Raw genomic sequence first — 72,089 nt, forward strand, 5'->3', positions numbered from 1 at the left:
CACTCACCTCAAAAAGTCACCTTAGAGAGGAGACCTAGAGGGAGGACTTGCCTATGACACTTATGAATAGGAAGAGATTGGCGGACAGCAAACATCCCAACTTAGTATTATTAATTTAAAAATTAAGTTGCAATACAATCCACACTATACAAATTCATTGGTAATTATATACTTTTGGAAGATCCAAGATGTTGAAGCAAGCCGCAACAAGTAAGATATTATAACACATTGTCTTTTTCATATTTCCCATTTGGTTAAATATTAATAATTTGAGAACGAACATCTTGAACTAAAATTAGAAATTGCAGACAAATACAACCAACATTCACACTAAATTTCTTGTTTTTTTTTTTTTTTGTTTTTTTTATTTCCTATATATATATATATATTAAGCACTTGGACAGAGGCTCCTAGCATGGCAAGCAAATTAAGCACTGTATAAAATTAAAAGCACGTCATTGAGAGAGAGAGAGAGAGAGAGAGAGAGTTTGTGTGTGTGTGTGTGTATTATTCTTTCTTCTTCTTCTTTTTTCAAAAAACGATGAAATCACTGTGGGGAAAATATTAAGTCATTTTCTTGAAAAAAAAAATGAAAATAAACCACGTAGGCAAAGTTGAACAAGAGTTGTGTCAAGAGTTGTACAACAATCATATCTCGAATTGTAGGCACACCCTCAAGTCTGATTAAACCATAACCTGACTCGGCCCTATCAAGACATTAGTGGAACCCAAAATAGCTGGTACTAATCACGTTTAAAAATTCTTATTGTAGGAGTCAAATCCTTGTTCTAGTACTTGTCTAACTACTTAGAGATTACCTTAAAACCACTGAACCACCGATAATTGTTCTAAAATGACCTTGCACCCATCTATGCCAGTTGGTTTTGGGTATAAGATTTTCCCTTAAAGCTTGCTGATCCTCCTCCTCTTATTATTATTATTGTTATTGGTAAAATGCCTAGCTTTTTTCACTACATTATTATTGTTCTTTAACGAGGTTGATTTTTTTTTTTTGATGAATTAGTAATATTAATATAGTCGAATTTTTTCTTGTAACCATATCCGAATACTGCTTTCAATATCAAATGGTATGGAAAAAGAAAAAAAAGAAAAAACAGAGAGGCAAAAACCTTTGTGTAGATTTGTATATATGACTCCCAAAGAATCTAACAGCGATATAAAGTCCATTCATAGTGCCTTCAACTTTGTGGTCATCCAACTAGATTCACACATTTCTTCTTAGAAAATTGAATAAAAGAGGAGACAATAACAATATATGAAAACATGACTTCGTAGATTGTGAAATGTTGCAACCAATTACTTTTACTTATGTTCCGTTTATGTCGGTGTAAAATATTTTCAACGAAAAAATACCAATGGCCAAAAAACACCGTTGATAAAATTCCGTCACTGGTCGGTAGGATTTCAGCCACTTTCATCGGATTCCAGCTACTGCTGTTGGATTCTGGCAATAAAGGCCAGAATCTGGTGGCAATGGCCAGATTCCGGCTGGTTTTGCTGGAATTTGGCCAAGCTGGATTCCGGTGTACCAATGTCGGATTCTGGCACTGGCCAAGTCCTAGCCTGTTTTGCAGGAATCCAGTGGTGGTTGCCGACGCCAAAATTCGGTAATCGGATACCAAAATTCGAGGACCTTCGGCGGTAGATTCGGGCTAACAAAATTCGATGCTCGATGGTGGGGGATTCCCACAAACGTGCATCCAATAATTAAGAGTTTAAATCCAGAAAACCGTAAATCATTTTTCAAAAATCAGATATGCTTTTATGGCGAAATTGAAAATGATTTCCGTTGACCATCATTTTTTGTTGTATCAAATACTGAAAAATACAAAAAATATTTTCCATAAAATATTTTACGCCCAAAAGAATGGACCATTAATAACAAAATTGCTAGAATTTAATAATTGCTTTGCGAGCTCACTCTATACTGTGAGGGTTTAAATGGAATTGTGATCGACATCAATTAGCATTAATAACAAAATTACTAGAATTTAATAATTGCTTTGCGAGCTCACTCTATACTGTGAGGGTTTAAATGGCATTGTGATCGACATCAATTAGCTGCCTGGACAGTTATTTTGAGAGAGTATAAATGGGATCCATCTGTCCGGTTATGTGGCCAGCTCGTTCGAAATTTATTTGGACGTGTGAGTTTCATATATGCTCTTTTATAATAATTGTCCAAATTGATTCCAATTCATTTAAAAGGTTGTTCTAGTTCTGTTGAAGACTCGGATGAAGTAAATACGACACCTCCAATGAGAAGCTCAAGAAGAGTAGTATATGTGATAAGCGCTGAATATTGCACATTCAAGTATTGTTATTTATTTGATTTTGTGTTGTTTTATTGTTTTCAGATTTTAAATAAACATGCAATTAATTCAATTGATTTTGGGCTTAAAGCACACTTTGAAAAGATCTAAAAGATGTGGTTAAGTTAATCAAATTAAGGAAATGATTAAATCGAAATTTCTCCGATAAGAGTCAAAATTGGATTAGATACAAATTTGGATTCTGCACACGTCTCAGTATTTTAATCATAACTTTCTGTTTAAGTATTATTTTGCAATGAAATTAGTGGCGTTGGAAAGCTAATAAAAAATGTAACAAATATTTTTTAAATAGGTTTTTTCTAATTCGGACGTTTATTTTTATTTTTTTAAAAAAAAAATTGTGTCCTTGAGTGTATGCAAGAGAGTCATGCTAGCCTTGCAAACTGTCTTTTTTGGTGGTACCTCTTGTGCACCACTGCGCGCAGAGCAGCAACAACACCGTTACAGCATTGCATGAGCAGTAGCAGAAAATCCATGTGCACACAGTGACATAGCAACGCCATGTGGATAGCAGAAGTGTTGTGTGTTGCGATAGTATTGCAACAACACACGCAATAGAAGTGTAGTGCCACCGCAGTAACACACACTGTCGCAGCAGCGTTGCATGTAGAGCCGCACACCACAATGTGTAGATTTGCATGCTGTAGCGTCCTAGAAAATAAATATGCATGAAATAATATTAAAGAAATATAAAAGTGCATAAATACCCTCATAGGTAGGTGTGAGAAAGAGTATGGAAACAAAATGGATTTTAGAGTCCAAAACAATGGATATTAAACTTAAAAAATGTTCTCACTCAACTTTGCTTCTTGACCAAAACAAGCGCATAGAAAAGAGCTTTTCGAATTGGGGTCTTATGTGTGATTTTGATACCTGTACCAAAAGTTATGGTCCTATCAAGCGCCCGAAAGATTGAGTCACTTAAAATAGTGGCAAAGTGTTGTCAAAATGAGTGAAGTAAACCATTATAACACTTAAATATGACATACGAGAATACCCCAGAAAAATAAGATAAATTGGGATTCGAAAACGAATCAAAATCAAACCGAGTGTGAAAATTAGTATTGCTGCCAAAAAGAGCTTAGTTGAGTGAACTAGGTCTCTCAATCGATCAAGGTGCACAATGAATTTGTATGCCAGCTATTGATAAAACTTGGAGACAAAGTTATGGTGACGTGGTGAAAATTGGCGCCCAACTTTTGCTGATGTAACAAAACTTAGTGCCCAAGCTCTGTGAGGATAGGTAGTGGGCAACCATTGGGCCAGCTCATAAATTGAGCTCAGCCGACCGAGCTTGGTATCTTAGTTGACCGAGAGTGGAGGTTTATAAATAGACCGAACCTCCATTTGAAAAGTCTCACACCAGCACTCAAATCTCTCTTTCAATCTCAGTTCGAAAGTATTTTTAAGAGTATTTGTGAGAACTAAATTCTCACATTTATCTCTCCTATGTTTTGTGACAATCACAGTGCAATTCAGATTGTGAATAATGATTTATTTCATGAATACACTAAACACATTAAGATCGATTGCCATTTTGTGTGCCATCTCTCTTGTAAGGAATTCTCAACCTATACCCTATTGCTCCTTCTGATCAGTTGAATGATGTGTTCACCAAAGCACATCCATCAGGATGTTTTCGTGCTCTCGTTTCCAAACTCAAGTTGGTGTCTACATTACCATGTTGAGTTTGAGGGAGAATGTTAGAATATATTTATCATAATTTACCGTATTTGCATGATTGATTTAGATTTGCTTGTATAGATTGATTTGATTTAATTCTGTAATATTGTCCTTTAATTCTTTATTGTATTTTCTATTTTAACTGGCATTATTCAACTATAAATATGTCATTTCTGTACACAGTTTAATACATAGAAATACAAAATTCTATTCAAATTTTCTCATTCTTTAGTTTATTTAAACCCTATGGGTTTGGCCTTTTTGCTTGCAAGATTAAAGCATTGATATATGTTGTACTATAAAGATTCTTTTTTGCAATTTCCACCGTATATTGGCCATTAATTTAAAGTGTAATGAGATTATTCTTTCAATAATTGCTTATCAGGTTGTGAATTTGCATGTTATTAATGGAAGATGACTTGTTCTGAAACTGGAGCATTATGGATGTTGCCAAGAATAATATTGTCGAGCCATGTTTTTTATTGGAGCAGCTGAACTTCTCATTATACAAAAAATGACTTGGGTGTCATCAAAGACAACACGTTGTCGTTCATGATAATGACTTATCAGTGACGACATAGGTGTCATTGTTGGTAACCATCAGCAACAACAAAAATTTTGTTGCTAATAACGTATCGTTAGCGACGACAAGTCGGTTAAAAGGCTCTTACATTATTTATGGCGATTTCTAATATTATCAGCGACAACTAATGTCATCGCGACTAATGATATATTAGCAACGTCACTGAAGTTAATGCTGATAACCTTTATCGAATGAGCAACAACGACTTATTAGCAATGACAGGCCAATGTAAACTAAAATTTAGGGTTAAATAAACTTCTGGTTCTTGAGTTTTGAAAATTTTATTTTTTATTTTTTGAGTTTCAATTCGCATCACAAATAATACCTTAATTTTAAGAAAATTCCGAATTAGTACCTCAGTCAAATTTTTCGTCCAAAAACTAACAGTTTACGTATCAACCCTCAAAAAATCATTAAATTAATTATAAAATTAAAAAAAAATAAAACTTAAAAAAATTATTAGAAACTTTAAAAAAAAAATGAAAAAAAAAAAAAATTGATGGGTTGGTTCGAATCACTTGAATTTTTTTTATTTTTTATTTTTTATTTTTATTTCTACAATGGGGTGGCTGAACCACCCCTCATGGGCCATGAGGGTGGTTCGACCGGGCCCTTGGGGGTGGTTCGGCCACCCTCAAGGGCCAAAACCCTTAAATTTTTTTTGTTTATTTTATTTTCTGCCATGGGGTGGCCGAACCACCCCCCATGGGATGGTATGGTCACCCCAGACCGGTCAAGAGGGTGGTCCCTTGGCCAAAATGGAAGTGGCCGGTCACCCGTCTTCTTTTTCTTTTCTTTTTTTTTTTTTATTCAATTTTTTTTTTTAATACTACAACATGTGTTAATACTACACATGGAAGTGCCATGTGTTTCCTGAAAATTGACACATGGCAAACAGTTAGTTTTTGGACGAAAACTTAACTGAGGTATTAATTCGATCTTTTCTTAAAATTGAGATACCATCTGTAATGCAAATTAAAATTCAAAAATTAAAAATTAAAATTTTCAAAACTCAAAAACTAAAAATGTATTCATCCCCAAAATTTTGTTAGCAACAACTTTTAAACTATTTAGCAACCAATAATTAATTAACGTTGCTGCTAAAGACCAAATTCTTGTACGTCGTTGCAGTCGCATTATTAAAGATAAGATCGATGTGCTCATACTTCAACTTTTTATTTTTTATTCAAGAAAGGACAATTAATTTAGGGACTGAATTCATTTTGCGTTGATCGAGAAGTTCGGGCGCCACTCAAGAGAGAATTTGGAGTTAGTTCCATAGGAAATGAAAATAAGATCAAAGGCGGCCCGTCTTAATTAAATATTATCATAAAGTTTCCGCTCCAGCTGGAATAACTTTTGTTCTTCAAACTAGAATCTAACACGAAACATGCAATTATGATACCCACCACTTCCGTTTTGTAGTCTTTGTGATCTCCTAGAAAGGGAAAATGCAGGCATCCAATGCGAAGATCAAAAAGATATCTATCAGACTATCTCATTAATAAAGCTTTATTTAGGCACAGGCATTGTTTGGCCTGTTTTACTGGTATTTGTGGTGGGAAAGAAAAAAGATGCTGCATAAATTAGCACGGGGCAGAAATAAATAATCATATTTCCACCTTGAAACTATGTCCACGTGACAGCTCTGAAGAGGAGGAGGGCAGGTGATAGGAGTCAACATATTGTTAAACGAAGAGAGAGAGAGAGAAGAAAAGGTAGTTTATGCAGCAAAAGCTTCCTTTTTTTAACAGATACCACTACCAGTGACAATGGGCGGTGTATAGTTGATCCTTTTGCTGAAATTTTGGTAGTTGTGCTGATCGATGATGCTAGTTCTTTTGCCGTTTGCTGGAATATATATATATATATATATACATATTGTTTCATGTTGTTTAATCAGAGGCAGTGTACGTTTTATACTTTTCTGGGTAGTTTATGTTTAATCACCTCACTTGACTTAAAGTTTAAACTAATAAAAAAAGATAAATTTAAATATTTAATTAACATTTTAATACTTTACATAAAAGAATTTTATTTTGACTTTATCTTTGTAGCCTAGTGGCCTTGTTCCAGCTTATTTTGTAGGAGTGTGCACTACTTTGGTTGGTTGGTATAAAAACAAATAATGGCAGTGTATGATGAAGGCAAGTAGCAATAAGCTGCAATATATTACCAGCATGATGCTTTGGCATCTGAAATCTTGGGGAAGTTAACCCTAGCTTCTCAAAATTTGCTAGCTAGATTTTGAGATCATAGCTAGCTGAGAAATGCTAAATATCCCAAATTTTTTTCTCAAAAGTTGGTTCCCAAATGATGTGTCATAATCCCATGAGATTATGACACATTTTTCAAAATGATAGATCACATGAGGTTGTGACACATCATTTGGGAACCAACTTTTGAGAAAAAAAATTTAGAATGTCTAGCATTCCCCTAGCTAGCTAGTTACAAAATAATGTTGACACAGCACGGATTAAGAACAGAAAAGATAATTGATTTGCGTTTCATTAAACAGAAAAATTAACGTTATATCTAGGGAATGGTGTCGACTCACCGTACAAGAGAAGAGTAATTCACAAAGTCTAAAAGGACAAAATCTGTTTATTCATCAATTCTAACCTGTCTCTATTGGACAACAAAAGAGCACTTAAGTAAACACGAATTAAAACTCTAATTCTAATTTAATTGACTTTGGGTTAAGTTTATTATTGAATTATAAAATAACATAACTCCTAAAATTTAAATAAAATATAAAATTGAATACTAATAATCTAAATAAAACTAAAACACCACCAAGTTACTCGTGTCTCATCATGCATCAAATGTCCTTAATTAGCCTTCACTGGAAATATCTACTCCCCATGGTAGCAGCAATGTTTGATATTTGCAGGGAACTAAAATATCAAGGACGCACGTTATCATTTGTATTACTATATAGGTTTGTATTATTATTATTTTTTTTTTTTTCAACTCGTTTAGCAAATCGGTTTCTGTTTTTGTTTCTGTAAATGGTTTTTGAGAACAAAAACAAAAAATTATTTTTTGTAGTTTGTTTTCGTTTAAAAATATTTGACGAACTGTTTACAAAAACAGTTTTTGAAAACACAAAACAATGGATTGGTTTCGGCTACATTACCAATGATATTTACTCGAAATGCGAATGTATTGAAGGTACTTAATTAAATGGTAGTTTAATTAGCAACTTTTAGGTGATAGCTTTTGGCTGTTTTCCCAATATATAACTAATGGCTTAAATATTTATGTAATGATCTATAATATAGTTCTTCGTACGTCATAATGTATAGTGTGCCGAAGATAATGAGAGAAAGAAAGCATACATATATAATAGACTTCGAGATCACACACACATTTATATGACTTGAAGGATCACTCACCTAGCTATAATAGACTAATTAATTAATATGACTAGCAAACTCCCGTGCAGAACTCTCATAATAGCGGGCATCAATTAATTTTAATATTATACAATGAGATCGAAACGGATGGATAGATTTGCCCCAGTAAATAATCCATATATAAGGGGCATAAAAACCACGTCCAATTAGAAAAAAGAAAAAGAAAAAAAGCAAACAGAAACAGAGAAACAAAAGAAAAAGAAGGAAACAGTTTGTTTTGATGATGGCCGGTGGTGCGCTAGCTAGCTATGCCTGGAAAAGCTTGGCAATGGAATAAGCAGCTGCGGATGCAATTGCTCCAATGAGGGCAGTTTGGAAGGCACTCTTTAAGGGTTGACTGCCGGTGAAGTAACCCTTGGCTAGACCAAAAATCACCAGCGCCACTAAGGTTACAGCAACAGATGCAAAAAGAGCCTTTGTAGCCACTGGGATGATCACGTATGGCATGAGGGGGACCGATCCGCCGACTATGTATGAAATGGCAATTGTTAGCGCACTCTGCAATGCTCTCATCGGATCTGGTTTCTCCAGCCCCAGCTCAAACCTGAATACTCATCGATCAAAAGGTGAAAATCATTTCGAGTGAAAGTCAAAGGTGAATCGTAAAAATATATATAGAGTTTAATTTACTTTTGATCATCAACTTACTTCATCATAAAATCAAGCCATGCTTGAGGGTTCCTCCTTAAAGCATTAATAACAGGTTCATATTCATGTGGTTCCACCCCGTACTGTGCTAATATCTCGGCACACTCTGCAGCTTCTGCATGTTTTAAACACTAGATCGATCAGTATGAAGAAAAAGAAAACGGAACATCATGTGTAACGTTTTTTAAAATGAGGGTCCCTTTTGTCTCTCTATGTGATATCTTCTTTTTCTTCTTCTTTTTTTTTTTTTTGGTAAATTGTAACACCCTTTTGCTAACAGTAAAAGAAATTTGAGATGAAGGAACAGAAGTAGGGTACATAGGGGTTAAGAAATGTTCATTAATTAATTATGAGTTTTTGAAGAGAATGATCATGTTTGGCAATGTGGAGACCTATATCAGGGACAGCAATGATCTCTTCTTGTTCTCTCTTTAGTTCCCTCAAGTAGTGATCAGCTTCACTCTTTGCCGCAAGATACCTGAATCCACCCTTAAATATATGAGCATATGCATGCAGCATAGTAAAGGTTCCTCTTTTCCACAAACTGTATTTTATGTTTAAAAATACAACTCATGGCCTGTAAAACAAATATTATATTAATGCATGTAAATAAACATGTAGGATATATATATATAAGGAATACCCGCCAAGCCCCATAGAGATGGCCCCGGCAGCAACTTCAGCTATTCCGGCAATGAGTATAATGGAAGACGGGACCTCGGCGCCTGACAAACCTGCCGCAAGAGCGAAAGGGACGGTGAGACCATCGGAAACACCGATAATGATGTCACGGACAATCTCACTGGACATGAAGTGCTTCTCCTCGTGGTCTTGGAGAAGCAGCAGGTGCTTCTCAAGGTCTGTGTGCCCATTTTGTCCCATCCCTGAGCTCTGAATAATACTGAACACACTTGATCACTAGCTAGCAAGAGTAACAGAAAAGATTTTCAAGCTTTTCTTAATTGGGACGACGAAGTTGGTGACTGATAGTAGAGTATATATAGGAAGAAAGTGCAGGTTATATTAATAGTGGTGTCCGTATGCACATTAATGAAAGGTTAAAGGTGGTCGTTTTTCTGGAGAATCTACAAAAAGAAGAAGAAGAATGAAAAGCAGCACCCCAGTTGGGTCCACTTTTTGTGGGAAAAAATCAAAAGTTGTGTTCACTGGATCAGTATTCATATTTTCATTAGTTTATTAATGAAGAATAAACATGTTTAGATTAAAGTTAAGATAAAAAGGTTAAGGTATTAATGAGATTGATTGAAGCACTCATATTCAGGGAGTGTTAGGCGTGTGGATGACAGAAGCCTGGTGCCGAGTTAATTAGTTAAACAAGGAGCCATGGACAAGCTATCAACCATCACAGTCAAGATCGAAGTCAGGCTCTATTAGGCGTGTGGCGGACACACACAGGGTTCTCAACTATACTGGTCAAGGATTCAGCTTAACCCTGGCTCTATCAGGCGTGTGCTTCACACAGGCCTCCAACCAACAAAAACCATAAAATAAAAGGGATTGATTATAAGCAAACAAAAGAATTCGTAACAAATAGGGGATTGTCGCCAAACCTCCTTCCTCTTCTTTCTTTCTTTCTTTCTTTTCTTTTCTTTTCTTTTCTTTTTCTTCTTTTTTCTTCTTCTTCTTCTTTTCTTTTCTTTTATTTTTCATTTTTATTTATTTATTTTTTTTAACTTCACTTATAATCCCTAATTTTTCATCATTTTTATAATTAAATACTCAAAATTTAAAAAGTATCAATATAAGGTATTCATCTTTCAATTTTTTTCAATTTCAATAATTCGTTAAAATTTTTCTTTAAATCCTATTAAAGTTTTACAAATACCTCATTTTTTTTAGGAAAAACAATTGTAAGAATTTAAGTGTTGATTAGAATTTGCAAAAATACCCATGTCTGAATCTTTAAAAAAATTTATAATATTTTTTTAAAAAATTACATGAGCATTTTAAAAATTTTGATCAGATTTAATGAAAAATTCTAACGGATGATTGAAATTGAAACAAATTGAAATATAGATATATTAAACTTACATTTTTTTTTTTAAGTTTGAGTACTTAATTGTAAAAGTGATGAAAAATTAAGAATTATAAGTGAAGTTTTCCTTTTTTTTTTTTCTTTTTTTTTTTCTTTTAGATTTTCCTTGAAAACCGACTTCAATATTGGGAAAAGGGTGAATAAATAATACAATTAATTGTTCAAATTTTGAAGAAACGTTGAATTAATTGAAGTGTTTTTTTTTGTAAAAGGTGTAGGGTTGTGCAAGGGCACCGTGGTTTGAAACCAAACCTTCCATGGACCCGGTTCTGATCGGATTGGGTCACTTGGAGGGTGGACCGATCGACAAAAGTCATCAAAAGCCGGAAAGCGCCCATTTCCGACCCTAAAAAATTGATTTTAGAAAAAGCTAGGAACTATTCAACAAATGGCTTTTTGCCTCTCAAGAAAGCTTTAATTAATTTTATTGTTGGAGAATAATTAAATAAAACTTAATATGTACAGTTATATATGGAACTAACTCTATTATATATATATGGTGCATGAATCACATGTTTTGGACCTATCATGTGAACATGGCCGGGTTCGTCAAAAAGAAAAGTTAATAATCAGAAGAATTGCTTTTTCTTTGGAGAAATTAATCAAGTCTTTTCCAGGCTTCCCAGCATGCAGTCACCACCATTGGGCATTATAGCTTTTCCTCAATTATTCAAAGCCATGTGGGTGGATATTCATATATAGGTTAGGGAAAATATCTCCACTCTCCATTGATGGCCATCATAGCTTTTGCCCTTTTAATACAAATTGATGGATCTCCATGTGGGTTCTATTTTGAACTAACTAAAGAAGATGTCTGCTTTCTTGGACATCGATCATAAGTACAGTTGTTCTGATCTTATACAAATTGGCATGTGCTCGATCTTAATCTATCTATATCTCTTTGTATATATTTCACTGCGTGCCATACATATAGAGCATGAATATCCTAATTTTTATTTTTTTATCTTCAATATCTGTTATTTCAGTAGTACTGTGTGTGATTATAATTATTAAAAAATAATAATTGAGATTGAAAAAATTGTTAGAATAATATATAATCAAACCAAAATGAACCAAACTATAAATCACTATTTTTTTATTTTTTTTTTCTGCAGGTATATATATATATATATAGGTCAGGTTCATCAATGTTTATATCAATCAATCAATCAATGAAGGCCATTAATTATGTTTGTCGTATACCCATGACAATGATGAGAGAGAGAGAGGTGACGAGAATATGCGAGAGGGAGTCTTGATTAATAAACGCCAAAGTAAGCGGCCACTGTTTAATAGAAAATGAAAAGAGAAACAAGTGAGGCGAGCACGCGCACGTTGTGTCCAGAAAGCGGCATGAGCGGCATGAGCAGTAAGACCACGTCCTATTCATCTTTAATTCTATCGCACCCATGACGCATGGTCTACTCTTTACTGCCTCAAAAGACGTCTCAAATACGAATCTGAATATCGCCTCGCTCATATGTATGTATGTATGTATCAACAATATATACAGTATAAGTGTACAACTTTAAAATATATTGGACTGAAACTCAATGTATAAATTTTAGGGTTAAATATATATTTGCCCCATGTGCTTTACGACCTTTATTTTTTGCCCCCTCAGTTTTACTTTTTATCAATTTTGGTACCTGTGGTATATGAAAAGATAAAAATGGTACTTCCGTCTGATTTTCCGTCCAAAATTAACGTTCACCCACGGCATTTTCTGTTATGTTGTTATCTGGATGTTATTAGGAACAATGTGTAAAGAATTGGGTTCTGGGCTTCAAATTTTTAGGTACCTAATAACGTGGGTGGACGTTAGTTTTGGACGAGAAATCAGACAGAGGTACCATTTCTGTCTTTTCATATACCACAGGTACCAAATTTGATAAAAAATGAAACTGAGGGAGTAAAACATAAATGTCGTAAAGCACAAGGGCAAATATGTATTTAATCCTAAATTTTATTCTAATGTACCTTGAAGTTATATACTTATAGTGCACTTGTTGTAATTTTAGTATTATCATATATATATATATATATATATATAAGTACACTTGTTGTAATTTTAGTATTATCGTGTGTATATATATATATATATATATATATATATATATATATATATATATATATATATATATATGGGACACGGTACCTGTAAAGCTTTCGTTATTTAAATTCCCAAAAAAGGGATAAAAGATAAATAAAGTAGTCATTATTCTCCTCCTCTTTGTTTTTACTCATTATCTATGCTATTTTGTTTTTATTACCTTAGTAAGTTATGAGTACTTCTCAAAAAAAAAACAAAAAAAAAAAAAAAGTTTTGAGTACTGCTAAAGCGTTTACACCAAACTTCATTTTATGTGTTTATTTAAATTTAAGAGTTAAATACTCTATTCATACAAGAATTTTAGGCTATTTAAAATTTAGTATTTGAGTTTTATTTGTTTCATATGTGACACCTGAATTAAGGGTAAAAATCTATTTGGTAGCTCTGTTACATTTTTCGTCTAAGAGAAATGATCCCTACACTCATTTCTCACAACAACCCCACAACAAGCTGAAGTGGCTGGTAATATTTTATTATTTTTTTGTTTTGTTTTCATTTCTTTTTGTAAAAAAATAATAAAATATTACCAGCCACGTCAGATTGTTGTGGGGCTGTTGTGAGAAATGAGTGTATGGATCATTTCTCTTCGTATAAATATTAACGGCTCACCACGTGTCAACCGCTGAGGTTAACACGTGGCACTATATATAAAAAATAATAATAATAATAATTTTTTTTAAAAAAAAAGTTGGAAAAAAAAAAAAGAAGAAGAAGCTATTAGGGAAAAAAAAAAATTAATGGGTTTTGCCCAACCCCAAGGGCTAAAACCCATCAAAAAAAATTTGAAGGTTTGCCCATGGGGTGGTTTGGCCACTCCATTAGCCAAAACCCATAAAAATATTTGAGGGTTTGCCCATAGGAGTGGTCGAACAACCCCCATGAGCCACAGGAGTGGTTCAACCACTTCCAGACAAGCCGACCTAAGGTGACAGAACCATCCCCGTGGCCCACTAGGGTGGCCGAACCAACCCCGTAGCCCATGGGGGTGGTTCGGCCACCCCATGTGGGTGATTCGGCCACCTCATACCACCAAGAGCCACCCTTCTTCTTCTTTTTTATTTTTTTTTTCTTTTTTACAAATCTTTTTTATTTTATTTTTTAAAAAAAATTATTATTTTATTATTTGTAAATTTTTTTTATATATAGTGCCACTTGTCAATCGCAGCGGTTGACACGGGGCATGCCGTTAATATTTGAACGAAAAAAAATGTAACAGAGGTACCAAACGGGTTTTTACCCCAATCTCAGATACCACCTATGAAACAAATGAAAAATTCATGTACTAAATTAAAAAAAAAAACTTAAATAAAAAAATCACTAAATTTAAATATATTTCAAATATATTTCAAATACCAATAGGGCATTTAACCCTAAATTTAAATAAAAAAAATCACTTTTTCTTCCGTATTCAAATATATTTCACAATAACTTTGTTTATCTCCCTTATATCAATTAAATATTATTTATTTATAAAATATAAGTTGATATAGAAGTTCTTTTGATCTCCTGTACATTATTAGGTGATAAAACTATAGCATTCTGGATACTTAAAAAATTGATAAAGTATTTGTTGCGGGTGGTTTTATTCCTAACATTACACGTCGCTATTATGTTATACCAGCCTCGCACGCACTGAAAAAAGGAAAAAGCAGATGAAGAGGAAAAGATTCGCTGGCAATAGAGGAACTGGTCCATATGTTAATGGCACAGGGTAGCCACACGCCCTGACATATTGGGGAAGGATAAGAAGCACGGGTCCATCTTCCTTTTCTTACTTTTGCTTTGACAATACCCACCAAAGCTGTCCCTCCTTATTTCCTTTTTCACTTTTTCTTTCCTAGGGTTCTCTCTCTCTCTCTCTCTCTCTTTAGTCTTCTCTGATTCATGCAGTCAAAACTGACTCCATCTAATCCAATTTTCTACTTTGGTGTGCTTCAATTTTGAATTTTCTGCTTATGTGATACATGAACTAACCACTCAAATGTGTTTACAAAAAGTAAGCCACAGATCCATGGTTCATTCTTGTTCTATCAAGGCTCCGTATTCATTCGTCTCACTGCTTCTTTTTCATGATGAGTGTTAATGATTCTCTTCACACTCATTTCACCGATATAACATGTTTTAAGTGGTTTCTTTTTTTTAAATAACAAATAATATAAGACGCACTTAAAACATAAGATAGGACCATGGCTCTCCAAATAAATATTATCTATTTTATTTTAAAATATATATATGCAAAAATCTTATTCCATATGGCTGAGTGAGGCATTTGTCCCCAGTGAAATTTACCAACATTTGGGCTTTGGTTAATAATTTTACAAATTTTGAGGACATTTATGTCTTGCCTCCACTGGGCCCAGAGATTTATCATGAATTCCTAAATACGTACAACCCGTCAAGTATTTAGGCTGTTGCAAGACTTTAGGATTTACAAATACTTGTCGGGTTGTCGGGTTGTACGTATAAGATTCTCCTCATTTTCGCAACACAAAAACACAAAACCCTTCCCCCTGAGATTTTGAGGATAAAAGGTCTATGACTTTTTGCGGTAAAACCAAAATATCAGCTTTAATCATTTCTTTTTTTTTTTTTACCTCACTTAAAATAAGTTAACTTACTTTTCATTCTAGGTTTAATAAGCATGCAATATCCATCTGGCTGTATATCAATCCCATTAGGTTTAGAGAAATGTTAGACATTTTAACACATTCTTTTTTTTTAGAATTTGATTACAACCTAATATGTTACAATCCTATGAGATTGTGGTACACTTTCCAAAATGATAGATCTCATGGCATTGTGACACATCAAGTTGGAACCAAATTCTGAAAAAAAAAAAAAAAAAAAAAAAAAAAATGTTTAGATGTCTAGTATTCCTCTTAGAGTTATAGATTGTTCCCATCCTAAATATTAATTCGGTAATGGAATAAAAAATTAGATTCTTAGAGGAAATTACGACCTCTTGACAAACACGTAGTTTGTGAATAAATTTTTATTGATTCAATTGCCATACAACATCTACATCATTTTATAATATAACGTTCCGAAAAATTAATTAACTTCACGGATCGTCTCTCAGTCTCATTCTACAAGAAATAAGACTCAGGGACCTCTACTCCTCAAAAAGAGAATACTACACAGTGGAAATATAAAATATTCTATCAACATTAATAACAACCAGAGAATTTATCAAAAGTCATTACATTACCTGAAATCACATTATATATATCATCGATATAAAAGATCAAAACTAAACCTTAATACACTATTGAGCATCAAATGCTAACCCTATAACATCATTGAAAAGTACTAATTACCATGAGTGATCTTCAAAATCCTGCAATTAGTCATCAAGCATAACCGAATTGATATCACTATGCCAAATGACCACATTTACTTTGAGGTCCATCTCGAATCCAACATTTAAAGGTAATCCAACTATAAAACAACACATATTTCATAGGTGGAAAAGATACAAGCGTAAGTACATCACTTAGTGAGTAATAATACACATGGTGATAGGTTATCATTGACTGAACTTAGTCATCTATAAATCACATGCAGCAATGCAACATTACAATTTATCATTTGACAATGTCATCAAGGATGCAGTATAGATATAATATATGTTGTAATAAGAGAATCATGTCAAAGCTCAATACCATATGGTTTGCTTAGGATATTAACTCGTTCCCAGCAAGATTGGCTGTAACGCCTCAGTGAAATTAACTGACTGGTAGTTAACTTCGTGGATCACCTTCTAGACTTATGTTAATAAGACCACATGGATTTCGTCTTCTTTGAAAAGAGAGTCTGTAGCGGAAAACTTTCACTTAAAACCCTAAAACCGTTGGTCCAATAGTACACTGAACATTCGTTTGTACACCCTAAACATTCGATGGTTGACAGATTTCAAGAAGATCCTAAGTCCTAAACTATCCAAAATAGGCTTACTACCTGAGCACAGATTTTCAATGTTGGAGAATTTGGAGACAATTTCTACGGAGAATTAACCAATTGAGGTAAGCGGGCTATCTTGTGCTAATATTTTTATAAATAATGACCCAACGTATTCTATGTATAATGTTTTCAAAGACAAACCCTGGTTATCTCTTGAAATAAATGAAGAACATTTTATGCATGAAATGTATGACTTGGATTACCTTTTTATAAATATGGCCTTAAATGATGCATAACAAGATTCAAAGACTTCTTATTTACATTAATGATGTGTTATGAAATGAATTGCTTATGTGACTATGTGTAAAGGTTATGAGATAATAAATGAGGCCATCGGTAGGGAGTGTGCGTGTGTCTTTTAATAAATATTAGTGGCAATGCAACATACGGGGTGTGACCGCACCGGCCATTAGCCCTAATTAAAGGGGCTAGGCTAACAAGGTTCCGTAGAGAGTGATTGACCGGACCAGTCCTTGCCAAAAGGTGATGTGCGGGACAAGCACAACCTTACTCTTGAGGTTAAACATAGCTGGAGATATTTATATAGTAACCTGGCCTTGATTTGTAGATGGCACAAGTAGTTGCAAGCAAAGCAAGGAATGACCATACTTTGTAGATGGCACAAGTAGTGGCAAACAAAGTACGGACAGAGATAAATGTTTTATAATGCCCCAGTGAAATTAACTAACCGGTAATTAACCTCATGGTTCACTTCCCAGCCATATTCCCTACGGAATAAGACTCAGGGATCTCACTCTCTCTGAAAAGAGCCTGCAACAAAATATTTTTCACTTTTTTTTTAATAGAGGTAACTACCAATTAAACCCACAAATCTCATAAACAGCCAGAACAAAACTAAAACATCAAAACATGGATAATTCTCTAGATATTACAGTAAAAAACGAGTCTCTAACATAGTAAAAATATTACAAACAAAGTCTAAAGATCATAAATTAACATAAAGCTTCAAGGCCTAGTCTTGAGGAGGTAGATCAAATGAATGATCTCCAACGTGTCATGACGAGTGTCCCCATCGCCACCCCACATATCCTCAACTAAACTGGCTCCCGACTCCTCAAGGATAATCTGAACTAGGTCCTCCAAACGTACCATCCTCTTGTTTAGATCTATCCTTCTGACGACCTTTTTTTTTTATACAAAATGGAATCGCACAGTGGAATGCTGATTAGTCACCCAGCTAACAGATAGAATACATCCTATAATATGTACCTGGTATATCAGAGACAACATCAATGAAGCGAAAATTAAATCTCATAAACTAATAAGTAGTAATTACATCAATAGATCCATTTAATTGTCTATCTGATTAAAGTTTAATCAAAATATCAATTATAGAAAAGAATGGCTATGCAAATCATGTGTCACATACGACACAAGCAATATATCAAAATATCAACAAAAGTGGACTATCCGAGTTCGACACTCCTACAACCCCAGCGAAGTGCCCCAATCGTAATATCCCAAGTATAGTGTCACAGGGTCTTTATTGACGTTTGTGGTACCTGCAGCCAAAGCATTAGCATCTACACAGTCGTGGTGTTAGCCACATTTGCATAGGTAAAAGTATAAGTTCAGCAACTCAAGAGTATAATACACATTGGTTTTCACAATATATCACAAACTTACAGGCATCTCTAAGCATACAAACTATTTTAATCATCATAAACATGTCACACATCATCATGCTATACATATGCTCTTGTTCTATTTCCCTGATTCTCTACCTACAAGGCTTCAACCTCAGGAGTTGTCTCTGTTATCTTACTTTCATTATTCTTTGCCTGCAAGGCTTCCACCTTATGACTTACCTCTGTTATCTTGGTTTCACTGCCTGCAAGGCCTCAACCCAAGGACTTGTTTCTGTTGCCAAGAGCATCAACTTCTAGTCCTACTATCTTTGAAGTCAGGAGCATCAACTCTCTGTACTCACTGTTTCCAAGAGCATCAACTCACTGGTCTTACTAATTATGGTACCAGGAGCATCAACTCTCTGTCCTTACACTTGTTCTGACCCCAGGAGCATTAACTCTTTAGTTTTACTCTTGTTTTGCCTGCAAGGTCTCAAACCCAGGACTTATCATTCAGAATGTTCTCATTATTTCAGTGCTTCTACACTATCTGTGCTTTACGTTCATGCTATCCCGCATGCAACACATCTCATGTCATGCTTTATCACAAGCATTCATAAACACATGTTATCACACATGCAACTCATCTCATCTCATGCTTTATCACAAGCATTCATCAACATATGTTATCACACATGCAACTCATCTCATTTCATGCTTTACATATTCACATTTCAATGCACATAAAACATAACAAGTTCTCAGCGAGTAAAATATTTACCTTGGCTACTTGGTTTATGGCTTAACGGCAAATCCACAATGAAAGCCTCGCAATGTGCTGTTGCATCATCATATTACATGACACATTAGTATATCTAACTCTAAACTCCCAATCTCTTGAATTGCTCAACGGCTAATCCATGAAAAAACCCATAGAATTTTTACGGTTTCATTTGACAACCCAACAACAAATAATACTAACCCATAAGATTATCTTAGGGTTAGACACTTAAAATCACAACTTTAACATTAGAACCGAAAACTAGGGTTTTGGGGACCTTTACCTTAAATTAGGGTTGGCAATTTTTGAAACGACCCACGAACCCGACACGAAGTTAAAGAGTTAGGGTTAAGCTTAAAAGGGTTCGAGTCATAAAAGGGTTAACCTGTTAGACCCGTTTAATAAAAGGGTCATTACAGGGTCAACTCGTTTGACCCGTGGGTCGACCCATTTGACCCGTAAACTTAAACTTTTTTTTTCAACATTAAAAATTAAATCTAAACAATCATGTTACCTTTCTCTTTCTCTCACTATCTAAAGAATAAAGACTTAACTAAAAAGATCTCACCAAAAACAAAACAAGTCTTTTTCTTTTATTGAGTTAGAACTTGAACAAAAAAGGCAAAGACTAAAAAAAATTAGCATTGTTTTTTTTTTCTTCAAGTTTTCGAACTTAGAAGTTGAACCAGAACAAGTAAACAATAAAACAACTCAATGTTTCATATTTCAACTGTAAAATAATATGATTATTCAAACAATATGATTTTTTTAGTTTAAATTTGTGTTTTTATTTTTATTTTTATAGACTTTATTACATAATAGGTCAAACGGGTCGTGTTATGTCAACTTGTTATTTATCGTATTAAGGTCGAAGGGTCTAACCCTTTTATTTAATCGGGTCATGTCAGGGTTGATCCTTGACGAGTTGGCTGGTCAAACGGGTCGTGTCAACCCATTTTGACAGCCCTACCTTAAATCCTCACCAAAATGAGAATCAAAGCTTGAAAATGGTTAAGAATGGTCCAAAATGTTCAAAACCTAAAGAAAATTTAGAGATTAGGCTCAACCCCTCAAAAATCAAGCCAAAATCTAGAGAGACATGAATTTTTGGATTTACCTCAAACCGAACGATGAAAAAAAACATAGATCTTGCTTCGAGGATCACGTTTCCGAAGTCGGATTTGAGATTGGAGGCTTCAATATATTGGGATCTAGGGTTTTGTAGCAAAACTCTAAGAGAGAAGAGAGAGTGGCATGAGAGAGAGATATTTCGGAGAAAATGAGCTAAAAAGCTCGTTTCATCATTTTCTATCGAGGCCTGTCCAGACACATAAATGGTATGTTCGGACACTTGTTTTAGGCATCGCAAACATGAACTTTCTGTAAGTCCCGTCCGTACAGGATTCTCAGAAAGTCACTATTGACTCACTGATTAACCGTTCGAACCAGAAATGGTCCATACGGAGGCGCTACTCAGAAAACCATTTTTGAGCATTTTTTTAAGTGTTTTCTAAGTGCTTTCTTCCCCATTTTACCTAATTAACCACTTAATTAGCCTAATTCGTATTTTAAACACTTTATTAATGTCTTGGACATTACAATCATCTCTAAAACTAACTATGAAACAACATATATTTTACAGGTGGAAGAGATAGAAGGATAGGACTATGACTTAGTGAGCATAAATACGCATAATGTACATCTTATCATATGATGAACTCAGATGTTTAAAATATAAATCACATGCAGCAATGTAAGGTTATAGTTTCTCATTTGACAAATTAATCATGAATTTAATATATGTGGCAGTTAATTTTTTTTTTATTTTTTATTTTTATTTTTTTTTTTTATATACAAAACAGAATCATCACATTGGCATGACAGTTAGTCATAAGCCAACATCAACCTAATACATAACAGATGCTTAATATATCAGAAATAAACACATTGCAGCAGAAATTAAATTTATTATCTCAAAGACTAATTACAACATCAGAGTCATACATTTGTTTATCTGTTTAAGGTTTAATCAAAATATTATTTACATCAAAGAATGGCTATACAAAAAAATAGGTGTCGCATACCACATAAGCCATATATATAACAAGTCTCTACAAAATAAGATAAAGCCATAGATGATCTCTATCACGCTATCCTAGGTTTCCCCATCTACGTATTACATGGCCTTAAGCTAAACTGGGTCCAACTCCTGAAAAATAACACGGATCAAGTCCTCCAAGCGAACCATCTGTCTCACTCGCATCAACATCTAGTTAACTAGCTATTAAACAACACATGTTTCATAGGTGGAGAAGATACAAGCATAAGTCCACGACTTAGTGAACAATAATACACATGATGCACATGTTATCGTGAAGTGAACTCAAATATTAAGATTTAAGCCACACACATAAATGCACAATTACAATTCCTCATTTTACAAATGATCGTGAATGCAATATAGGTATATTATATGTTGTAGCAAGAGTATCATGTCATAGTTCAATTCTATATGGATATCCAAGATTTGAAACCCTTCCCAGTAAGGTTGGCGCTATTCTGAGGGACCTATAATACAATATCGGTGCCCCGAATATAGTACGCTATTGTTAATCACTAGCAGCCTGACCAAGTCCGACCTCTGGTGGCCCATGTCCATTATCCCGCACGTACCGATGTACCATGTCATACGATGCAATTTAATATTCACCATCTTTTACATGCACGCTCTTCATAAACTCATAATTTTTATTATCTTGTCATTAATCACTCTTTTTCACAAAATAGAGTTCAGAATAATAAAGATGGTATTTCATATGAGTCGTAAACATGCATGTTTTGGTACACAAAATAATCATTCTATATGGGAAAAATAATAAACAAGTATCCATGTGAGTCGTAAGTCACCACTGGGTAATCTAGTGGGTATTCTCAAGCCTCCAAATCTATAAGAAGATCTATCATTAGCCTCTAATCCTGAGCTAAACAACTAAAAAATGGAAAATAGGCTTTTTGCTTGATGGTCGAATGTTCAGACATGAGGGTTCAAACGTTCGGCCTCGACATCGAATGTCCATCCAGTGTAAGGTTGAACGTTTGGTACTGCTGGGGCAGAAATCTAAAGGCCACCAAACCACTTCTAAGCAACTCCTAAGGTCTTGATATGATCCCTAACGTAACAGAGTCTTAAACCATAATAACACCTTCATACAGAACTTGGCACATTAAACCAAAGCTAAACTAACACTATGGCCAAAACCCAAGTAAAGATGCATAACCAAAGATATAGCATAAACGAAAAGCGTGTAGCATAACAACTAAACAAAGAACGAGCTTCATTGTGGAGGTTACCTTTTTAGGTAGAAAATGGCTTCTTCTTTCTCCAAGGGACTTCACACACACACAAGGGATGAACTGAGCAAAACTGGCATGTAAGTAGGTATAAGGGGTGTGGGCTGGGTATTTATAGACCTAGGGGGATCTAAAGATAAGGATGAACTGTTCTTACACTTTCTGCCGAACATTGAACCATTTGGTCAATTTAGTCGAACATTCGGCGTATTGTTTTATCCAACAGTTTTAGGTCAAATCGAACATTTGGTGGTCCTCCTGACACAAAGTTGATGCGTGAACAATGGCATACGTCAGGTTGTACTGTAATATCAAACGTTCGGTGTTCTCGGCAAACATTCCGTCAATGTAGAAAGTCAAAAGGTTTTAATTTCCATTTAAGACCTACTTAGTCCTATATAAAATTTGGGGTACTACATATAGAGACTATTGCAACTTATTCTTGGAAAATATTATTATAGGGTAATGCATAAAATAAGGAGACTGCAATAATATGCAATCATTATACTTATGGAAAATATTAAGAGAATATTAAGGAATAATATTAGGGTAAATATCATAGGAATATTATAGGGATCCTATCAATTAGGCAGAGAATATTGGGCATTAAGTCGTAAGTATAGAAAGATCGTAACATAGATCCATGTTTTTTTTTACCTCATCACCTCTTTACCCTCTGCCTGTAAGTGCTCCTCTTTTTGTTGTGGACTAAACAAGAACTGGTGTTCTGTACACATAAACTATTGACCACCCCCTCCTATTTGACATCAAAATGAAGCTTAGCTGCCCTTCAATGGTTCCAAATAAGTTAAACTCAGTGTTGCCTCCCTTGCCGTGTTCTCCATATCCTCTCGTTGATGTTGCAAGCATCACCCAAACTAGCTCTCTTGTGTACCGCTTCAAAAATTGCCATTCTTGGCGGCCCTCTTCTTGACGTTCAATCCAAGAAACATTGGATTGGGTCAATTTATTGAATGGTTTTCATTTAACACTAGTTTAATTGCTTTAGGATTTCGTTGTTGGGGCCGGTTAATTAGCTCCTACCTCCCTTGTATTTAGTCTCTTTTTTCAATGAAGTTTTTATCACTTAAAAAAAAAATTAACATGCAATATCCAGAGATTTTTAGGTAGTTTGTCTCATGATATTTTTCCTAAAAAAAATATCTGCTAGGAAAATATTTAAGTTTTTTCAAATTTTCAGTGCACGTGGTTAGTTTGATATAGACTTTTTCAAGAATGTTTCATTACAGGAAAAATAATGATACATCGACACTCCATTGATAAAAACAACTTTACTACCTAAAATATCTCAAGGCACATTAATTATCTTAAAAAATTTCATGCTGCTTACGGGAGAATGGTTTTTGGATAGGCTTGAAAATTTTGACACAATCCGCGAATTCGATACGAACACAACACGAATATATTGGGTTTGGGTTTAGGCTATAACCCGTTTATGACCCGTTAATGACTTGTTTATGACCCGTCAACCTGTTTATGACATGTTTATGACCCGTTAATGACTTGTTTATGACCCGCCAGCCTGTTTATGACACGTTTATGACCCATCAACCCGTTTATGACATATCTATGATACATTAATGACATATTTTTTTACCAAATTAACTAAACAGGTTGACACGCTAACCTGATGGATTAACACTCCAACCTGATAGATTGACACGACAACCCAAATTGCCAAACTTATTTTTGAATTCTTGAATTTTCCTACTTTTTACTATTCTCTTTTCTAAGATTTTCAGAAGTACTTACTAGATTGAGATACCCATGCAATTGGCCAAATCACAATCGTTTCTTACGTATAATGAACAACCCAATAGTTGTCCCATCATCTTATCAATCTAGTGAAAACCATAAAACAGTAATAAAAAATAAATAAAAAAGCAATTTCTTTTTTTTTTTTTAATAAAAAAAATCTTAACATTGATTAAGCCCATCATCAATCTCATCCTCACAATCGCTTATCACTAGGATCGCCGCATGTCACTCCATAAAATATTCATATAGAGAGAAAATGTGAGAGTTGATAAGTATTTAATGTTACATATTTAAGCTATTTAATTCACATATGTTAATCTCTTAGTTTTCTTATAGTTTGATATTTTGTGTTGTCTTTGTGTTTTGCAAGTTTTGGAAAAAAAACACTCAAAATCCATCAAATTCCAAGCTTTGAACAAAGTCTGCAAGAATATTGAAATCTACAAACTCAAATTTGGGAAGAACCAATTGCGCGCTGCAAGAATACTGAAATCTGCAAACTTAATCTTGGAAAGATTTCAGAATGAGCTCGTCTCTATATTTTAATCATAACTTTCTACTCAAGTATATCTCAATTTAAAAGCTTTCTACCGGTAGCCAAAGCATCCTTCATCACTAGCCAAGTCACAAAAGCTGTTTGGGATGGAAAGAGAAAACCAAACTAAATCCCACCACTCCACTTGATTGTGTTTGATACGACTTACATTCAAAGTATCTGAGCAAGAGAACTTACTAGATTTTGAAATAGTTCATTGAGGAGGATCCTGACCACCAACCGAAACCAAACATAGTTTACTCTGAATCTCAATAAGCATATCAGACAACCTTGTAAGCCTTCACATCCATTGTCTATCATTGATGACCGTAGAAAGCTGAGCATCAAGCTTGCTTTGGGTATCATAAACTACACGAGGCCTATAATTAAAATGAAGAGCCCCATTAGGACGCCAATCATCAAACCACATATGAATCTTAGAGTCATCTCCAACATAAAACTTAATGAAATGTCGAGCTTCATTTCTTAATTTCAAAAGTTTATGCCAGTTCCATGTGCAGACTTGAGAGATGTCCACCTGCCAAAAGTCTCCCCTTCAATAAAATAGCCTCCACCCAGACTACCCACAAAGAGTTGACTGTAACAAAAAGACTCCAAATATGCCGCATTATAGCGGCGCGATTCCACTCAAGTTTTTTTATACCCACCCCACCTTCCTTAGGTGGCTCTCCAAGTGTGAGTTCTTGTTAACTTGGTGTTTGATGAGTGTTGTGGCTCTCCATCTCTATCTGCTAATCCTGGAGAGCATGTCTTTGAAAAGGATTGAGGCTCATCAGTCACCCGAGAGTTGGTCTTTGATGAGGATTGTGACTTGATGAGAGTGGAAGACTTATCTTCCTGTTTACAAGATAAGTCCTCCGTTTTCGTCAGTGTTGATAACGTTGGACGCAAATCTACAGAACTTGGCTCTTCAGCAAATTTAGCCAACAGTGTGATCTCCTTCCTTGAATCTAATGAGTAATGACCCATGAAGGTGGCAAATTTGAAAAATAATCATGGGCCTTGACCTGGATTGAAAGATTTGAATTGTAACTTTAGCTTTTTTTAGTTTAGTTGATCGTATTTAAACGGGAAAAAACTTAAAATAACTATAAGAAACCAAATCATGCGAGTAATACTAAATACACTCTTATTTTTCTACACCCATTTTTTCACTCTTAAATAGTTTTTAAAACTGCCATTAAATTAAAAACCAATAAACATAATTAAGATTTTAAAAGGCACCTAAAGGTATTAAGAGTGTAACATTACTTCATGTTATAATCCCCAACTCTCAAATTTTATTGTATTTTATAACAATAACTAATTCAGCAGTTGGGTGAGACTAGCCCATTAGCAATATAAAATAATTATAAGACAAAAATATACTTTTTAGCTCTACTCTTACTGGAATCATAGAGGCATTGTTTAAAGGAACCACACACTGTGTTGTAAAAAATTAAAAAAATAAAAAGTGTCTAAGAGTAAAATGAGCATTTGGAAGCCATCAAAATTCAAAGGTGACATCAATAATTATAGTTGAACTTGCAAGCCTTGGAACGTCAGCGCTTTAAGGGTAAGCATTACCTACTCAAATATCTGAAATATAATTGAATCACTAATAACGATGACATTATGATTGGGTTAATATGTTAAGTACATCTGGCTTACATCATCTAATTTACAAAAAGTGCCGATATTAGTGTGTGCTACCCTCATCAAATCCTCTCTTTTTTACCTGATGCATATACCCCTCATCAACTTAATAGAATGATCTTGGCCCCCTAGTTTGAAGAAGGATGGGGCATTTAAACCAGATTAGCTGCTGCTAAGATGCAAAACTCCATTTCTACAGGCCAAGAGAACTGTCGATACAACAATGCAGATCCACCTCACTTAGGATTCCTAAGAACAATGATAACAGAATCTCCACGAAGAAACATCTTACTGATGAATCTGTCCTTGTTGACTGGATGGGCTTTTTTCTTGCCTTTCCCAGTTTTTGGTACCTATAGGGAAGAAACACAAATAATTAGCAGTAGATATTACAGACAGGTTTGAAACCGTATACTGCATAGAGAGGCCAAGTCTTTCCATGGAAAATATTACCTCAGTCCACATTTCCCTGACATTTTCAAGAACCATGTTGCAGTGCCGATCGAAGGCTCTGACACGACCCAACAGCTTTCTGTTATTCCGACAATTAATCAGCACCTGTTGGGAGGGAACAATTCAATTAGACACTTCTCAACATGCGGGCAACCAGGAACCATGTAAGAATAAGAACATTACCTGGGTGTTGTTTTTAACACTCATCATCAAAACAGAAAGTGGTCCGGTGTTAAATTCCTCTTCCTCATTTTTGCCAACACCCTGCAGAATCGTCTTTCATAAATACTAACAAAATGATATTCACGGTTTTCAAATGAGAGAGATAACTATGAGGACAATCTTAAAGGAAGTAGTGTAATTGAAAGACAATTGGAATGTTGGTGGCATGCAACAGTCATTTGTTCCTAAAGTTGGACATTGGGGGTATCTTTGAAGGGACTCCAAGTAATATAATGGAAAAGTAAGACCGTAAATTCTAGAAACAAAGAGAACTCAGTTTAAAATAAATTCCACTAAAGGAAAAGTTAACCCCCATTGCTTTGATAATTCTCGGATGATTTACATCTAGATTACAAAATGGTGCTAGTAGAGCCATAACATTTAAACATTACATGAATGACAAGCATATGCAGAGAAAAGATAAGAACGGATAAAAATAACAAATTTATAGATGCACTTATTAAAACCCATGAAATGAATCAGCTCAAAATGTAAAACAACTTACTTCTTCCTCCATTGGTCGGCTGGAAAGAAAATAAGTAAAACAAACAAACAAAAAAATTAATAGTCAGTAATTTAAGGAATAATAGCTTAAGCTGTCCAACGAATTGCATAAAAAATCAAAGAAAAAGTCCAAGAAAAAAATACCTCATCGTGAACAGTGGTGGAGCTTTTTGAGGTATTCTTCGTCAACTAAAACCTGGAGAGACCTTCTGGCAAGGATCATACCCACCAAAAAAGTTGGTCAAAACAGAGTAACAAGAATAACAAAGACACAACATATCTCAAAAAGGAAATCAATGAAATACATAAACTCACAACAACCACATAAATTATGAATATATACATATAGTCACATAAATTCACTCAATAAAAAAACAACGATGCCAGCAACAACATTGATACTAGTTTATGCAAGATGCTTGTAAAATACCTGATTCAGAAATGACAAAAATTAATACATACAAGATAATTAGTCCAGCTCAAAACTGTGATGGAATGAAAACCATGGCTTGAGAATAATTTGATCCAGAAATAAACCTGATGAAGTATATATCCTACCTAATAATTAATGGATGTTCTAAGGCTCCATCATCATTCAAATATCATTTGACAGTACAAACAGGACCTTTAAGAAAAAAGGTAGACAGCAAAGACTGGAAGGGATAACAATTTCAATGATGGCTTCCATTTTCATTAACAACTGCAAATACATATAAAAGAAAAAGAGCAAGTCAAATCACAACGAAACAATAAATTCCTAAATACAAGAACTCTCTAAAAACCAAAAGTAAGAAGAAAGACATCAAAAGATCCACTCATACTCTTTCGGCTCAGGTCTCCAAATGTTTTCAGCATTAACAAACTCAGGAGAATGAAAGTTTAATTGTAAACATAGTTAAGAGACAAGAAGATATCCAAAGTCCACTCCAATAAGCAAGACAGTTAAATAAAATCGAAGGCAGAAAAACATTGTATTCAGTTTGTTCACAGAGAAAATATCAGATAAAACATAGCTTCTATCCAAAAGACAAACTCATCAATAAAAGAACAACAAGGTTGCACCTAGTACGTTTCAAAACCTTATAAAGAGGATAAGTATTTAATATGATAGACCATCAAGCAATCATACTTGTGTCACTCAGGACTTGAATCATGTGCGTACTGACCATTGAAAAAAGCCAGAATTAAGAAAACATCAATCACTAGCTCAAAATTTAAGAGAAAAAAGTAAAACATTTTTAGTGAAGCCTCTTCAGTTCAGGTCTCCAAATATTTTCCGCATGGAACATCTCGGAAGAACGAAAGTTATTTTCTATTCATCCTCAGAGGCGATGTAAATTCTTTAAAAGCTAGAATTAAGGAAACAAAACACACTGGTTCAAAATTGAAGTGAAAAAAGTAAAACTTTTTTAGTGAAGCCTCTTCAGTTCAGGTCTCCAAATATTTTCCGCATGTAACATCTCGGAAGAACGAAAGTTATTTTCTATTCATCCTCAGAGGCAATGTAAATTATTTAAAAGCTAGAATTAAGAAAAAATAACCCAACGGTTCCAAATTTAAGTGAAAAAAGTAAAACATTTATTGAAGTCTCTTCAGTTCAGGTCTCCAAATATTTTCTGCATGGAACATCTCGGAAGAACGAAAGTTATTTTCTATTCATCCTCAGAGGCGACGTAAATTCTTTAAAAGCTAGAATTAAGGAAACAAAACACACTGGTTCAAAATTGAAGTGAAAAAAGTAAAACATTTTAAGTGAAGCCTCTTCAGTTCAGGTCTCCAAATATTTTCCGCATGGAACATCTCGGAAGAACGAAAGTTATTTTCTATTCATCCTCAGAGGCAATGTAAATTCTTTAAAAGCTAGAATTAAAAAAAAAAAAAAAACAAAAAAACAAAAAAACAAAAAACAAAAAACAAACAAAAACAAACAAACAAACCACTAGCTCAAAATTTAAGAGAAAAAGGTAAAACATTTTTAGCGAAGCCTCTTCAGTTCAGGTCTCCAAATATTTTCCGCATGGAACATCTCGGAAGAACGAAAGTTATTTTGTATTCATCCTCAGAGGCTAAAAAAAAAAAACTGGTTCAAAATTTAAGAGAAAAAAGTAAAACATTTTTAGCGAAGCTTCTTCAGTTCAGGTCTCCAAAAAATTTCCGCATGAAACATCTCGGAAGAAGGAAAGTTATTTTCTATTCATCCTCAAAGGCAATGTAAATTCTTTAACGTCTAGTATCGATGTACATGATACAAGAAAATTTATTTTATTAACTAATTTTTTCATAAAATGGTACAATGGCAAAAAGGGATTTAAAATTCCTATCTCAGACACTTCATTTCGTTAGATTTTTTTCTAAGCACTACATGTAATTTAATTAAAAGACAAAATAAATCACCTAAACTCATCTGAGCCTATACAACCTATGGTCTATTTGACTCCACATCTTTTCACAATTTAGAAACTAAGTTAAAGGGTAGCCCAAATGTGCAAACATGAGATCCAAAACTTTTACTTTACTCTGTTTTCCTCTACTCTCTCAGCAACTACACAGATAATAGAATCATATAAGTACGAAATAATCCAAATGGAAAACATAGAAATGATTATCAAAATATATCAATAGGAAACAAAAGTTATAACAGACTCAAGAATGAAAAAAAATCCACAGGAATCGATTACTTTATATTCACTATTTTGTCTATTCGACTCGACCCTTTGAGAAAAATGGAAAAACATGTATGACCCAGAAGATGTCCCTTCAGTTCAGGTCTCCAAAAGCATTCATCGTGGATTTTCTTTCTCAGAAGAACGAAAGTTTTTCAACTTAAATCATCATCAGAGACAGAACGACTAAGCCCACATAACGCGCAGCGCGGAAAATGAAAACGCAGCCCAATATTAGGTGAACCAAGACTTGAAAAAAACTACAAAAAAGAAAGGAAAGAAGCAAGCAAGATGAGCATTACCTGAATATTAGGGTTGAAGAAGATCCCGCTCTAAGAAAGGTAGAAATAGTGGAGGGCTAAGCGAGCGTTTTTATAGAGTGGAACTGCAAAACCCTAGCCGCACGCAGGTCGCAGGTGAGGTTTTATAGGAAAGGCCCGGATGTTAGGTTGGGTTGGCCCGTCTGAGTTTGGAATATATCGCGGATTGCTCTGGGCTCAACCCATGCCATAATTTCGTGGCTACAGACGTGGCATATTGGGCTAGTAATTTTGACACGACTCACAAATTTGATACGAATCCGATACAAAATTAAAAGGTTAAGGTTAAGTTTAAAAGTGTTCGGGTCATAAAAGAGTTGACCCGTTTAATAAACTAGTCATTACATGGTCAACTCGTTTGACCCGTGGATCGACCCATTTGACCCATATACTTAAACCTTTTTTTTCAAACATTAAAAATTAAATTTAAACAATCACGTTACCTCTTTTTTTCTCTCATGTCTAAAGAGTAAAGATTAAACTAAAAAAATCTCACAAAAAACAAAACAAGTCTTTTTTATTTTGTTGAGTTAGAACTTGAACAAAAAAAGCAAAGACTAAAAAAAATTAGTATAGTTTTTTTTCTTTCAAGTTTTCGAACTTAAAAGTTGAACTAGAACAAGTAAACAATAAAACAACTCAATGTTTCATATTTCAACTGTGAAATAATATGATGATTCAAACAACATGATTTTTTTTTTAGTTTAAATTTGTGTTTTTGTTTTTATTTTTATTTTTATAGACTTTATTATATAATGGGTCAAACGGGTCGTGTCATGTCAACCCGTTATTTAAGTGGGTCGTGTTATGATCAAAGAGTTTGACCATTTTATCTAAACGGGTCGTGTTAGAGTTGACCTTAACGGGTTGGCTGGTCAAACGAATCGTGTCAATCCATTTTGACAGCCCTAATAGCACATGTGATTCGGTCCTGACACAAAATCTCTTGCTAGCTTAGACTTTGGAAAATGAGAAAGAATATTACACAATTATTGACTACCTTTGTTTTAAAATAATAATAATAAGAAGAATAATCACAAAATCATGTAAATTGGTTGGAATCTGGTTTGTGGTTTTTTTAAAAAAATAAATAAAAGGCAAATATAGTCAATAGTTATATCATGAGGCAGTCAAATATCATTTCTCTATAACATAAAAAATTTAACTTAATCCATAAAACTAGAATTGTAAATACTTGGGCTACACGCGACTGATGCTATTAAATTTGAAAGAATAGTTTTTCTACAAACTAGGTTTGAGAAAGTTCATCCAAACCAGTCTATAAAAATGTTGTGTTCTTTTTACATGTGAGAAGCACATACTTTTTAAATAATGATGACAAAGTGGGAAGAAATATGTGTAACACTCCGATCCCATATTGAAAAGATATGAATAGCTCACATAAAGTTAGTGGTTTATAAAGATATTCATGGGTGCTAAGTCCCACATTACCTAGTTACTAAATGAAACTGAGCTTTATAAAGAATTATAGAAAAATTTCAAATTGATTAGTCATTTTGGGGTAATAGCGCAGATATGACTAGCGTTTTTTCTTGGGTCGTTACAAGTGGTATCAAAGTCAAAACTAAACTAATTTATAGGCACTGCATGACATGGCCCTGACGAGGACGTCAGGGGTTTAAGGGAGAGTTTATAACACCCCGGTCCCATATTGATAAAAGATGAATAGTTCACATAAAGTTAATGGTTTATAAAGATATTCATTGGTGCTAAGTCTCACATTGTCTAGTTACTTAGTAAAACTGTGCTTTATAAGAGATTTTAGGAAAACTTCAAATTGACTAATCCTTTTGAGGTGATAGCGCAAATCTGGCTAACATTTTTTCCTGAGTCGTTACAATATGTGTCTTCCAACTCTTCCCTTGTTATTTAAAAAGCATGCACTACCAAAAAAAAAAAAAGTGTTTTAGTGTCGCTTGAATAGTGTCGTTTATGACCCAAAAAACAATATTAATCGTTTAGCGTCGTTTTGAAAGGTGTCGCTTACTAAACGACGTTAAAATAAGGTCTAGAATTCAAAATAGCATTGTTTACTATTCAAACAGCCCTATTTAATGACGTTGAAGCCCAAATGGCCCTATTTAATGACGTTGAAGCTCAAACAACACTAACAGTTTAGTTCCTGTTTGAACAGCAAACGACACTAACAGTATGGCCCTTGGGGTTGTTCGACCACTCCCAAAGAGCAAAATGGGGGTGGCCAAAACCACCTCCAAAAGCCTTGGGGGTGGGTTTGGCCACCTAAGACAGGCCGGTCTGGGGGTGGCTGCACCACCCTATGGCCCTATGGGGTAGTTTGGCCACCCCCAATAGTCAAACCCTAAATGTTATTGTTATTATTATTATTATTATTATTATTATTATTATTATTATTATTATTATTATTATTTTCTTTTTGGCCTTGTGGGGGTGGCCGAACCCACCTTCAAGGGCCATGAGAGTGGTTCGTCCAACCCCAAACTGGCCATGGGGGTGGCTCAACCACCCCTCTTTTTTTTCAATTTTTTTTTTAATTTTTTTTAAATATTTTTTTTAATTCAAGTTTTTATTATTTTCAGTTTTTAACTTTCAATTAGGTATGGGACACGTGTCAGCTTCTTAGAGGTATTAACGTGGACTTTCGTCAATTTTTGGATGAAAAGTTGGACAGATGTACCATTTCCTTCTTTTGCCATAAACGAGGTACCATCTACAATACGAAATGAATTATAGGGGGCAAAAACGTATTTAACCCTTAAGTTTAAACAAACTGTCTATATGTACCCAACATACGTAAAAATTTGATCTTTATGACTTTTGAGTAAGTGTGGTTATACCTCTATTTTGAGGGATACAATGATAATTGATAAGTGCTGAGTGTTACACATTCAAGCCCCTTAATTTACATATGTTATGCTCTTAGTTTTGTTATAATTACATATGTTACGAAATGAATCATAGGGGGCAAAAACGTATTTAACCCTTAAGTTTAAACAAACTGTCTATATGTACCCAACATACGTAAAAATTTGATCTTTATGACTTTTGGGTAAGTGTGATTATACCTCTATTTTGAGGGATACAGTGATAATTGATAAGTGCTGAGTGTTACACATTCAAGCCCCTTAATTTACATATGTTATGCTCTTAGTTTTGTTATAATTTGATGTTTTGTGTTGTTTTTGTGTTTTCTTGTATTTTACAGGTTTTAGAAGAAAAACCGATCAAATTCCAAGATTATAATGAAGTCAGCAAACTCACTTTTGGATAGATTCAAACTCCAAATCAATTTTGAATTGAAGGAAAGAGAAGTTGGCAAAAATTCGTTATCTTTGGAAAGAATCCAGAATGAGCACGTCTTAGTAATTTAATCATAACTTTCGGCTCAAGTATCAGATTGCAACAAAATTGGTGGCGTTGGAAAGCTAACAATAAAAGCAACAAATATATCAGAAATATGTTTTTCCTAATTCGGACGTTTTCCATGCAAAATTCGCCCTGAAATAAAAGACCGCAAATCTGTACGAATTTTGGAATCCTTTTCCTACTTGGATAGAAATTTCAGAAAATGAGAAGACTTGTAATTATTCTTTTTGGACTAGAAACCTACTTAGAATTGTAATAGGAATTCTAGAGCTTCTAAAGCTTCTCTAATCCCTATAAATAGGCCTCTAGCCTTTGAAGAAAGACACACAAACTTGGAGGAAGAATCAAAGGCCACATAAAGAAGGAGGTTTTTTATAGTTTTTATTTTCTTTCTTTTCCTTTATTAATTTCTTATGAGGATGATTTCCATCCAAATTATGTGTAACTAATAATTTAGTTAGGGCTCGATTGAAGCCCTAATCATGTCTTTTTAAGTTTTTCAATTTGCCTTGCTACAATTTATATATTGATGCTTAACTTGATTAATTCTAGTTTCTTGAATTCCTCGCATGTTTATGTTTAGCTAGCATATTCTTGTGGTATGGATTTGTTATTTATGTCAATTTGGATGACCGATTCCTGGGTATAATAGAGTAACGGAAGAACCTCGACACAGGTTCTTGGATTAATCAACATAAAGACAATTGGAATAGATACCATATTTCAATCTGAGTGTGTTTACCGATTTCCATAGATTTATGCTTTCTTGAAGAACAACTTAGTAGATACCATGCTAAATCCTTCAAGAAAGAAAAGAGTTAGAGTAGATACCATGCCTAACTCGTTGTTTAGGGAAATCAATAGCTTTAGGAGAAGATACCATTCCCTTGTGGCTGGTAAGCATTAAGCATCATGTTATGATTGTAGTATTGTGCATATTGCGAATCTTATTTGAGTATGATTAGCGGTGGATATCGAAGCCCTACCTTTTCTTCATAGTATTTTTAATTCAATCTTTTATCCTGTCTTATTCAACATATCGCTTTTAGGAATTTCTCTTTAAACACAATTTATACCAATCCTCGTGGGAATGATCTCGTATTTGCCTGCTATACTATTGTTTTGATCTTGTGCACTTGCGAGTAAAACGTACAAGTATTTGCCTATTTATTTAGGTAGATATTTGCACAACAATAATAAGAAAGGATAATTTATTTATCTGTTCTGGTATCATACTAGATGGTCTATACAGTACTACTCCAAATATATATGTTGTTAATAATTCTATTTAAGAACCAACTCATAATGCTTTATCATTAAAAAGAAAGATTCCTTCTACAAATGAAGCATATATTTAGCATCTACGTCTTGCTTACATTTACTCAGAGAGGATTCATATATTGGTTAATGATGGGCTTTTGAGCCCATTGGATTCCCAAGATTACCCAGTCTGTAAATCATGTTTAGAGGGTAAAATGACCAAGAGACCCTTTTCTGCAAAAGGGTTTCCAAAGATTTGCTTGAGTTAGTGCACACTGATGTATGTGGTCTTATGAGTGTCCCAGCACGAGGTGGTTATGAATATTTCATCACGTATACTAATGACTATTCAAGGTATGGTTTTGTTTACCTAATTCGTCAGAAGTCTGAAGCTTTTGAAAGGTTCAAAGAGTTTATGACTAAAGCCGAGAAACAATTGAGTAAACATATTAAAACCCTTTGATTAAATCGAGGTGGTGAATACTTCCTCGAGGACTTTATAAACCATTTCTCAGAAGTATAGATTTTATCACAATTGATTGCACTGGGGACTCCCCAGTAAAATGGTGTAGCAGAGAGAAGGAATAGAACACTTTTAGAAATGGTAAGAGCAATAATGAGTTATGCTACTCTACATATGTCATTTTGGAGATATGCTTTAGAAACGGCAACACAATTGCTAAATCTGGTTCCATCTAAAAATGTTTCCAATATACTTACTGAATTGTGGACAGGGTGAAAGCCCAGTATAAGATACATCCACATTTGAGGTTGCCCAGCACATGTGCTGAAAGGAAAGACTAATAAGTTGGAATAAAAAATAGAAGTGTGTTTGTTTGTTAGATATCCAAAAGGGACAACGGGTTATTTGTTTTATAGTCCTAAAGATATAAAAGTATTTGTTACAACAAATGAGAGATTTTTTTAGGACTATGTAAACAATTATAGACTAAAGAGTAAAGAGGTTCTAGATGAGATGGTAGATGCAAAAAAAACTACATCTTCAGAAGTTCCTGAAGATGAGGTGGTTGTATCAGATACACTACAGATTACTATTGATGTGACACCAACTAACATCATACTGCGTCGCAGTAGGAGGATTGTCAGGGCACCTGACAGATTCATAGGAGTAGCTAATGTAGCTATTTCAGATGAACTTGAATATGATCCAAGTACCTAAAACGAAGTGATTAATGATGTGGATGCAAACCATTGGGTCAAATCTATGAAAAGTGAGTTGGAATCTATATATTCCAACAATGTATGGTCTCTTGTAAAGGCACCTAACGGCATTAAATCTATTGGTTGTAAATGGGTTTACCAGAGAAAGAGAGTGGTAGATAGACATCAAGAAGGGATCGATTATAAGGAAACTTTTTCACCTGTTGCCATGCTTAAATCCATTCGGATACTCTTGTCCATTGCTGCTCATTTTGACTATGAGATTCGGCAGATGAACATCAAGACAGCCTTTTTAAACGAACAACTTGATGAGGACATCTATATGATGCAACCAGACGGTTTCATAGTTAATAACCAAGAGGATATGGTGTGTAAGTTGCAAAGGTCCATTTATGGACTTAAGCAAGCGTCCCGATCATGGAACATCAGGTTTGATGAGACAATCAAACAATTTGGTTTTGAACAAAATCTAGATGAACCATGTGTGTACAAAAAGTGTCAAGATAAAATATTAATATTTTTAGTGTTGTATGTTGATGATATCTTGCTCATTGGAAACGATATAGGGACATTATCAACAATAAGAATTTGGTTGTCTAATTAGTTTGATCTGAAGGATTTGGGAGAAGCAAGTTATATTGTAGGGATCAAGCTTTTGCGAGATTACCATAATAGAATGATAGGCTTATCTCAAGCTGCATGCATAGAAAATGTCTTAACAAGGTTTAGCATTCTTGATTCCAAGAAATGGTTACTTCCCTTTAGACATGGACTTCCTCTTACTAAGTGTAATGCCCCACCTTTACAAAAAGGCGTAAGTAAATATATCTAAATATTTAAGTGACATTACGACATCAAAGGTGCGATAATAGTAGCGAAAAATACGTGTATCTTTTTCTTTTTCTTTTTTTTTTGAACAAGACGAACTGTTTATTATGACCCATCAAAGCTTTAACTAAAATACCTCAAAATAGATAGATGTAGAAATAGAGTTTCTACATAATAATTACACATAAAGTGGTAGCATATGTGCCATATGCGGCACTGGTATTATACATCTGTAGTCAAAATAATAATACTAATTATAGTGTGATAATTATTACATACCAACCATAATAAAGATAAGTTCTATTAGAAATATAAACAGAGATGGACTAAATAAGTAGGATAGTCCAAAATGCAAAAGAGGCGGCAGTTAGCCTCATCTTCAAACATCAGGATCAATATTAGGATCCTAGTATTTCTAGTACTCTTCATCTTCAGTACCTGCATAGTCATCTACAAAATTGCAGATAGGTCCACAATCCCATATACTCATAAGTGAGTCCACTGTTTCCAATAATATAATGAATGCTGATTTATTTATTAAATGAAACACAATGAAATGATTTTATGTTATATGTATATGCAATTCATGGCTTATAGTCGAGAGTCATAAGACATAGATTGAATATATAAATAATATAAAGCAATGATATGGTAGTTTTATATGCATAGTCTTAATTATTTTATGCTTTTACTCATATTGTAAAAGAGCCTACGGTTCGAATTAACGTGTTGTGGGAGCCTAAAGTCCACTCTCTTAAAGTTTATTTATCCGTTGCTGGAAGCCTAAGGTCCAAGTTGACCAAAAGCCTAAGGTTTTGGTCACTTTATTATTATCTATCATGGGAGCCTAAGGTCCTACTGACAGCCATCTCGCCCCCTGCTGCATACCAGCTTTGTTATTAAACAGTTTAATTAAAACATAAAATATGCAAATTTCACATGCACAAACAATTAAATAAAATAAGTATCCATAATATTATATAAAATCCACCAGCATCACTCTCAGTAAGTATAAATATACTTACTGTTTTTACTTCAAATGATGTCCACAGGAAATACAGACTGCACATAATAAATTAGCATAAGGTGCTAATAGAATATTATTATTATTGCTACTATTAACTCTTTATTACAATCCTTAATTTTATTTATTTAAGACGTCATTAATTACTCAGGCATTACAACAGCTATATATAACTGTCCTTATATATGTTTATTTTATACAATCAAATATAAATAAAATCATTCTATTGACGTCAATCATATTTACAAATATGAATGGACAACATAACGGCATAAATGTTGATATTTTGTACTTTTAAATCGGATTGAATAACGGTATCATAAAATCAAACGCCTATTAGCATTTTAAAAATATTTGGGCAGCATAACGACGCTATCAATAATATTCATTTTCCCCATTAAACATACTTCCCTCAAAGCTATATTTCAAACACATAAATATAGACACACACATACACACACACACACAGAGATTATCATTCAGTAAACATATCTTTAGCATTTTAAATATTCAGTACATATATCTATTTATATGTGTAGATTATTTATCATTCAACATATATATATATATCAACTAATATGACATAAAAATATAAAATATAAATCTTTTTTTTTTTTTTTACCCAAAACACTAGAAGCACTTAGAGAATTGTTGTCCACCACCGGATTGAAGAAGGAACCAAAACCAAAGTTAGACCTGTTGACCAAACATAAGCAAAAAACAAAATAAGACCTTTTTATTTTTTATTTATTTATTTTTTTTATATATATATCTTTATCTTTTTCTATAAGGGGCACTCGATTCTTCTAGAGGCAAAAGAGATAAACTTCTTCAAAAAATTTCTCTTTTGTTTTCTCAAAGAAAAACCGGTGCAGCTCTCTTACTTTCTTAGACTTTCTCTCTTCTATATCTATACTAGCTACAAGCCACAAAAAGGAAGAAGAAGATGCTGCTACAGAGACTCACCGAAAATGAAGTGATGGACACGGGTCCACTGCTACCATGAAGGATGTGTGAGCCAAGATAATGTATTTTCTAAAACTAGTCCTTATATTGATTTACACTAATACAAAGTTTGTTTGCACTATTTTACTCATAATCTAAACGACATGGGAGTGGGTTATGGGTTCTCATCATTATCCTTATTATTATTTTTTTTTTTAATTTGGCCGAGAATCAAAGCTCTTACTTACAAAAAGGCGTAAGAAAATATATATCTAAATATTTATGTGACATTACAACATCAAAGGTGCGATAATAGTAGCGGAAAATACGTGTATCTTTTTTTTTTTTTTGAACAAGACGAACTGTTCATGCATGACACATCAGAGCTTTAACTAAAATACCTCAACATAGAGAGATGTAGAAATAGAGTTTCTACATAATAATTACACATAAAGTGGTAGCATATGTGCCACATGCGGCACTGGCAATATACATCTGTAGTCAAAATAATAATACTAACTATAGTGTGATAATTATTATATACCAACCCTAATAAAGATAAGTTATGTTAGAAATATAAACAGAGATGGAATAAATAAGTAGGATAGTCCAAAATGCAAAAGAGGGGGCAGTTAGCCTCATCTTCAAACATCAGGATCATTATTAGGATCCTGGTATTCCTGGTACTCTTCATCTTCAGTACTTGCATAGTCATCTACAAGATTGCGGATAAGTCCACAATCTCATATACCCATAAGTGAGTCCACTGTGACGACCCATTTTTTTTTTTAAAAAACATAAAATAAGTCATCGCAGTGGCACGACTACATGTCACTCAGCCAACATACAGCACACATTTCATAACATGTACCTGATAATCAGAGTTATATCTACGCAGCGAATAACACATAATAACATTATCAACATAGCGGAAGGTACATCTATAAACAACACTTAATCACAACAAAAGAACCATTAATATGTCTATCTATTTAAGGCTTCTACATAGCTATTAAATACATATCGAAAGACTGGCTCATAAATACAAGTGGCACAGGCGACACGAGCCATAAACAAAGTCTACCAAAAGGGCGGATAACTCATGGTCCGACCATTATAACTGTCACATCAGGCTTCAGTCATAATATCCCAAGCACTATGCTACGGCGTCATCCATTAGATCCACTGAACCTACAGTCAAAGCATCAGAGTCTGTATGGTTGTAAGGTTAACCACATCCGTACAAGTGAAAGTATGAGTTCACAACCTCAGTAATAAATTACTGAAATCTCGGTGGTATAAGACTCACTATAGAATACACAGCATACAAACATACACACATATAAGATTCAACAATATCAGTCTCAATTAATCACGTCCACACCATTCATCACTCTCTTTGTTGTTTATCTCCAATCCAACTTTAGACTTTCCAACACCGCAGCTAGAAGGAACAACTCTAGACTTCCGCTTAAACTCCAGAATGACAATATACACCGCAGCTAAAAGCAACGGCTCTAGACTTACGCATAAACTCCTCTGGTAAAGCAACTACATGCAAGACATACAATACTCAATGCCAGAGGATATACAACCCCTCAGGTCTTTTCACACAATGCCAGAGGATATGCAGTCCCTTAGGTCTTTTACCACAATGCCAAAGAATATACAGCCCCTCTGGTCTTTTTACCCCCTTAGGTCTTTTTACCACAATGCCAGAGGATTTACAGCCCCTCAGGTCTTTTTACCTTAATGCACCGATACTAGAAGCTACGATTTTAGGCTTACCCTTTACAAACACCGCCCGTACAGCTACCACCTGCAGGGCACACATCTCAGCCAAGAACTACTACTCTATGGCCTACCAATTCACAAGTGCTAGGAGCTACAACTCTAGACTTACCTTGCTACACCCGTAAGGCTACTCAAATCATCCATCCAACATCATATTATTCAACCCCAAACAATTTCAAGCATATCAATATAAGTTTATCATCTCACTTCTCAATTCAGTATTCTTCAACTCAATCACATATACTTTATCAACAATTTTCATAATCAAATGTATATATATATAACCAAATATATGTATGTATGCATACATAGGTATATATATATACATATGTGATAATGTAGTAATGTAATATATATATACATATATACATATATATATATATATATATATATATATATATATATATATATATATACCACTACAAGAAAAATGGTCTTCAGCGACCAATTTTTTAGCGACGACCCATAAGTCGTCCCTAATAGTCACTTATCAGCGACGACATTTTGGGGTCGTTGCTAATGTCAAAAAAAGTTTGAACATCAGCGACGACAAAATTGTCGTTGCTAATATGTCGTCGTTATTATTGTGGCGGTAATTTTTTTCCCACGTGAAAAGTATTAGCGACAATATTTAGCTTATTAGCGACGACTTTGTGGTCGTTAATAACGCATGTTATTAGGGACCATAATAGTTGTCGCTAATACTTGACTATTAGTGACGACGAATATGTCGTCACTAATAGTCAAGTATTAGCGACGACTATGTTGTTGCTAATGACAGATCTTATTAGTGACCACAATAGTCGTCGCTAAAATGATCCATAAATAATATATTTGAATCAAATTAGCGACAACACATCGTTGCTAATATCTCGTGTATTTAACTTAATTTTTTTTGTTTTGGAAAAACTAAACTTTACCCCCCCCCCCCTCCCAAAGTTTAATCTAATATGCAATTTTGCCTCCAAAATGAAAAAAAAAAAAAAAAAAAAAAAAAAAAAAAGGGTTGCAATGGACCCCAACTAAGTTTCATAATTTTGCAATGTAGCATATTCTTCCGAAAATACCACTGAAAAGATCAATTTCTTTTTTAAAAAAAAAATAAAAAATTGGGGGTGGCTCCGGAGCATTTGGGGATATTTTTGTCTTTTTTTAAATAAAAAATTTTAAAAAATAATAATTTTTTTTAAATAAAAAATTTTAAAAAATAATAATAATAATAATAACTTTTTTTTTTTTCTTCGGAAGACTTGGATACATTACTAAATTAGGAAACATGGTTAAGGTCCATTGCAACTTTTTTCACTTTAGAAGTAAAATTGCAATTTGAGTGAAACTTTGGGAAGTTAAGTGTAGTTTTTCTTTTTCTCTTTCTTTTTTTCTTTTTTTTTTAATTTTTTTTGTAAATGTATCATAAATCCTTGAGATAACACAAGATTTGAAATCACTCATTCACTTTTTAATTTTAAAAAAATATCACTCATTCCTTAAGTTTTTAATTTCGCGAATTTGAAAAATAGTCATTTCGTGTTTTTTCCGTCCAGTTTTACAACGTCTGTAAGGTTGAGTCACCATTTATCCACATAGGCATTGACACATCAGTTAAAATGACACCGTTTAGTATTTTTTTTTTTTTTTTTGCCAAATCACCTTAAATTAATAATTTCTTTTTTATTAAAATATATATATAAAATAAAAATAAAAAAAAAAATAAAAAAAAAAAACCCATTGCCGATGCAATAGAGCTGAAGGTGAAACAGAGTTGGATGAGAGAATGGTTTGAGTTGAAGAAGTTGTTTGATTTTTTTATTCCATTTGATATGAAGATTAATTGATTTGTAAAGAGGAAAATGAAGTAAAAGGGAACAATGAACAAGTTGTTGGAAATAGCAGACGGTAGGCATGGTTTTTGCGAAAATGGATAATTGTATCGTTGGTCCCTGGGGTTGGCCATAATTATTTTTCACTTCTTATGGTTCAAAAAGTTCATGAGAGGTCATCGTGGTAAACAATAATTACGAATCACTCCTAGGCCAATTTTTCATCTACTATGTTAACAGATTCTGTTAGTCAATCACGTCATACCCAATAAGAAGTCGACACGTGTCAATTACAATAAAAAAAATATGAAAAAAATAAAATATAAATATTTGTTTTTAAAAATATAAAAATGAATAAAACAAAGGGGTGGCTGTCGGTGTGGGGGTTGCTAGGCCACCCCCAGAGGTGGCCGAGGGTGGGTGGCTGCCCACTTTGTTTTACTAGTACTGCATTACTCCAATCGATAGAAAATTTTATCGATCATAGTGCATTACTCCGATCGATCGTGAGTATATGAATTATATATTATCCTAATGCATTAGTTCGATCAATAATGATAATAATATATGGATTTTGTCGTATCCTTGTGCATTAGTCCGATTAATCGTGATACGATCAAATAATTAATTGATAACAAACTTACATATTTTTTAGAAAAAAATACACATACCCCCTCAAATTGATCCATTGTCAATGTTCTATCTAAACTACAAAAAAATGTCAATGTCAACCTCTCAATGACAAAAATATGCTTCATAAAATTAAAAAAAAAAAAAAAGAAAAAGAAATTATAATTATAACAAAATAAAAAAAAAAAAAAAAAGTTTGAAAAACCAAGGGGGTTCATTGTAATTTTTTAAATTTTTGTAAACAATTAATTTTTTTTATTTGTTTTGGAATTTATAAGAATACTTTAGTCTTTTTTTTTTTTTTTTAAAAAATATTAATAAAGAAATATATATATATATATATATATATATATATATATATATATATATATATATATATATATATATATATATATATGAAGGAAAAATAAAAAAAGAGAGAAAGAGAGGCCAAAGTTGGTCAACCGCATATATATATATATATAAGAAGAAAAAAAAAATAATAAAAAAAAAAGGCCAAAGTTTGCCAACCACCCAACCCATAAAGCAATTCTAATTAATGGAATCTGGCATGCTGACGTAGCGGAAGACTAAGGTAATTAATCAAAGAACAACGTCTTCGATTCTGCAAGGAGAAGCGTCTTCGTCTTCTACTCCAAAAGATAAAACAAGCCCGCAGGCTAAAAGAAAGATAAAACTCCGCAGAGTATTTGAGAGAGAATTCTCTGATTTTATAACAATTCAATTGATTCCGAGTTTTACATAATAAGCAAGCCTATTTATAGGAGAGAAATACTTGTAGAAAAAGTAAACCTATTCCTAGTAGCAATAGTAAACCTTATTCTAGTAGTAAAAGTAAACCTTTCCTAATAGCAATAGTAAACCTTATTCTAATAGTAAAAGTAAAACTTATTCTAAAAGGAAATCAAATAAATAAAGCAAATCTAGTCCTAATAAGTAAAGGAAATAAAGTCTTAATTCTAATAAGGAAATAAAATAAAATAAACTCTTGGTTTGACAATCAAGTCTTTCCTTTTGTACTTCCATTGTCTGCAAACAGGTAAACTTCTAATCAAACGGCTTTGCTTCAATATTATTTTTGGCATCTCTTCTATTTTCGTTTGCACCGAAAATATTATTAAATTCCGTCCTACATCAGACACCCCCACTTGAAAAAAACTCATCCTCGAGTTTTCTTTGCGATAAGTCACACGAGGCTCTTCCAAAGAAAGATACTTGAAGAAATCTACATAGATAGCGTGCGGCTCTTCCGGAGAAAGATACTTGGAAAAATCTATGTAGATAGTGCCAAGACACGACGTTTCCTTTTTGTCTCCTTCTATAATAATTTCTCCAAATATTTTTTTCTTAATGTCACCTTCAACTTGATTGTCTTCTTTAAAGGAATCACCATTGCCAATTATTTCTGTGGTGATCGTGATGAGCTGCGCTTGTGGTGAATATTCTTCCACTGGTACAGTAGTTGGAACCAATGGTTGTGGTTGCACATATTGTTTCTTTGACGGCAACTCCACTTTTTCACTGTAACTAACATTCTCTTCATATATGGGTTTCCTATTCGGAGATTCTGAAATATGGTTAGAAACATGTTGAACATCATAGTCACTAAGATCTTCATAGACCAGTGGTCGGTTTATGGGTGCAAGTCGTTGGAGACGAGTAGGCCTCACTCGGATCCCATAGTCAACATGGGTATCATTGTACATGTGATTACGATTAGGACTTATGTGCATGCGCTCTATCATCTCCCACATCTGGCGCATCTATTGTCGCATCGTCTGCTGGAACTTTTGGAAATCGACTCTCCAAAGAGCCTCCCTGTCACGAACAACGTCGTTATAGAAGTTGTTATTGTAGTATAAGTTGGCCATCGAATCCGGATAATGCCGGCTCGGATACCCCATGAGTTTGGCTCTCAAAAGAGCCCCTCCCCTACAAACAGCGTTGTTGGAGAAGTTCGTCACCGTTGCGCTGATTGGCCATGATCAGGATAAAAGCCTGCTCTGATACCAACTGACGTAGCGGAAGACTAAGGTAATTAATCAAAGAACAGCGTCTTCGATTCTGCAAGGAGAAGCGTCTTCGTCTTCTACCCCAAAAGATAAAACAAGCCCGCAGGCTAAAAGAAAGATAAAACTCCGCAGAGTATTTGAGAGAGAATTCTCTGATTTTATAACAATTCAATTGATTGAGTTTTTACATAATAAGCAAGCCTATTTATAGGAGAGAAATACTTGTAGAGAAAGTAATCCTAATCCTAATAGTAATAGTAAACCTTATTCTAATAACAATAGTAAACCTTATCCTAGTAGTAAAAGTAAACCTTATTTTAAAAGGAAATCAAATAAATATAAACTATTTATTAGGGATCTTCTAGAAACTTCTAGGGACCTTCATGTGCTACATCAGTCTCCCCTTCTTGAAAAGAACTCGTCCTCGAGTTAAATTCCGACTCCGCTTTGAGGGAAATATTCAAAAATGTCTACCACGTTGAATGTTGAAGATATCGCCAAGTCCTCGGGAATGTCAACGACATATGCATTATCGTTAATCTTTTTAAGTATTTTGCATGGACCGTACTTCTTATTCCTCAGCTTTCCAGAAACACCAGTCGGTAATCGTCCCTTGCGAAGATATACCATCACAAGATCACCTTCTTGAAAAATCTTTGATCGCCGACCCTTGTCTGCTGCTGCCTTGTACTTAGCATAGGATTTTTCTAGACGCTGACGAACTTCCTCTTGGGTAGCTTTCACCCGTTCTGCTAAATGCTCTGCTGCGACACTTGCTCTCGGTAACTTAGGTAAAACTGCCAGATCTACTGCAAGTCTTGGAGTTCTCCCATAGACGACTTCGAATGGTGCCTTCCCAGTAGATCGATTCACCATGTTGTTGTAGGCAAACTCAGCCTGAGCTAAAGCCAGGTCCCATTGCCTCGGTTTATCGCCTGCAATACAACGAAGTAAATTACCTAGAGTTCGATTAACAACTTCTGTCTGCCCGTCCGTCTGCAGATGGCTCGTGCTACTGAACTTCAATGCTGTGTCGAACCACCTCCATAATGTTCGCCAAAAGTGGGACAAGAACTTGGTGTCTCGATCAGAAGTGATAGACTTTGGGATCCCATGCAATCGAACCAACTCTCGAAAAAATAGATTGGCCACTTAAACAGTATCGGATGTTTTCTTACAAGCAACAAAGTGAGCCATTTTGGAAAATCTATCCACAATTACCATTATAGAATCTGCTCCTCGTTGGGTTCTCGGGAGACCCAATACAAAATCCATAGATACATCTTCCCACGGTTCTTCCGGTATTGGTAAAGGCATGTATAGTCCTGTATTTTGAGTTTGCCCCTTGGCGACCTGACAAGTCTGGCATCGTCGGACAAAATTACCTACTTCTTTTTTTAGTTGCGGCCAATAATATCGCTCCTCTACCAGAGCAATAGTCTTATCTCTTCCCAGATGACCACCCAATCCTCCAGCATGTAATTCTCGGATTATTTGTTCCCGTAAGGAACTCCTCGGAATGCATAGCCGATTCCCACGAAATAAATACCCCTCCTGAATGTGTATCTCGGAAACTGGTTGCCCCGCCTTGCAACGCTTCCAAGTCTCACCAAAATCCTCATCTTCCTCATATAACTCCTTTAGGCACTCGAATCCAGTCACTTCAGCTTTCATGGTTATCAGCAAGGTAGCTCGACGGCTCAAAGCATCAGCTACACGATTCAGTTTGCCCGACTTATGCTTGAGAGAAAAAGTGAACCGTTGGATATAAGAAACCCACCGAGCATGCATCCGATTTAGATTCTTTTGACTATTGATGAACTTTAATGCTTGATGATCAGTATAGAGGACAAACTCTCGTTGGATTAGGTAGTGCTCCCACACCTTGAGCGCTCTTAACACAGCATAAAGCTCCAACTCATATGTTGACCACTTTTGTCTTGCTTCTCCGAGCTTTTCACTAAAAAATTCCACAGGCTTCCCTTCTTGAGATAACACAGCTCCTATCCCGACGATTGATGCATCACACTCAACTTCAAACAGCTTGTCAAAGTCGGGTAAGGCAAGTACAGGTGCCGTGCATAGTTTTTCTTTGATGATTGAGAAACTTCGCTCAGCTTCGTCACCCCAGTTGAATTTTCCTTTCTTCATACACTCAGTGATTGGTGCTACAATACTGCTGAAATTCCGAACGAACCTTCTATAGAAAGTTGCTAACCCATGGAAACTTCTTACTTCTCCCACTGTCTTGGGCGTAGGCCATTCTCTGATGGCTCTCACCTTTTCTTCATCCACTCTGATTCCATCGGCACTAGCCACAAATCCGAGGAAGACTAATTGATCCATCATGAAGCTACACTTCTTTAAGTTGATAAACAACTTATTTTCACGGAGGACCTCCAATACTTTCCTCACGTGATCCATGTGATTCACCGGGTTGCGACTATAGATAAGAATATCATCGAAATAGACAACAATAAAATTTCCGATAAAAGGTTTCAATACCTGATTCATGAGTCGCATGAAAGTGCTTGGTGCATTTGAAAGACCGAAAGGCATCACCATCCACTCGTAAAGCCCCTCTTTAGTCTTGAACGCAGTTTTCCATTCATCTCCCGGTCGTATACGGATTTGGTGATATCCACTCCTCAAGTCAATCTTCGAAAAAATCTTAGCCCCAGATAGCATATCAAACATGTCACTTATTCGGGGAATTGGAAATCGATACTTGATCGTGATCTTGTTTATTGCCCGGCTATCCACGCACATTCGCCAACTTCCATCTTTCTTTGGTACAAGTAAGGCCGGTACTGGGCATGGACTCATACTCTCGCGCAGATGTCCCTTCTGAATTAACCCCTCTACCTGCTCTTGCAAAATAGCATTCTCCTTTGGGCTCGTTCGATAGTGTGGCAAGTTTGGGAGACTTGCTCCTGGCACTAAGTCAATACAGTGCTGGATATCTCTCGTGGGTGGCAGGCCTTCGGGCATCTCTTCAGGCATGATGTCTCGAAATTCTTCTAATATCGGTTGCATTATCTTGGGAACTTCTTGTGAGACGGAATTCGGTGTTCCCTTAGTCACCAATGCTACGATGTCTCGGGCCTCCTTAACTTCTTCTATAAATTCTGAACCAGTGGATAGGAGGACAGGCTTACCCTTGGAATGAGTTGAATTTTTGACTTCTTGTAAGGGTCGAAATATTATCTTCCGACCATCCCGAAAGATAATGTAAACATTAGCCCTTCCTTGGTGCTGGGCATCCACATCAAATTGCAAAGGTCTTCCTAGGATTAAGTGGCATGCGTCCATCTCCACTACATCACATAAAATAGAATCTGAGTAATGTTTACCGATTGAGAATGTGAAACGACTTCTCTCGGTTACTAGTGTCTCGGTTCCTCGCTTGATCCATCCGATCTTGTATGGAGCAGGGTGCTTCTCAGTTTTCAAACCCAACTTCGATACCATCTCCTTTGACACTACATTCTCCCCACTACCACCATCAATAATCACATCACATACCCTTTGGTTGACTGTGTAGCGAGTACGAAAAATCTTGTGCCTTTGGGATTGATCTTCTTGCCTCGGGGTCAAGAGTAAACGTTGAATTACTAAGGATCGGGAAAGTGGGATTCCCTCATCAGCGTCAGCCAACTCCTCTTCCTCATATTCGGGTGTATCATCATCTCCATGCTCGGATCCTTCTTTTGGCTCAGGTTCGATCAAGTTTACCATCTGTCTCCAGGGACATTGATGAGATCTATGTCCTGGTTGGTTGCATTTGAAACACTTGTCTGGACCGGGCCGTGCGTACGGATTGTTGGATGGTTGTCTCGGGATGTTTGAACTGCTACTGGCTCCTTTTCCCGTGGAAGTCACTGGTTGACTTGGTGTGACCGTCGGAACTAGAGATTGCTTTCCCCGACCTTGTGTTGCTCTCGTTGAATCGCTCGGGTTTCGCTCCCAAGTTGGTGCTCTAGGCCGCTCCAATTGCTTCTCGGCTTGAGTTGCCAAGCTAACTGCCTCATTCAAAGTAAAGACAGGATGCATAGAGACTTTATCTTGTATTGCTACACGCAGTCCACCAATAAACCTTGCAACTTGTTGATCTTCTGTCTCCATGAGATCATTCCGGGCGGATAGGCGATAGAAATCATCAACATACGCCTGAATGGTTCGACCTCCTTGTCGATATTCTTGGTATTGCTGGAATAGTCGTTGCTCAAAATACGGTGGTAAAAATCGTGCTTTGAGTAGCCGCTTCATCTTCAACCATGAAGTTACCGGTCCCTTCCCTTGTCGAGCACGGGAAATCTGTAATTTCTCCCACCAAGCAGAAGCTCCTCCCTTGAATTTGTATGCCACTAATTTCACTTTGCGATCCTCGCGAATATTCATGTAATCAAAGAACCTCTCTACCTCTGTCACCCAATCTAGGAAATCTTCAATTTGAAGATGCCCGTTGAATGATGGGAGATCAATCTTCATTCGGTATTCATGGGATTCCTCCCTACCGTGATCTTGACGTCTGGGTTGCTCTCCATAAGCATCCCGGTGGCCAGCGCCTTCATAGACATTCCCCATATGGCCAGCTCCACCGCGCTCATAACCTCTGAAGCCTGCGCCGCCGCCATGACCGGCGCGCCTACGTCCTTCACCTCGTCGATCTACTCCATCGTTCTGTCCGAACACCCCTTCAACGAAGTCTTCATCGTCACTAAGATCCTCATAGACCGGTGGTCGGTTTATGGGTGCAAGTTGTCGGTGAAGAATAGGCCTCACTCGAATCCCATCGTCATCATGGGCATCATTGTCCCTATGATTACGATTAGGACCCATGTGCATGCGCTCCATCATCTCTCGCATTTGGCGCATCTCTTCTCGCATTGTTTGCTGGAACTCTTGGAATTCGGCTTTCCAAGGAGCCTCCCTGTCACGATCAGCGTCGTTAGGGGGATTGTCACCGTTGCGTTGATTGGCCATGATCAGGATAAAGCCTGCTCTGATACCAACTGACGTAGCGGAAGACTAAGGTAACTAATCAAATAACAGCGTCTTCGATTCTGCAAGGAGAAGCATCTTCGTCTTCTACCCCAAAAGATAAAACAAGCCCGCAGGCTAAAAGAAAGATAAAACTCCGCAGAGTATTTGAGAGAGAATTCTCTGATTTTATAACAATTCAATTGATTGAGTTTTTACATAATAAGCAAGCCTATTTATAGGAGAGAAATACTTGTAGAGAAAGTAATCCTAATCTTAATAGTAATAGTAAACCTTATTCTAATAACAATAGTAAACCTTATCCTAGTAGTAAAAGTAAACCTTATTTTAAAAGGAAATCAAATAAATATAAACTATTTATTAGGGATCTTCTAGAAACTTCTAGGGACCTTCATGTGCTACATCAGTAGCACCGGAGAGTATTTGAGAGAGAATTCTCTGATTTTATAATAATTCAATTGATTCCGAGTTTTACATAATAAGCAAGCCTATTTATAGGAGAGAAATACTTGTAGAAAAAGTAAACCTATTCCTAGTAGCAATAATAAACCTTATTCTAGTAGTAAAAGTAAACCTTTCCTAATAGCAATAGTAAACCTTATTCTAATAGTAAAAGTAAAACTTATTCTAAAAGGAAATCAAATAAATAAAGCAAATCTAGTCCTAATAAGTAAAGGAAATAAAGTCTTAATTCTAATAAGGAAATAAAATAAAATAAACTCTTGGTTTGACGATCAAGTCTTTCCTTTTGTACTTCCATTGTCTGCAAACAGGTAAACTTCTAATCAAACGGCTTTGCTTCAATATTATTTTTGGCATCTCTTCTATTTTCGTTTGCACTGAAAATATTATTAAATTCCGTCCTACATCACATGCAGTACTCCCATTCATGACTAACTAGGCTATTTACCAAAAAAAAAAAAAAGGTAAAAGAAACACAACTTCCACTAGTTGCACGCGGGAGACTTTCCCGCACAAACCAAAACTTGTTTGTTATAGTTTAAGAAGCAGAATAAAAAAAAACAAAGAAAGCAAAGAAAAGCGGCGCTCATCATCAAAACAGTTTCTTTCTCTCAGGTCTCTCTCTCACTCTCTATCTCGTTTTGATCTGAATTGGGATTTGGGATTTGGATCTTTTATTGTTTAGAGATTAATTTATGTTTATTTATCTGTACGTTTCACTCCCAAAAAAATTGTAATCCTTTGAATTGGGATTTGAATCTGTTATTATTTAGAGGTTAATTTTATGTTTATTTTATTTTAGTGCTAATAGTAAAAACAGTGATACCTTTGAATTGAGATTTGGATATTTTATTGTTAGACAATTTTGGACGAAAGTATGTGTGGTGACACCTAAAACCTATAGATTGATAGCGATATGTGACCTAAAACTTTCCCCTTTTCCACAAAATAGTTTATGAGAAACTTGGATTAATTGTAGTTTTATCTCATGTGGGGTTGGTGATCGTTTTAGGCTTGCAGTCAAGACTGATTCGGTTTTTTTTTTTTTTTTTTAATTTATTTTTTCTGAAACTAGAAAATTATTAAATTGCCTACACCAACTAGATTATCACACAAAAACCACGTCTTTGTTGTCATGTACGTCTAAGAGTACTGCATATATGTCTGTGTTTTTAATTTTTAATTAAGCTTAATATGTTTATGTTTTTTTATGATTACATTTTGTTAATGAATTTGATGGATTACTAGATTATTTTTTTAATATGTACTGTGGCTCGATCTCCTTTTTAAATTTAGCTTCTATTGGTCATTTAATTTATTGGATGTGCCAATCTAGTAGAAAATTAAGCTTAATTTATTGGATGTGTCATTTAATTTATTGGATGTGTCAATCAGGCAGAACAATTAAGCTTAATATCTCTCTTAATTATCACAAGAAAACCATTTTGTTTTAATGTACTTCTAATTTAGATTCACATGCATATGTGTAGAATAAGAGTCTTTGTGTATTTTAGTTTTAATTAAGCCTAAATGTTTTTTTCTTTTCTTTCTTTCTTGAATTCAAGAAGAGAAATTATGTTACTATTCAACTTTTTTTTTTTTTTTTTTTTCCCAATGGTGAGTAAAATTTGGTGAGGCTTCTAGGGATGCTCGAAGTCATGCCTTTTTTTAATTTAAAAGTTTTAGAATTTTAATAAAACATGTTAATCAATCGAAAAGTGTTTCAGAAAGCTAGAGTTATATATTCTTGTATTGTTTAATAAATGTGTATTATTTACAATCATCATTCTTTTTTTTTCTTTTTTCTTTTTTTCTTTTTTTTTTTTTTATATAAAAATATATATTTACTTTCTGAGTAATCGCGCGATTTCAATTCCCTTAGTTTTTAATTGGGATGCACTTTTCTTTAAAAAGTTTTATAGTTTTTCAATAGGCACTTAGGTGGTTCATAAATAATTGTTTTGAATATTGATGTTGAAGTAAAATAGAGAGTGAGCTGCTTTTGGTGTGTTTGTAAATAGTTTGTAAATAATTTGAGGATTTACAAATGAATTGAGATTTTTTTTAGGTGACTTCCCATGCTTTGGTTTTTTTTTGGTTGTTGTTGAGTTGTCTAATCATGAGCTGTTGTTTTCCATTTCAACTCCCAAGAAGAGGCAGCGAGTGCCATCTATATACAATCAGTTTATAAAGTAACAAATTTGCCATTGATTCTTTTGGGTATCTTTTTATCCTTTGCGTAATAAAAACATTGTATATATTCAAACTATAACATTCCCATTTCTCATGTAAGACAAAACTTCTTTCCTATGTAGAGAGGAGATCTAAAGGATCAAGGCCAATAATTCGGATATTAGCCACAGGGAAGCATTTATTACTGCTGCCAAAAATGTAAGTACACAATATTCATTGCACAATCACAAACACTGCAAATTTGAAGTTGAAATTTTTTATTTTCAAAAGTTTGCTTTCTGGTTTTTTATTAATATATTGAATCTCTTCAAATTTGAAAAAATGACTTCTTAAGATTTTTAATAATTCATATTATTATGTTTTGCTATGCAATTTACTTGATCTTTCATCTATTAGGGTTAACATTAATCTATATTACTTATAGGAAAAACAGTGAATTCAAATCTATAGCAAGCTATGCGAATCTAATGTTCTAGATTGTGCTTACTTAATAATAGTTTTGAAGTTGTCTTGGACTGTTATTGAAGAAGAAAGATGTTTGATAACTTTATATTGTCATATTGTTGATTTTGTGCAATTTATCTTTTTATCCTTTGTGTAATAAAAGCATTGTATATATTCATAGCTTTATTTAAAACTAATACTAATTTTACCTTTATTGACCCAGTCCCGTTGTAGCTTGTTTTATAAACTAGTACCAAGACTTTAGTTAACCAGACATCGAGATGGATAAGAGTTGGATGCAGGAAACTCATAGATTTGGTGAGAAATATTCCAAAGGTGTTGAACAATTCATTAGAATGGCACGTGGTCACGTGGATGAGCTTAATAGGATCAAGTGTCCATGTCACAAGTGTGAGAATCGTTATTATAAGCCTATAGACATGGTGGAAGATGATTTGTTCATTAACGGAATTGATATGAACTACACCCAATGGGTATTTCATGGGGAAGAAGACTCGTTTCGTATAAATGAGCATGTCAATCATAATGATGATAATGCAAGTTCGGAGGATATTGATGAGGTTGAACAAATGTTAAATGACATCGGTATGGGGACATTTCCAGGTGCTAATGCAGGTGAATCCTCTACTACTCCAGGTCCAACAACCAATGATTACAAATCGAGAACTTTTGACCAAGTGTTGGAAGATGCCCGATGTGAACTTTATCCAAGCTGTAAGAAGTTTTCAAAGCTCTCTTTCACTGTGAATCTACTTCATATAAAAACACTTTGCAATATGAGTAACAAGGCGTTTGATATGGTGATTGACTTGATAAAGAGAGCTCTCCCAGATGGAGAGGCATTACCAAGATCATATTATGAAGCAAACCGGTTGAGGCAAGACTTGGGTTTTAGTTATGAGAGGATACATGCATGTAAGAATGATTGCATACTTTTTTGGAAGAATCACGCTGATAAAGAAGAATGCCCAACATGCAAAACTTCAAGATGGGCAACGGTCAAAGGTAAAGGTAAGAAAATTCCACATAAGGTCTTACGGTATTTCCCAATTAAACCGAGATTGCAACGGTTGTTTATGTCGAAAGATATTGCCAAAGATATGAGGTGGCACAAAGATGGGCGTCAAGATGATGGAAATCTAAGACATCCAGCTGATTCAATATTGTGGAAAGAGTTTGATAAAGAACATGTTCAGTTTGCTCAGGACTCCCGCAACGTGCGACTTGGTTTAGTAAGTGATGGTTTCAACCCATTTGGTAATATGAGTACATCATATAGCATATGGCCAGTAGTACTTGTGCCGTATAATTTACCTCCGTGGAGGTGTATGAAAGATCCATATATGATAATGTCCTTACTTATCCCTGGACCTAAGGCACCTGGAAATGATATTGATGTGTATCTGCAACCGTTAGTGGATGATTTGCAAGAATTATGGACTGAAGGCATTCCTACGTATGATGCGTCGACACATGAGAATTTTAAGTTGCATGCAACATTATTATGGACTATAAACGATTTTCCTGCATATGGAAACTTGTCTGGGTGGTCTACTAAGGGAAAGCTTGCGTGTCCAGTATGTAACAAGGATACAATATTTAGAAGGTTGAAGTTTGGATTTAAGACGTGCTACATGGGTCATCGTCGGTTCTTACCTCAGGGGCATATATGGCGCAAAAAAAAATCTCTCTTTGACGGTACTGAGGAGCATAGAATGAAGCCTAATGAATTATCTGGTGATCAATTGTTACACCAACTAAATAACTTAACAAATGTGCAATTTGGAAAAGATGAGAATGGAAAATCGAGAAAGCGAAAGCGCAAAGAAAATGAGTTGAATTGGACGAAGAAGAGTATTTTTTTTAATTTGCCTTATTGGTCAACATTGAAACTGAGACACAATTTAGATGTTATGCATATTGAAAAGAACATATGTGATAGTGTCTTAGGTACATTACTGAATATTGATGGAAAAACGAAGGACACTTTCAAGGCACGACAGGATTTGTGTGTGATGGGCATACGTAAAGATTTGCACTTACAACCAAATGGTACATCCACATCAATGCCACATGCAAATTTTACCTTGTCAAAAGCTGAGAAGATAAGTTTCTTAGATTGGTTGAAAGGTGTGAAGTTCCCTGATGGGTATGCATCTAACATTAGTCGGTGTGTGAACGTCAAAGAAGGTAAGATTTCGGGAATGAAAAGCCATGATTGTCACATTTTCTTTCAACGATTACTTCCTGTTGCAATTCGTCCATATTTATCGAATGAAATACGTACAACATTGATTGAGTTGAGTTTCTTTTTTAAGGAATTATGTTCACGAACATTGAGATTAGATGTCTTGAAGCGAATGAAGGATGACATCCCTGTAATTTTATGCAAGTTGGAAAAGATATTTCCACCGGCTTTTTTTGATATAATGATACATGTAGCTATTCATTTACCCCGAGAGGCCGAGCTTGCAGGACCAGTACAATTCCGTTGGATGTATCCAATTGAAAGATGTCTTGGTAAATATAAGCAATTTGTGCGGAATAGAGCACGTCCGGAAGGGTCAATTGCAGAGGGATATTTATCAGTTGAATGTTTGACATTCTGCTCCATGTATCTTCGGGGGATTGAGACAAAATGGACTCGTGAAGAACGGAATAGTGATGGGTGGCAGGTGGAAAAGAGTAAAGGCTTGTCTGTGTTCTCTCAACGAGTTCGTCCTTTAGGAGCAGCAAAATTTATAAAACCTGAAGATAAAGTTCTCTCAAAGGCTCGATGGTATGTGCTTAACAATTGTGACGAAATTGCTTCATACATTCGGTAAGTGTATGATTTATTGTTCTTTTAACTTATGCATGATTTACTTGATAATAAAGTAGCTAGAGTAATTATTATTCTTTATGTAGTGAACACTATGACAAGATCGAAGGAGAAGGAACAGTGGAAATCCAGAGTAAGCATGAAGCCGAATTCGAAAGCTGGTTCCGACATCGTATATGTGGGCATAATGTAGAAACCGTGTCTAAACAAATATATGATCTTGCATGCGGACCGGATCATCAAGTTGCAATGTTTAAAGGTTGTATTGTGAATGGGGTTAGGTTTCACATAAAAGACTATGAACGGACTCTACGTACCCAAAATAGTGGTATAATTGTTCCAGGTGAGCATCGCATGAAGAATATTGACTTCTATGGTGAGTTGAAGAACATTCTAGTGTTACGTTATGGTCGAAATCGTGTGTATTTATTTGAGTGTGATTGGTGGGACATTGGGCATAGAACAAGAATGCAAATAGATGAGCATTTTACGAGTGTGAATACATCGCGTACATGGTATGCATCTGACCCATTTATCCTAGCATGCCAAGCTTCACAAGCATTTTACTTAAAAGATGCCAAATTGGGTAGTAGTTGGCAAGTAGTACAAAAGGTGACCCATAGAAATATATACGATGTTCCAACTGTACTAGAGGGAGAGATTGAAGAAGATGACGAAGGCTTTGGTGATGAGGACGAAGAAGATGAATGTGTTGGGAGTCATGCACCTGTGCAACAAGGAAACGATGAAGACTCAACTCTGTTACGTAGAGATGATGTGGAACCAATAGTTGTTGATAGAAGCATGTTAATCAGTGATGAGGCCAATAATGAGGAGAATGAAACAACCTATGATGATGAAGAAGAGTTATCTAGCAACGATGATGAAGATGAGTTATCTAGCAACAATGATACAAACTCCTCTCATGAAGAAGAGTTATCTTGCAACTCTGATACAGACTCTGAAGATGATATGTGTTGAATATATTCTATTGTGAAATTTATTTGTTGTTTTGTGATATATGGTAAGATGATATAAGCATATGATTTGTTTGCCTCATTAGAAATCATTTGAGTATTATTGTATGTTTACATTTTCACATATTCTTATCCATTGTTACTATTGTAGAATCAGTTATACACAATGAATCGAGGACGAAAACGATGTATGGCCACGACTCGTTCTATGCCATTGCAGCTCAATGATAAAGATGGGGACACAAATTTAGGATCCCAAGTGGCTATTGAAACTGATGTACAACCATGTCAAATGATGACACAGGGACCCTCCAATACATCCTGTAAGTGCACATATAATATTTATGCAATAAGCTCTATTATTGAACAAACTACTTCACCAGAAATTACTAACTAGGTTTTCATATTTTGCCTCATAGCTGTTATGACCAGCAAGAAGAAAAGAGGTCAGAATAAATCTATTAAGTTCAGTAATCTTATAGAGCATGGTCCCGTTCCGATAGAAATCCCTGCTGAGGCAAGAGGACCTGTAGGCGATAATGCTAGTCAATTTAGTAGGAGAGTGACAATAGTTGTTCGTCAACACGCCGACCTTTGGCATGGTTCTTGGACTCATGTCCCACCAAATGAGCGGCAACTGTTAAGAAATCGTGTTTTGGTGAGTTTTATTGTTTGATGTTATGTTAATTACTACATATAATATAAAATGTTAAGACTATTGTTTTCTTATCTATTATGTTTCAGAGTGAGTGGGATTTAGATGAGAATGTGAATGAACACAATGCAAGTGTGGAGTTGGCCTTATCAAATAGTTATAAAACACTTCGTTATGGTCTTCATCAAAGATTCCTAAAATGCGGTGGTAATACAGACTTAAAAATGGCCAAGACAAAAGTTCAAAAGAATATGTCACAAACCACGTGGCATAAGATATGTGAATCATTTGCCAACGAAGATTGGAAGCGTAAGTCCTTACGTAATAAGGTGAATAGATCGATGTTGAAGACCAATCACACATCCGGCTCTAGATCTTTTATTAGTCATCGCCATAGTAAGGTAATAATTTTATACTATTATATTATTTTAATAATTATATTTAGAGCATATGTTAATCATGTGTCTATTATGTGCAGAAGAGACAAACTGGGGTGGAACCTAAGGTAATTGACTTTTATAAGACCTCTCACACAAAGAAAGATGGGTCATTTGTGACTCCGCAGTGTGAAAAACGATACGTAAGTAATTGAAATATAACTTTTTCATTATATAATTGAATTGTATAAATTATTTAATTAAAGTTTATGTTGCTTGTGCAGAATTTGATGCAAGAAATGTTGGTTGACGAAGAAGTTGTCTTAAATGAAGATGAAATATTTACACAAGTTCTTGGTGGGAAACGTTCTGGCCATGTTAGAGGGATGGGAAAATATGTCATACCTACCCCATCCTCTTCACATTCGCGATATGGCACCTAAGTCAACCTTGAGTTAAAGGAAACAAAGCTCGAAGTGACCAAGTTGTCAGATCAATTATTGGAAAAAGAAAGAAAAAGAGATCAACAAATAGAAGAAATGCAAAATGAATCAAATCGACGTATTGATGAGATTCAAAAAGAAGCAAACCGACATGTTGAGGAGATTCAGAAAGAATCAAAGCGCCAATATGATCTTCTATTGTCACGTATTTTAGGTAAAATGGTTGTGGGTCAAATATGTTTTGCTGTGCTTTAATTGAACAACAACAGCTAATTTCTGACAGTTGACACCTTTGTTTGTTTTTCTATATGTTATAGGAGCACAAGGTCATAATTTTGCTCAATTTGATGGGCAAGGTTAAAGAGATTCGATTCGAAAACTTCACGTCTTTTGTGCTATAGAGTATGGTATGTTTCATTCGAACTTTATATTTAAGTTGTATAGCTTGTATATTTGGATGTTTTATTTGAATGAGAAGATAAAAGGTATTTAAAATGGAGCAGCTTGTGTTTTCACTTCAGATGCATTATTTCTTGAAATTTACTTTATGGTCGGTTATGCTCTTCATAAATAGTTCTGTATCCATGTCCTTGCTTTATCTACTCTGAGAGATTAAGGGCCTAGTTGATTTTAGCATATGGTCTGGTAATTGTATTGTTTCTTGGTACAATTTGGTATCTGTTTATTATTTGACTTAGGTGTGTATCCTTTTACACTTCGAATTTCTATTGAATTCATAAGTTTAGAAAATGGCTCTTTAAGTAGTTTAATTCTGTAGTATTCAACTGTTGGATTTGATGCGTTGAACATGCTTTAGTGTTCCAATATATTTTTGAAGGAGGATCTCAATGATTGCTTATTGAAATATAGTTTTTATTTTTATTTGAAGTGTAGTGTTATATTTCTGTTTGGGCTTTAGTTTGCTAATAACGATTATTTATTTGTTCTTTTGCCAGGGGAATCTACCACCGCCGACACTCTTGTGGCTTATGTTAAATTATAGTTGCATTAATTAAATTTTGGATACACTTAATGTTTTATCAGATTTTTGGATGCACCAAATGTTCTAGATGTAATTTGACGAGGAAGACTTAGTTTTTCAATACTTAATGTTTTATCATATTTCGTTTTGAGGATGATTGTTATGCTTAAACAATTTGGCAATTGGGATTGCATTTTAGTTATTTCTTGTATTTTTCTTTTTATTTTTTTCTTTTTTTTAATAAATATAGATAGATGCTTTGCTTAAAGATGTGAACCGAGGGCAAACCAAAATTCTATTTTTGGTTTGTTATCTTTTCTGCATATTAATAAATGCAATTTAGATAATTCATACCAAACATTAAAATATTAATTGGCAAAAAAAAAAAATGTAATTGACACAATTTTTTATTAAAAAAAATTATTTATCATTAGTGATGACTTACGTAGTCCCTAATTAATATGCAAAATATAATTAGCGACGACACAATGTCGTTGTTGTTGTGTGCACATTAGCGACGACACAATGTCATCGCTGTTGTGTGCACATTATTGTGTGCACAATAGCAACGACACAATGTCGTCGCTGTTGTGTGCACCATTAGCAACGACACGATGTCGTCGTTGTTGTGTGTACATTAGCGACGACACTGAGTCGTTGCTGACGACACAATGTCGTCGTTGTTGTGTGCACATTAGCGACGACACTGAGTCGTCGCTGTTGTGTGCACCATTAGCGATGACACAACATCGTCACTAATGTGTACATCATTAGCGACGACAGTGTATCTCGGGAGGCATTTTTAGCAACCATTATTTGTAATAATAGCGACGACAACTGTTGTCGCTAATAGTCATTATCAGCGACGAAATAAAAAGTCGTCACTATTTAGTCTTTAACGACGATGTTTTAGCGACCACTTTTGCGACAACCAAAGTCGTTGCTAATAGTCAATAGCAACCACTTTAAGGGCTGTAGCGACGACTCGGGGTCGTCGCTAAAGACCATTTTTCTTGTAGTGTACATATACATATACATATACATATACATATACATATACATATACATATACATATACATATACATATATATATATATCCAACATCATGTTGTCCTTTCAAATGCAATTCCATGCATATCTCTACATTATTACATTATCACATTTCTATTCACAATATAAATCTCATGCAATTCTTCAACATCAATTCATCAACCTATTTTATTTTCACAATATAGTTTATAATCACACATACCAAATCATAATCATAGAGTTAACATCAAATTCGACCAAACATAGCAATTCATATGTCTAAATTCTTAAGGTTCCTCAATGAGTAAAATATTCACCTGTCCACGCGAATATTAAGCTTAACCAAGCTTCCTAATCAACTTCTCACAATGTGCCACTGTAAAAACAACACATTGCACCATTTAATACTCTAAATAATTTAACATCTTAATTAGCACTTGAATTGCTCAAGGCTAAATTGTTGGAAAACCCATAATATTTTAAGGGTCCCAAATACACACCCATAAACGTAGATACTAAGTAAACTCAATTAACACTAACCCAAAGTATTTACTTGGGGTTAGACATTAAAATAACCACTTAAATAACTACCTATAACATTAAATACGAACCCCAAATTATATTCACAAATCTATAAATTATTTTTCACTAAAATTTCTCAATAATATTAACCCAAAAATTATGTTCACTAATCTTTTGCAATAATTACTAACTCATTAGCATAATTTAACGATATGAATTTTAATCACTTAAAACTCTCAAATTAATTTAATCCATCAAATTAGGGTTTCCAAATTAACCCATAATTTATAAAACACTATCTCAATCACAATATCATTAACCCAATAGCAATTACTAAGGGTTAATCACACAAAAATTCAATTAAAATCATATACCCACAAGCTAGGGTTCGAGGAAATCTTACCAAAATTTCACCAAACCAACACCCAAGGTTTGGGTAGCTTCAAGCAAGCTCTAAGTAACCCATTACTTAAGGAGAACACTAGATTAAACTCACATTTCAAGATTTTAACCAAAAATCACAAAATCATGAGTTTAGTGTTTTATCTCAAAACGATCGGGAAAAACGTAGATTCGAGTGCAAGGATCACATTTCCGAAGACGGATCGAAGATTGAACCTTTGGATCTTCGTAGATCAAGGGTTTTGTAGAAAAACCAAGGAAAAACGTGAGAGGGGGTGTTTGTTCCGGAATGGTTGAGAGGAAAAATGGGCATTCTGCCCATTTAAAACAAACCCTATCCGGACGGGCTGCATGAGCCGTCCGGATGCGCGGGTTTGAGGCCCACACCTCAAATATGAGGCTCTGTTCGGCTGGGTCTCATGCACCGTCCGGATGTGGCAAAATTAATGGCCATCCGAACAGTGCATTGATGTCCGGACGCGCCAATATATATATATATATATATATATATATATATTATTTTCTAATTTATTTACTATTCTCTATTTTCTTTGTTTCTTGGACTTTCTAAGTGTTTTCCGCGCGTCCCATTACATTTTCTTGCCATCTAATTAATCTTTAGTCGTTTATCCATCGAGTTTTATTCTTTAAAATTCAGGACAATACATACACTGTTTCCAATAATATAATGAATGCTGATTTATTTATTAAATAAAACACAATGAAATGACTTTATATTATATGTATATGGATTCATGGCTTACGGTCCCAAGTCATAGGACATAGATTGAATATATAAGTAATATAAAGCAATGATATGGTAGTTTTATTTGCATAGTCTTAATTTTTTTTTGCTTTCACTCATCTCGTAAAGGAGCCTGTGGTCTGGATTAACGTGTTGTAGGAGCCTAAAGTCCCCTCTCTTAAAGTTTATTTATCTATTGCTGGAAGCCTAAGGTCCCAGCTAACCAAAAGCCTAAGATTTCAGTCGCTTTATTATTATCTGTCACAAGAGCCTAAGGTCCCACTGGCAGTCATCCCGTCCCTTGCTGCATACCAGCTTTGTTATTAAACAGTTTAATTAAAACATAAAAATATGCAAATTTCATATGCGCAAACAATTAAATAAATAAATATCCATAATATTATAGAAAATCCACCAGCATCACTCTCAGTAAGTATAAAGATACTTACTATTTCTACTTCAAATGATGTCCACAGGAAATACAGACTGCACATAATAAATTAGCATAAGGTGCTAATAGAATATTATTATTATTGCTACTATTAACTCTTTATTACAGTCCTTAATTTTATTTATTTAAGGCACCATTAATTACTTGGGCATTACAACAACTATATATATTTAAATATAGATATTACAACTGTCCTTATATTTTTTTTATTGTATATAATCAAATATAAATAAAATCATTCTATTAACGTCAATCATATTTACAAATATGAATGGACAACACAACATCATAAATGTTGATATTTTGTACTTTTAAATCGGACAGAATAACAGTATTATAAAATCAAATGCCTATTAGCATTTTAAAAATATTTGGGTAGCATAACGGTATTATCAAAAATAATCATTTTCCCCATTAAACATACTTCCCTTAAAGATATATTTCAAACATATATACATATATACACATAGATCATCATTCAATACACATATATATTATTTAGTAAACATATCTTTATCATTTTAAATATTCAGTACACATATCTATTTATATGTATAGATTATTTATCATCCAACATATATATAAAAAAGTAAGAAGAACCTATCAAAATATCTTTCTCTCCATTCTCTCTCCTCTGCAACCTTCTGTGCGAAACACCATGGGAGGGAAGCACAATCCCTCCCCATCACCCATCTCCCTTCCACACCTCTCCCATCCACCATTTCACATAACCATCCATACAACCATCATCTCCAAATATCTTTCTCTCCGCTCACTTATCCTTGTTCTTTACTGTTTTGGGCATGGGAGATAAGCCATAAACTCCATCTACCCATCTATGTTTCTTACTGTTTTGCTCTTCCCACCTCCAGATCGGACGTCAACGTCTCCATCCGCTCTTGGCCGGGAAACAACCGGTATCTTGAAGTTCTTAGATATGATGTTTTTCAACTTAGATCTACTAACTTCAGGAGACCTCACCACCATACGCTCCACTCCATCAGTTTCCCGGCTCTCTCTTCTTCAATCCACCATCAGCCGGTTAGTTGTCTGGTTCCAACTCATCGGAGTGTGCACTCCACGCACCAGATCCAAATGACTTTCACGCAGATTTCCACCTTCAACGACCTTGTCCTCCAGTCTGCAACAGGGGTTTTTTGTAATATTTTAACTGTTTTCTATCTTTATAATTTCCGTGGTTGGGTTTTGGTCCTCTCTTGCAAACCCTTTCTCTAGAGCTTTTGATCTGTTATTAGTTGTACCTGCTTTTCTCTACCCCTTGCATAGGGGCTGTTTCTCCTTTTACCAAATCAGTACCCGCCAAATCCTTTCTTCAGGGTTGTTTTGAACAGGGTTGGAGGCCTTTGCACGGGTCATGCCCCTATTCTTCACTGGTTTGGTCTTTAGTCCAACTTGTTTGGACAAATCCTTGGCTTTGTCCAAGGTTGATAGGGCCGGGCCATTTTTAGTTCTTTTGGAATTGAAAAAACACCCATTCCCTCCTTCTTGTGATAGGCACGGCTGTATCAGATTTGGGGTTTTGTTGGGGTATCCCATCCCTCTGTTTTTATTGCTTATAAACTAATATGACTTAAATATATAAAGTATAAATCATTTTTTTTTTTACCAAAAACACTAGAAGCACCTAGAAAATTGTTGTCCACCATCGGATTGAAGAAGGAACCAAAACCAAAGTTTGACCTGCTAACAAAACATAAGCAAAGAAACAAATGAGACTTTTTTTTTCCCCTATAAGGAGCACTCGATTCTTCTAGAGGCAAAAGAGATAAACTCATTCCAAAATTTTCTCTTTTGTTCTCTCAAAGAAAACCGGTGCAGCTCTCTTACTTTCTTAAACTTTCTCTCTTCTATATCTTTACTAGCCGAAAGCCCCAAAAAGGAAGAAGAAGATGTTGCTACAGAGACTCACCGAAAATGAAGTGATGGACACGGGTCCACTACTACCGTGAAGGATGTGTGAGCCAAGAGAATGTATTTTCTAAAACTAGTCCTTATATTGACTGATTTACACTAATACAGAGTTTGTTTACTCTGTTTTACTCATAATCTAAAGGACATGGGAGTGGGTTATGGGTTCTCATCATTATCCCTAATTTTATTTTATTTTTTTCCAATTCAATGTTATTTGAAGGGAAGAGGATGATTTTTCTGGGTTTTGCTTTCTTGGTTCTGGTTGATAAAGATGCAGAAAAGGGTGAGCATCCCTTGGTTTTACTACACTACGAAGGAGGAGGGGAGGTTCGCAGAGAGTTTCTGCACTAAACAGAGAAAATTACAGAGAAGAGATTGAGAGTTTTGGTTTCTTGATGGGTGGAAAATTGATGGTGCGAGCTTCTTATTTATAAGGTTCTTGATGCTTGGATTTAGTCCAAGTGTCCTGTGATCGATGGCTAGGGCGTTCTCAGATGTTTGATGAGCTGATTCGAAGTATCTTCATGTGGGATAAAATCTCTACTGAATCGACAAATGCTTATCACTATCTAACTAGTAATTAGATCCTAACGAAACACTAATTTTCTGTGAATTGTGTTTCCTTTCGCCTCAGTTTCCTGTATACCGTTGATGTGTTGGATGTGCACTTGTGGAACAGTGGAGGGGGAAATTGGGCTAGCTCTCATTTTTAGAACAAGGCAATCAGAGCCCCTTCTTTTTTTTTAAAAAAAAAATAAAAACAAATAAAAACAAAAATCATGTGGGTTGTGTAAGAATTGAAAAGGAAACAAACATGGGCTGATTTTGTTTAAGAGTTAATATGGGTTGGGTAAAAATGAGAAGGAAAATAATCATGATTTTTGATAGCTTGCATGCACGATTATATCTTTATTAAGTAAAAATTAGTTCTTTTTCCACTTAGGACTTTAATCTTAATCTTTGTAATATGTAGGAGTTAATTGTATCTCTCTACATGAACTAAAAATCATAAATAGAGATGATTTTTGCTAAAAATTATTGACAACTTAACTATTATTATTATTATTATTATTATTATTATTATTATTATTATTATTATTATTTCCCCGGGCATTATACTAAGGAGCAGTTTCCTAAGACAGCTTAAGAGGAAGAGGAAATGAGGGTTGTTCCTTACACTTCGGCTGTAGGAAGCCTCATGTATGCTATGCTATGCATTAAACCTAATATATGTTTTGAAGTGGGCATGGTCAACAGACGTCATTCAAATCTTGGACCAACACATTGTGTAGCGATGAAGCATATACTCAAGCATCTTCAGAGAACGAGGGATTATATATATGCTGGTCTACCATTGTGAGGATTTGACAACAACTGGTTATATAGATTCTGAGTTTCAGTCAGATCATGATTCTCAAAAATCTACCTAAGGGTATGTCTATACCTTAGGTGGAGGAGTCATTAGTTGGAGAAGTGTGAAGCAGTCTTGTATTGTTGACTCCACTATGGAAGCTGAATATGTTGCGACTTGTGAAGCTGCAAAGGAAGCAGTATAGCTCAGCAAGTTCTTAGCAGATCTTGGTGTTATAAGGATAAAGCAGTCTCATATCACGTTGTTTTGCAATAACTGTGGAGCAGTTGCACAATCCAAGGAACCAATGAACCATAGGAAGGGGAAACACATTGAGTGCAAATATCATCTCATTATAGATATAGAGTGTCCATGAGATGTGGTTGTGGCTACAATTCCATCGGCTGAGAATTTGGCAGACCCATTCACCAAGTCCTTATCTCATAAGATTTTCAACTCTCACTTAGAGGGTATGAGAGTCAAATGTATGCCTAATTGAAATTGAGTGCAAGTGGGAGTTTGTTGGGGTTCATGCCCTAATCCCAATGTAAATTTGACATATAAGTTTGTTATGAATAAAGTTGTTATTCACAGATCTATTTTTTAGCATTAACCATATGATATTTTACATGCTTAATATTGATTATGTATATCTTGCATGTGAAAAGCCATTAGATTACATTGAATATGGTCTATGGTGTGAGTAAAGGGTTATCACACAAGGTTTTAGTCCATAATCCTTGTAATCTTAAACTTTGGATAGTTCGCAGTCGGTAATGGAATTGGACATTCCATTTGCGAAGACTGTTACACATCGAATCTTTGTAATTTATCTTGATCAGGAAAAGTTGGAGGCTTCGGGTTAATATATAGGTGTAATGCACTGAACGGACCTTGGTATTGTTTTTCCGTTAAAATATTGTCAAAGGAAAAACTCATACTCCCAATACAACTTATGATATTAATTCTAATTCCTAAAAGGATTGTATACTTAGATGTGAAATGTAGATCACTTTGATACATTTATGGGTGAGATGAAATTGACGGTCAACATACTCGATGTGTTGGGTGATTGCAATTAACCTTGTGAGGAAGCTTTTATCAAGATGGAATCCAAATCCTTTTTTAAAAAAAGGATAAGAAATTTCCCCTTGACATTGATTTTATGGATTAAATTATTCTAAATCTCGGACTGGAGCATTTTGATATGAGATATTGAAATATAATGTACATGTGATAAGTCTTTCACTAGTACGAAAATAATATATAAAACCAAAAGACTTAATGAAAAAGAAGTAGAGAATTAAATGGTAGTATCTTGGCTTTAATTCTGCTACGGAAGATTTCATGAAGGAATCAAAAGTCAAAATTAATTAAATTTAGGGGTAATTACCTTTTCCCCCATCAACTACCAGCCTCTGTCAACATGCTCCTATGAACTGACACATCGACTAAAAGAGAGTATAAAACTACCATTTTTGTACATTTACCCCCCTTCCGTCAGTCAGAAACGTTAACTTGGACGATCAACGCTTCAAGTGCGCATCACGTGCGGTTTTAATGATTTTTCTTCCTCTTTTACCCTCACTTTCAAAGATCCAACCTCAACTCATCCTCTCGTTTATCTTCTTCATCTCTGCAACTATTACCTCTCCAAAAATCTCCCACCCTCCATTTTCAACCTCACAAATCTCCCATCCTCTCGTTTATCTTCTTCGTCTGGCCAAATTAGCACCTTTCCCGCCAGCACGTGGCCTGTAATCTATCACCTCTCCCTATTGGCAGGAACTGAGCCTCCCCATCGAACTCTGGGATGCATACCTGACAAGTACAAACCACTTTTTACAGTCCAGCTTGGGTTGCACCATGCCTTAGTATTAAGTAGCGATTTTCACCACTTTCAATCACAAATCTTGCACATAGCTTCATACCACTAGTGATGCGAACAAGTATTTCTCCTTCAGAAAGATTGGTCACATGAATGAAAGTATCGTTAAAAGATGCAAAAATGTGAGCCGCACCAAAAACTTGCTACAACCTATAGCTTTAGGTGGTATAAGTTACAGAGAATGTGTGCTATGAGTTGGGTTGGGTTCAGCCATTAGTGGGTCTTCCCCTTTTGGGGTGCTTCAGACGATATTGGCATACGAAATCTTTGCTGAATATTCCAACAATACTCAAAATATAAATTGGTTTAAAATACTGAAATTTTAGTCGAGTAATAGTGAACTAGCTTGCAAATGAAGAATGAAGAAAAATATATTTGCTATTGTAACCTAGAAATCTCCAAACTGTGTTATACTATGTTTCTGAGATATAATAATAGAGTACAACATAGTGCCTAGATTTAAGTCACCTAGAGGTTGATTTCCTTACTGGAGTGCTATAAAAATGGCTAGACTACTTTTCTGGGACATATAATCCTTAGTAGTGGCACCATTTTTATCTTAAATCATGCTTCTTAGATCCACTTAAGTTTCTTGAACTTGCTTTTGCTCTGGCTCCCCATTCAGAACTAGTAGCTTAAAAACCTTGAATCCTTCTGTCACGACACTCTTTATTGGTTGCTTATTAATATCATCATAAAAACCAGCATCAACAACAAACCTTAAAAGCTGTAGTAGATCGCCACCAGCTGATTCCAAAATATAATTCTTCATCCAGAGACGTGGTTTTAAAATGAAGAACCATCACAAAAGCAAGGAAGTTTGTAGCTAACATGCATAAAACAACAAGTTAGTGATGACATACAAATACATCCTACGAAGGAATTAACTTTTATCAAATTTCAAACAAATCCTACCACTCCCATCAAGACAATGGCATCCTGCAAAAAGTGAATTAAATGGAACTCATGTATGTAACTAAGCACTTGAATGGTGCAAAATTAAGGCAACCTCAAGGACAAAGTAAGTCTTTAATTTAATTAAAAGTTGTAGTACTTTTGAGAAAAAGATAGATAATCAAATGTTCGATATGATAAACTGATCAAAACTCCGTACCATTACTTCCTCACTTGATTGCAAAACTACGAATGCATGTGACAGAAGTACGAACCAAACGTCCAAGTACGTAAAAACTATTGTTGTTTCCTTGAAGGAGTTAAGGAGCCAAAAGTTACTTCTGCTGTGAGCTTGCTAACAGAAAGAACAATAATGCTTGCAAACAATATGCTTCCATGCTAAAAAATAAATGACTTCTAACTAATTGTGTGTGTGTATGCACAATGTATAACAAAATATTGTAAATGCGGAATTTAAATGACACAAATATTTTGTTAACGAAGTGGAAACTCAGTTAAGAGAAAAACCACTCCTGGGCAGCCAAACCTAGGAAATCCACTATCAGAAGACAAAGCTAGTACATAGACAGTAACACTCACATACCCGATACAACAATCGTATCTAGCACTCTAACACGTAACCCAACGTGAATGCCTCCTAACCAAGGCTCCTACTTGAAGGGGTCTTCTATGGATTCCTTTACTTTAGAGATTTCCCCTAACACAGACTTCAGTTGTAGCATAGTAACATCATACAACGGCAATGGCTTGAGAGTAAGCGGATCAGCACAACTCCTAAAATATACTCTCTAAGTTCTAAAGAATTCAATACCGAATTCTGTAAATAATACATGCCTAGAGGCCTCTATTTATAGGCTACAGAATACCTAAATAGAAACTGATTCAATTTTCTCTAGGCGGCGTCCGGACCCAAGATGAGGCTGTCCGGACAGTTAGCTGTGCAACCGACTTTCCAAAAAGCGTTGATATTCTTTTCTAAATAAGGCCACGTCCGAACGGTGTTGCCCTAGCGTCCAGACGGTTGCACTTCTGCTGCACGCAATTTTCATAATAAGGACTGGCGTCCAGACGGTGTTGCCCTGATGTCCGGACAATTGCAATTCTTCTCCACGTCTTGCCTTATCAAGGATAGCATCCGGACTGTGTGTACTTGACATCCGGACAGTTGCAGTTGTCTTCCCATATCAGTGTCTGCGAAAGAAATTCTTTTACTTGTCGAACACTGACTGTCCTCGGGACGATATTGCCACGTCGTCCGAACGGATGTACTTGACCACTGGATTCTTCTGGAACTCTGAAGAGCGTTCAAACGTGTTACTGATGTTGGACCAAAAAGGGTGTAAACCCAAGTGTAGGTTTTCGTAAGTAATAATTCTCGATAAGTACGAGGTCGATCCACAGGGAATGATCAGACACAAGAGAATAATTTTTATTATTATGCAGAAAAGAAGAAAATAGAAATTTGAATTTTGGTTTCCACTAGAAAGTGGAGCAAAGTAAGAGAATTTAAATTAAAAAGTAAACTATGAAACTAAAATAAATAAATTTGCTTTGGAAGAAAATATTGGAAAATACTAGGGTTTCAAGGATCCACCTAGTATTTTATTACGTATTCATGAGACTTATAAAATATTAAATAGATCAAACATGGGTTGATTGAGAATTTGATTTAAAAAACATGACACAATAAATTTAGCATTCAATATTTTTTTGAATCATATCAAATCAAACAAAGTAAGCATTTGATATAAACAAAAATCATAAGGAATCAAAATAAACTTGTCTCATTAAATTACCCTCAGATAAAAATCATCCCCAAAATTTAATCATTCATCTATGAAAATCAAATAATCCCAAGAAAACATAATAAAAATACTAGGCTTCACCTCTAGCCCTAACTAGCGGTTTAGCCACTCATATTTATGAAAATAAATTCCATAATCAAAGTACTAAACATAAATTAAAAAAAATAAAAAAATAAAAATTCAAACTATGTGCTTTTATGCTCTTCTGTGCTCCTTAGCTCTTCTCCTTGCTTCCTCCCCACAAGAGAAAAGAAAGAATATATATAGACAATTTGGCTCGGTCTTCAATGCCGCACTTTCCTTATTAAGGAAACTTGACTTTTCTGTTTGATGCCGCCCATGTATGTGTACAAGAGACGAGAAAACATAACTTTGTATTGCAGGTCTTCATAGAAATAATCACGCCCTCTGCCAGTTTTGGAAGTAAATAATGTCCGATCAATATGTGGTACTGCCAATTCATTATGGAAATAAATCACAGCTGCTGCTTCGTTTATCAAGGAAAGAATCATACAAGATCCTCTTCTTTGAAAAAATCTGGGCTCTCTTAATTCTCAAGAAAAGACATGCATGTCCCTAGCTTCTTTTCTTCTCTTTTTATTTCCTCTTTTCTCTTGGTCTTCTACAAAATAACAATTCATTGCATTAATATCAATTTAAGCTCAACTTTAATAATTAAACAATATTCCACAATTAAATATTAAATGCAAGAATTAGAATTAAATGTAGTATGATAATGCTTATTTTAATAGAGAAAATATGCACTTTTAAGCTATTATCAGTTGAGACGTCTGGACGGATGCAAGCTTGAACAGTAGACATTGATGGGCGTCCGAACGCATGACTGAGCCTTCCGGACGGAAGCTTAGGATCTGATTTCTTCTGACTTGGAAACTGCACAAAATCTTCTTTGATCTTTGAGAAGCATATTTCTGAAACGAAGACTCCGAAATAAACGGTATCCCTGATCAAATAGCAACATTACATAAAAGTGATTTTGTCAAACATAATGCAGCCAATCACAAAGCAACACATGCTTCGTGAACCAGGGAGTGAAGCACCTTTTTCTGGACAGAGTCCCTGCTTTTCTTGTTCTCTCAACCCCATATTTATAGAGAAAGAAATAAAGAAACATGAGG

At 34.9% G+C, this 72,089-nt stretch overlaps 3 protein-coding genes and 8 non-coding genes across 13 annotated transcripts; 1 reads left to right on the plus strand and 10 right to left on the minus strand.

Annotated features, from left to right (window-relative positions):
- Positions 1–8,063: 8,063 nt before the first annotated feature.
- Positions 8,064–9,671, minus strand: LOC133858712 (vacuolar iron transporter 1-like). Its single transcript, XM_062294181.1, has 4 exons — positions 9,331–9,671; positions 9,080–9,165; positions 8,688–8,802; positions 8,064–8,583 (listed from the first exon to the last, which is right to left on the minus strand). The coding sequence occupies exons 1-4, from the start codon at positions 9,567–9,569 to the stop codon at positions 8,286–8,288; spliced, it is 738 nt and encodes a 245-aa protein (XP_062150165.1). The 5' UTR covers positions 9,570–9,671; the 3' UTR covers positions 8,064–8,285.
- Positions 9,672–26,347: 16,676 nt separating this feature from the next.
- Positions 26,348–30,781, minus strand: LOC133877555 (uncharacterized). 3 transcript variants are annotated; one of them, XM_062315904.1, is made up of 6 exons: positions 30,652–30,781; positions 27,831–27,895; positions 27,688–27,706; positions 27,144–27,224; positions 26,961–27,065; positions 26,348–26,860 (listed from the first exon to the last, which is right to left on the minus strand). In XM_062315904.1, exons 2-6 carry the CDS (start codon positions 27,833–27,835, stop codon positions 26,744–26,746), a joined length of 327 nt encoding a protein of 108 aa, XP_062171888.1. In that variant the 5' UTR covers positions 27,836–27,895; positions 30,652–30,781; the 3' UTR covers positions 26,348–26,743. The 3 variants fall into 3 exon arrangements, with proteins under 3 accessions (XP_062171888.1, XP_062171897.1, XP_062171904.1); XM_062315913.1 differs by having other exon boundaries at positions 27,831–27,892; positions 30,652–30,725; XM_062315920.1 differs by lacking the exon at positions 30,652–30,781 and adding an exon at positions 28,245–28,368.
- Positions 28,506–28,589, minus strand: LOC133858998 (small nucleolar RNA Z159/U59). Its single transcript, XR_009898666.1, has one exon. It is a non-coding gene; the product is annotated as a small nucleolar RNA Z159/U59 (small nucleolar RNA).
- Positions 28,933–29,016, minus strand: LOC133858991 (small nucleolar RNA Z159/U59). Its single transcript, XR_009898660.1, has one exon. It is a non-coding gene; the product is annotated as a small nucleolar RNA Z159/U59 (small nucleolar RNA).
- LOC133858993 (small nucleolar RNA Z159/U59) lies at positions 29,104–29,187 on the minus strand. The gene has a single exon (XR_009898662.1). It is a non-coding gene; the product is annotated as a small nucleolar RNA Z159/U59 (small nucleolar RNA).
- Positions 29,273–29,356, minus strand: LOC133858994 (small nucleolar RNA Z159/U59). The gene has a single exon (XR_009898663.1). It is a non-coding gene; the product is annotated as a small nucleolar RNA Z159/U59 (small nucleolar RNA).
- Positions 29,444–29,527, minus strand: LOC133858992 (small nucleolar RNA Z159/U59). Its single transcript, XR_009898661.1, has one exon. It is a non-coding gene; the product is annotated as a small nucleolar RNA Z159/U59 (small nucleolar RNA).
- On the minus strand, positions 29,670–29,753 carry LOC133858990 (small nucleolar RNA Z159/U59). The gene has a single exon (XR_009898659.1). It is a non-coding gene; the product is annotated as a small nucleolar RNA Z159/U59 (small nucleolar RNA).
- Positions 29,810–29,894, minus strand: LOC133858997 (small nucleolar RNA Z159/U59). The gene has a single exon (XR_009898665.1). It is a non-coding gene; the product is annotated as a small nucleolar RNA Z159/U59 (small nucleolar RNA).
- Positions 30,438–30,528, minus strand: LOC133858995 (small nucleolar RNA Z159/U59). The gene has a single exon (XR_009898664.1). It is a non-coding gene; the product is annotated as a small nucleolar RNA Z159/U59 (small nucleolar RNA).
- A 23,133-nt stretch (positions 30,782–53,914) lies between the features above and the next one.
- LOC133857306 (uncharacterized) lies at positions 53,915–57,456 on the plus strand. The gene is made up of 2 exons (XM_062292561.1): positions 53,915–56,475; positions 56,562–57,456. Exons 1-2 carry the CDS (start codon positions 53,915–53,917, stop codon positions 57,454–57,456), a joined length of 3,456 nt encoding a protein of 1,151 aa, XP_062148545.1.
- Positions 57,457–72,089: the final 14,633 nt, after the last annotated feature.

The sequence above is a fragment of the Alnus glutinosa genome, chromosome 1 (genome assembly GCF_958979055.1).
Source record: "Alnus glutinosa chromosome 1, dhAlnGlut1.1, whole genome shotgun sequence".
NCBI lineage: Eukaryota > Viridiplantae > Streptophyta > Magnoliopsida > Fagales > Betulaceae > Alnus > Alnus glutinosa.

What these genes read in the sequence shown, in the direction of transcription:
- LOC133858712 (XM_062294181.1), bottom strand. Translation starts at nt 9,569, where the DNA reads ATGGGACAAAATGGGCACACAGACCTTGAGAAGCACCTGCTGCTTCTC. An exon ending in CATTGCTGTCCCTGATATAG is followed by an intron (nt 8,803 to 9,079) that starts GTCTCCACATTG and finishes TAAAACATGCAG; the next exon opens with AAGCTGCAGAGTGTGCCGAG. An exon ending in TGGCTTGATTTTATGATGAA is followed by an intron (nt 8,584 to 8,687) that starts GTAAGTTGATGA and finishes ATGAGTATTCAG; the next exon opens with GTTTGAGCTGGGGCTGGAGA.
- LOC133857306 (XM_062292561.1), top strand. Translation starts at nt 53,915, where the DNA reads ATGGATAAGAGTTGGATGCAGGAAACTCATAGATTTGGTGAGAAATAT. An exon ending in GAAATTGCTTCATACATTCG is followed by an intron (nt 56,476 to 56,561) that starts GTAAGTGTATGA and finishes TTCTTTATGTAG; the next exon opens with TGAACACTATGACAAGATCG.
- LOC133877555 (XM_062315904.1), bottom strand. An exon ending in GTGTTAAAAACAACACCCAG is followed by an intron (nt 27,066 to 27,143) that starts GTAATGTTCTTA and finishes CCCTCCCAACAG; the next exon opens with GTGCTGATTAATTGTCGGAA. An exon ending in TCAGGGAAATGTGGACTGAG is followed by an intron (nt 26,861 to 26,960) that starts GTAATATTTTCC and finishes TCTTCCCTATAG; the next exon opens with GTACCAAAAACTGGGAAAGG.